The following is a 72089-nucleotide window of genomic DNA, read 5'->3' on the forward strand; positions in this document are numbered from 1 at the left end:
ATGTGTGGGCAGGGCAATTTTGCTTATTGGAGGCTCTGGGGAAGAATTCATTTTCAAATTTATTTGATTTGTTGAATACATTCCTGTTTCAGTGCTGCGTGTTTGCTGGGCCACCTGCATTTCTTGGCTGTGCTCCTAACTCCTTCTTCTAGTCGAAGTTCACGTTTAGGTCTTTGCCTTTTTATCTGCTTACTTCTGCCTTCTTCTCCTGCTCCTCCTCCTTTTTCTTCCTCTTCTTCTCTTTCTCTTTCTTCTTCTGACTCATGATTAGATTAGGCCCACCTGGGTAATCTAGGCTTCTTTCTCTAGTTTCACATCACATGGTCAGCAACTTCTTTATGCCTGCCAAATTCCTCTTTGGGAGTCTCTAGGTTAGTGTTTAACTGAGTGATCAAGAGATGGGTGTCGGGCCCGGCGGCGTGGCCTAGCGGCTAAAGTCCTCGCCTTGAACGCACCGGGATCCCATATGGGCGCCGGTTCTAATCCTGGCAGCTTCACTTCCCATCTAGCTCCCTGCTTGTGGCCTGGGAAAGCAGTCGAGGACAGCCCAAAGCCTTGGGACCCTGCGCCTGCATGGGAGACCCGGAAGAGGTTCCAGGTTCCCGGCTTCGGATCGGTGTACACTGGCCGTTGCGGCTCACTTGGGGAGTGAATCATCAGACGGAAGATCTTCCTCTCTGTCTCTCCTCCTCTCTGTATATCTGACTTTGTAATAAACTGAATAAATCTTAAAAAAAAAAAAAAGAGATGGGTGTCCTGGAGTTAGGGAATACATCTTTAGAATTCTTTGTACTATGTTGTCTTACAGGTAATAGGCTAACATCAGTCATGAACATCTCTGTGGAATTGTTCTGACAGGCGCCTTTTCAGTGGGCATGCCAGCCAATGGAAGTAGGGTCATAATTTTAAAATGCTACATAGGACATGACGTTGGAGGGTTCTTCAGTGTTTGGCATCAGGGTTCCCTAGAAATCTTTATTATTGTTCAGGAGAACCACAGGGATCTAAGAGGCAGAGAGGAAGAAAGGGTCACTGTTGGAAGAAGCTGAAGCCAAAACCAAGGGAGAGGCTCTTTTTTTTCACCAGGAGGAAAATAAGTCACTTAAATTAATAGTAAATGGATATCTTCAAAGTTGATAAGTACTCTTGATGTGTGAAGAATAAAATGTTACAGAAATTCATATTGCTCTAGTTTGAAGTATAGCTTTATAAAAACAGATGAAAAATTGAATATTAGGATGCTAAAAAATACTCATGGAGAAATAGAATTAAGAGATAAGCCTGTGTTGGTGCAAAAGATTTCGAAATTCACTCTTAAGATCTTCATAATATGCATTTCTATGAACTTTCTGAAGAATCCTTATATGCATGAGTTTCAAAAAATCTTTCTCTAAAAGAAACTTATTTTTATTTATTGTAAAAAGATGTACTTTTTATTTGAAAGACAGATTTAGATAGGTGGAGAAACAGATAGAGGAAGAGAGAGATGTCTTCCGTTTTCTGCTTAACTCACTAAGTGGTCGCAATGATCAGAGTTAGACCATCCAGGAGTGAGGAACTCCCTCCCAGAAGCCAGGAGTGAGGAACTTCCTCCAGATTTCTCACGAGCGCAGGGGCCCAAGGACCTGAGTGCTTTCCCAGGCCGTCAGCAGGGAGCTGGGTGGAAAGTGGAAGGGCAGGGACTAGAACCAGCAACCATATGGGATGCTGTTGCTGCAGGGGGAGGATTAGCCTATTCAGCCACCATGCCAGCCTCAAAATAAATTTATTTTAAAATTTCATTTTCCATGTACCTTTTGAAGTACTCTCAAATTTGCAAAATTATTTGAAAATATATTTTAAGATATTTGCACAGAGTATGGAAAAATCCTTTTCTACTCTCTTCCCTCTTGTTAGTGAGTTTAATTGACTACCAATTAAACCTAGTTACCTAAAATGCACTCACTGAAGTTGTACAGAAGTAGATCTCTAGACGTAGAGATGTAAGTTTTTATATATAATATATGCTATTTCAAAACATCTTGAAGAAGTCAGAATCTGCCGCCTTCTGTGGTAGTATAACACATATGCTATCCATGTGTTTTATTTGTATATATATGCTATAAACATATTTATGGATGAATACATAGATATACATATAGATACAGATATAGTTGGGAGTTGACACAGACATATGCTATATTATAATTTTGCTGTAAGTACAAGACTGACTTTTAAAACAGAACAAGTTGCATTATTCCGTAGAAAAAAGGATTATGACAAGTTTTGTCTATTCAGATATCATTGTTCCATGACTCTCCCTGCCCTGCCACCCTTTTAGGTCTTATGCAAATCTCCACACACAATCATTTCCCAGGTGCAAGTCTGTTGTAGTGCCACGAGAAATGTATTCATTTTACATGTTCATTGTGTGGTCATCAAGGTTTCTGGTCTGTGGTGTTTTTGTGAATTCCCTTTGGGCACAGTTGGCCCTTGCTTGCAGGAGTGACTGGAAGTCAGACTCGGTGTTGATAAAGGCATTTCATTTCATCAGCTCCAACTCGCCCTCATTACCTGGGACTTTTCAAATCTTAGTTTAGTCTGCATTTAAGCCGACTATCGTCCCGTGTTCTGGCCCTTGACTGGAAGTCACAGAGCTAAGGGAGAAGAGAAATCATATCCGGTCAATAAGCGCTAAAAATATTTAGTGTGGCAAGCTCTGTGTTTTCTTTCTTATGGAAAAGCTGATTAATATTCAGTGGTTGAAGGTTAATACTCTATTCATTTTATTCACTTTACATCCTGCACACAGCAGTGACTGTTCCAATTCCACCTCCTAATACATACAGATCTGGTTCCAATCAGGAGATTAGTAACCTACTGCCTAGTCAAGTCACACAACTGCCAAACTTGTCTCTACCCATGCAGTCATGGCATGCACCTGATGTGGTCTTCTTCATGGCAAGACACGGGTACCTACAGGCCAGTGACATCGACCAATGTGGATGGAGCTAGATTTCATTTGCCAAGACCGGTCTGTGATAGAAGCAGATGGGTCTAGCATAGTGAAAGTATTGTCTAAATACACTCATCTGAGAAACGTCTGTAATCGTACTCATTAACTGAATCTGTGCAGCTCTCAGATCACAAATATGTTGATGCTGCAGCGTGTTTTAAATGTGTTAGTCATGCTTTAAATATCTGAGTCACTGTGTTTTCCCCTTTCTCAAAATGCACATTTTTTTTTTGTAGATTTGCCACCACAACTCAGTGTGTTTGTGAGGGAATTCACTTTCACATTCGAAGAGTTTTTAAGAAGTAGGATACATCATTTAAAAAATATTTTAATTGATTGTTTTGTTTTATTTGAAAGCAGAGGGACAGAGTGAATCAAGGATCTTCTGCTGGCAACCTGCAGCCCTGGGGCGGAGTCAGCCTGGCTCTCAGTGTGTGTCCCATGTGAATCCTTGAGCTCTCTCCCGCTGCCAAGGACAGACCTTGGAAGAACACAGCGAGAGTCGTGATTGAATCCCAGGATGTCCCAGACGGGGTCTTCACTACTGCACCAAATTGCCCCCCACTTCCTGTTTTTACAAGGAGGTGAAATCACAGCGGAGTGAGAGGAAGGATGATCATGTAAGTAAAGTTTCACATCAGGACACCAGGGTAAGGAGGCTGTTGGTGTTTCCTGAAGATCTTTGGATATTGTATCGCCTTTGCCTGGAAAGGATTAAGAGCAGGCCGTGGGCTGTGCTGTGATTTGGGGAAATCTGTGTGCAGTCACGTGGTAGGCATGACAGGTCTAGGTGGGCATCTGCTATCAGGTAGGAACGAAGGCAGGGACATTTATGTTTTCTTAGACTTACATTACGAGGTGCCCAAAGAAGTCTGTTTGCAGGTGATGGCCCCTGGCAATTTTCCCAAAGAATTAATCCTCGTGGCCGTTAACCATCAGTTGGTGAGAACAGCGGGAGCTAGGCATGGGGGTATGTCTGTTTCTGCTCACACATGTGTGCTGTTCTGCTACGATACGGACACAATGGGAGTAACAGGAAGGTCTTAATGTTTAATACCAGTAGTGCTTTTATGTGAGGGACTTGATTTTGATCGCAATTTTATGTATTTATGTACACTTTCATTCATTCAAGCAAAAGACTATTTCTCAAATCCCTAGAATGGAGGAAGTGATGAGGTGCTATTTCAGTTTGTTCGTGCTGCTAAAATCCATTCGTTGTCTTGACCTTTAAGATCCTGACCTTTTTTCTCTTTTCTGTTTAACTCCTTTTTTTTTTTTTTTTTTTTTTTTTTTTTTGCATTTAGACAAAGCACAGACTTTTGAGATGAAAACATTCAAACAGCCTCCAGATTCACCACCACCTTCCCCATCTCTCAACCACGCTGCCACCAGCCTTGCCTTATCATCTGTTTCTCCCGCTTCCTGGCTAAGGCACCTTCAGCTCACTAAGCTCTCTAGTCTAGGTTGAAGATGGGATATTACCACGTAGAGAGATGTTCATTGACACATTCCTGACTCTCAAAGATGGCAATTATTTTCAGGTTCATGTGAGGGTCATGTGATTGATATCTGTGAAAATATTTGGAAATGCTTACATTTCTAAACAGATGAGCAGCATGATCATTCTATTCTAGCATTCTATTTCCAATAGACTCGATGGTCTTTACCTGCCCATGTCTGCCTCCCTGCCCTGAAGCCCCAGCCACTGTGCTGTGTTCTCTCTGAATTGGAGCGAACATATCCACCTTCACTTTACAACTAAGTCTGAAGCATCTTCCAGCAGTCTGCAGCATTAAGTGCTGGAGGAACTGGGCAAGTTTCAATCAACAAGAATTGCATTTCGAGGAACACTTGTAATATTCCTGGCAGAAAATGTTAGAACTTAAGGGAGCCGAGATTAATATTTTCAAGAGCCTATTTCACTAGCAGATGCTAATTTACGCTAACCTGGGAAAACCCTTGGAGTTTTAACTGGTATTTGTTTAGCTGCTTAAGAACCTGCATAAACGCTTAAAAAAACTGAACTAAAATGCATCATTTTCAGATGTATCATCTTCAACATGTCTAAATGTAGCATTCAGAGGTATGACAGCTATTCAAATTGTTGGGCAGCCATCACCACCATTTGTCTCTAGAATTCTTTTAATTTTGTAAAACTGAAATCATGGGGCCTGGCGCAATGGCTCAATGGCTAAATCCTCTCTTTGCAAGGACCTGGATCCCATATAGTTCTTTCTGGTCCCAGCGACCCTTCTTCCCATCTGGCTCCCTGCTTGCGACCTGGGAAATCAGTGAAGGATGGCGCAAAGCCTTTGGACGTTGTAACCACGTGTGCTGGGGTCCGTGCAGTGGATGTGGGGACAGGAAGGTGTGAAGAGTATTGTTCCATTGCAGGCAGGGCCACAAGGAACTTCCCGCTGTGAGGCAGGGCCCAGAGGATGTCTCTACAACCACCTGAGTGCAGCTCCACCTTCCTTTGCATGGACACCGGACCACCCTGCGGGAGAATTCTAATCCATTCAGGCATTGTTTGCTGCTGTGGAGTTGGCTTTTTACTCAATGTGAGCTTGGAGGTTAATGTCAATAATAACGTCTTACAAAAGGGCCTTTTATTATTCATGCTATCTTGGCTGTCCCCATCAGCTTTATGCTTATCAAGGGATCTGTGTTTAGGGTTTCATTCTTGCCTTGATCATTAGGTTCTCCTTTGATTTGTGATAAGAGCTTGAGTTATAGAATAAGAATTGTAGTAGGAATTTCTATTGAGTTTTTAGGTGAAACAAATGGCAGAATTATTCTTGGATATACCCACTTGACCATGACATCAAAAGTCTGTGCCAGAGCTTCCCAGGGTTTCTCTATAAATAAAGGGGACAGCTTTCTTGCATTTGTCCATTATGATCCTGAAATTGTAGTGGTCCTTTTATTTTCTCTACGCCTCATCCACGCACCCTTCTCAAGTTCTGAACTCGGCTGGAGCTGGACTCCGGCACATGTGGGAGACCCGGAGGAAGTTCCTAGCTGCTGGCTTTGGATCGGCTTAGCTCCGGGCATTGCAGCCACTTGGGGAATGAAGTGGACGGAAGAAGATCTTTCTCTCTCCTCCCTGTAAATCTGATCTTTCTAATAAGAATAAGTAAATCCTTATTTAAAAACCCTGAAATTCTGTCCCCACCTCCTCAAAACACTGCTTCTGCCCCTCTCATCAATACAACCAACCAGACTGCTGGTCTTACCAATCCTATTTCTCCCCTTTACTGACTAAGAGACCTTCACTTCAGTGAGCCCCCCAGTCTAGGCGGAAGATGGAATGGTATTGCACAGGAAGATGTTGATTGGCTCATCCCAGGCTCTCAGTGAAATCATCCAGGATTTGTCTTCTTGTGGTGGACTTGTTTCTCAAAGCTCCTGTCACCAAGGGTCATCTGAGGGGCATGCGTCATCCCCTTTATGGAGGAGGGGCTGTTAACTCCAGGTCACTGGGAGTTTAGGAGCTCCTGGGTCTCCTTGAGGCCACTGGGTCCTAACAACACTCTCAGGTATGAAAGCAACATTAACCTCGCTCATGATCAGTGATGATAAACCATGATCAACATCTTGCTCTCCAGGGTTTCTGCAAAGGATTCCAGGAGGCAAGGCCACCCCAGCAGAAAAGCACCTGCCTTCAGCTTTTAGGAGGGGCTAGCAGTTAGTGGAGATGGGGGAGGTTCGTGTTGTGATGAAGTTGCTGGGTATGGTTGATTGTACAAACTTAAAACAACAAAGCAAAACAAAAACAAACAAACAAATAAAACCCAACGAGCTGGAGCTGCAGCACAGCTCCACACAGGGTGTCTAGCCAAAATGCAAAGTCTCACCACAGCACACAAGCAGTGTTTTTCAAGAGAGAGAGCAGAGTACGGCACATTTCAGCACTTCTTCGGCACTTCTTTCAACATGATTTAAATTGGAGGCAATAGCGCCGAATGCTGAACATCCAACACTCAGACAAAACTCAGTGAATCATTCCCTCGAACAGCAGCGCTCTCCTCCAGCCACTTTGCTTGGCGTCCCTGATGCTTGTTTTCTACCTCGGACAAAAGCATTTGTTCTGCAGGCCATGGGCTTATTGGGCTGTCTTGGGGCAGCCCCTTGGACCCAGGACAAGGACAGCTGGCACAGTGGGATCTACAAACCTGACTTCCTCTTAGCAGCCTCTCTATCTGGAGCTGGTTTTCACAGAGAAGTAGGACATGGGTGGAGGTTGGACCTAAAACCACCTTCTGTCCTTCCCCTCCCCCCCTTAACCACCCCCCAAACCATTCCTGGCTCCCAGCCCAATCTCTCGCAGATTCTAGGAGCAGTGTGATCAAATGCAGTTCTGAAGCCCACAGCACACAGCCTTGCCATGACTGATTGGAATCAAAATAACAATTGCATGATTTTGTGGATGGGAAGATAGCAGGGCTCCACTGAGTGTTGAGATGCAGGGAGTTGTTATTTTTGGTGCTGTAGATTAAACTTCTTTCAACAGCAGAGTGAGAATATAGTTCCTAGCCTGACAGATAATTGTTAAGGACGGGGCAGGGTGGGCTGGGGCTGCCCAGTACCAATGAGGAGCATGCATTTGGTCCTCACCCACCTTTCTGGTGGGTGATTGTCTGCCTATTACTCTGCTGGCACCCAGGGAGACTGCGGAGCAAAGGGGCTGTTCCCTCTGTGGCTGCAACGTATGCAAACAATTTCATCTTCCCCGTCCAACCCTTAATGTAAATGTTTAATATGAACCTGATGTTAACATGATGTACATGAAATTACTGGCAGACAGAGCTGGGATTTCCATTATGCTGAAAATCAGATGTTCTTTGCAGCAGGCAGGAATTGGGAAAAATCTTGAAAAGTAGTGAGGATTTCCTTCCCTGTGTCAGGTGCACCCTGCGGTGCACATGCGCCATGCATCATGAAGGAGCTGCCACTTACAGGTGGTGCTTCCAGCTGGAATGTTACAAGAGCTGTGAGTGGAGTTAAAGTTGAACTGACACCACAAGATGACAAAGGAGATACTTTGAGACAGAAACTGTCCCAGCTCAGTTGTGGTGACCTGAGCCATTTGATACCGACTGGGTCATCCTATGGCATAATCAACTTCTTTTCGGACTGCCCCTTGAATGGCAACTGAGATCCCTGAGCTGAATCAGGCCCACAGCCCACTTTTGTACAGCTTCCAGCTAAACATGGTATGTTTTACATTTTTTAAATGGTTGGGGAAGTGAGGGAAGGAAAAGAATACTCTATGAATTATACGGATTTCAAATTTCAGTCTCCAGAAATAAAGTTGCATTGGAACACAGCCATGCTCATTTGTTCTGTACTGTCTGTGGCTGCGTTTGCATGACAATGCAGAGTTGAATGTTTGTGGCCATGACTGGATAGCCCACGAAGATTAAAATATTCACTTCTTTTTAACTACAGAGGAATTAAGAGTAACAGAGGGAAACAGACAGACAGAAATCTTTCACCCATTGGTTCACTCCTCAAATGCTCACAAAGGCTGGAGCTGGGCCAGGAGCAAGCCAGGGGTGGAAATGCCATTCAGGTGTCCCTTGTGGGTGGCTGGTTCCCAGGTTCTCAGGAACTTAAGCCACCACCTGTTGCCTCCTAGGATACATGTTATCAGGAAGTCAGAATCCAACCCACATACTCTGAGTTTAGGTGAAGGTGTCTCAGGTTTGGGTCAAGCACCTGCACCTCTTCCAAATATTCAATATTCTTTACAGAGAAAATTTTCCATCTTGTCCTCTAGCCATGGTGCTCACAGTGATACTAGCAATTATTGATTACTCTTTTTTATCAGGCCACGTATATTGACTGCACCGTCTGTCCGTGTTAGGTAGTATGCTCATTGGCACTTTGAAAAACATTATGTTGGGTAGGTGTTTATGAAGCTGTCATCAACTTCTGTCAGTTGCTCTGGATTTAGCCTTGCCCACATGTTAATAAGGATATCTGGAAGAAAATTTATGAAAGTTCCTTACTATTCCCATCTTCCCTGATGTGTGCTCAATGAGGTACTTCACAAAATGAACATTCATAAATCAGGCATGCTGTCACCATTACTAAGGAGATGAAAAGGATTCCTGAACTTAATGAAGCTGGGGTGTGGATTTGGTTTCCGTTGGTAAGTTCCATCAGTGATGCCAAAAATCATGCCAAAAATCAACCTGATTTGGGAAAACCAGCAAAAACAATTATTTCAAAAATTTTAACCTATGTACTTTCATTTGTTTGAAGGGGCGAGAAAGAGAAAGAGAGAGAGAAAGGGAAAGAGAGAGAGAAAGAGAAAGAGAGAGAGAAAGGGAAAGAGAGTGAGAGAGAGAGAGAGAGAGAGAGAATCTCCAATATATCACTTTACTCCCCAAATAGCCAGTGTTGCTTGGGTGGGGTAGACTGAGCCAGGAGCCCGGAGCTAGTTCTCCCATACAGGTGACTGGAGCTGTCGTCACCTGCAACTTCTTTTGGTGTGGATGGCCAGGCAGCTGGATTGGAAACAGAACTGAAACACAAACTCTGGCACTGGGATATGATATATAGAGATAGCAAGTAGTGGTTTAACTGTTGCGTCCCAAAGCATGCTTCAAAAATAATAATTGTGTTTGGCCATTTTTAGAGGGACAAGACTGGCCTTGGATACTCTAAGGTGAAGCTGATAAATGTTCCTCTGCTTATTTTTGAACAGGGATAATTGTACCTAGCACGTGCCGAGACCCAAGATGTTGGCCAACTGGGTGGGGTGGTTCCTAACAATAACTTTCAGTGATTTCTATCACCTCTTTCTGAAAGAATTTCTCTAGGAAAACAAGTTATACCCATAGAACAGCAAATGCTCAGATAGAAACACTTAGACTGGCCCGAGGGACAGCCATCTTTTTGCTCCCAGGGAAATTTTGACCCAAGAGCAAATGTTTTAAACCTGGAGTGACATCAGCTGAGATTGACAATGCCTGCCTGACCTGAGAACCACAGAGAAGTTATCAGTAGATTTTATGTCTGCACTTTAGGATGAGGTCCTAAATCTTTTCCACCAAGGTTTTAGGATTGATTTCCCAGGTTCTAGGCTTTATGGAAATGTCCTAAGATCTTCCATCGCCTTTCTGTAGGAAATGGTTAGCTGCGTATCTACCCACCATGCTTCTGCACTTCAGTCCCTCATTAGTTTCAAATCTCACTGTAATTTCCAGGGGAAATAGTTTTGGCTTTCCTGAAACTTAGCAATTGAATCTGACCCACTGCAGGGGTTCTCATACCAGACCAAATTTTGTTGATCCTGGCCACACCTCTTTTCCCTTCTCCCTGCTGTGAGTTTTTGGCCAAATGCTGCCAGGATGCCTCTGTGTTTGCAAAAAGGATTGAAGAGAACCTGTTTCCTGGAAACTTGTTCACAGTCTCCCTAACGGCTCCTGGGATTTGATCTGGAATAAATTTTGTCAAATCTATCTATGGTGGATTGGTGTAAATGTACAATGGGGCATCTGTACCATGAACCTGAATAAATGATGCTAATTTGTATCATTTATTCACTTGATGGCATTGTACGCGGACACCATTTTTGTCCCCATTGTGATGCATTGGAGGATCCCATACTGCAACTCCTGAACCTCTTGGTCAGTTCTGTTTTGTTTCAACCTTCATACACATGTGTTAGGTTTGACCGACCTGGAGAATAATGCGGTTAGCTCTCACCAGGGCTTTCTGAGTTCCATTTTCATCATTGAGTCAAACAAGTAGGTCTCCAAGGTGAAACTAAAAATAACATTCTGTTGTGTAAAGTACCATATTTTGCAATTATTTTGATAAATACAGTTATTAAAAGACAAAATGGTAGAGATCTTTCATTTACTGGTTCACACCCGAAATGGTTGTGACAGCCGTCAGGGTCAAGCTGAAGTCAGGAGCCTAGAATGTCCTTCAGGTCTCCCAGGGGGTGACGGAGAGCCAGGTATTCTGACCATCTTCTGCTGCTTTTCCAGGTCTGGCACTGGCAGGGAGGTGGGTCCCTGGATTTGAACCGACAGTCTGTTGCTGACAACAGCCGGTGAGTTCACTGTGCCACAGAACACTGGTCCTGATGTTCCAGAAGCTGTGTTATGACGGTGAGGTTCTCACAGAGCTTCCCTTGAGGATTCACTGGCTCTGATGTTTGATCAATTTAGATTTTAACTTATGGCCTTGAATGAATGATTTAATCTAACACTTAAAAATATTTATTTTTATTGGCAAGAACAAATTTACAGAGAGAAAGAGATTTAATGACTTTCCAGTCACTAGTTCACTCCCCCAGTGGCTGCAATGGCTAGAGTTGAGCTGATCTGAACCCAGGAGCTTCTTCCAGATCTTCCACACGGATGCAGTGTCCCAAGGTTTCGGCCATTCTCCACCGCTTTCCCAGGTCACAAGCAGGGAGCTGGATGGGAAGCGGAGCTGCTGGGACATAGACTGGTACCCATTAGGAAGCCGGTGCTTGAAGGCAGAAGATTAGTCAAGTGAGCCATCATGCTGAGGCCCTCCCAAATCTCTAATACTTTGGTTCATTTATAAAATGGGAGTGGTGATCGCCACAAATGAAAGCTAAAAATCAGAATGAAATGAAAACTGAAGTAAAGCATAGAGTTTGACAGAAAAACATCTCCACTCTTCCCTCTGCATGAGTCTCCTGTTCCTTATCTTCATTCCAGGAAAAGGAGCACTTCGAGGCGGAGGCTGGTCAGTTCCTACCCCTCCACATCACGCATTCTGTGCCCTGGAATCAGACCTCTTCTGAGGCGATTCCAATTTACTTCGTATGATAGTTTGAGAGTTGGCCTGTCACAACTGTGTCTGGAAAGGTAAACCATCATTGTTAGATGGGTGGGTGGATGGGGCAGGACTCAGATAATCTGTGCTAAGTTCCTCTATATCCTTTCTTTCATCAGTAATACTGCTCCAGTAAACCTGCCATCAAACCTTTCTCTTACAGTGTTAAAGATGTACTGTGATGGGGCTGTGATGACATTATGGTAGCATTTTTTTTCTTTGTATCTACATCAATGAATACATAAATCAATAAATGGACACTTTCAGGTACTAGGAGGACATAAACTAAGCAATGGTTTTGTCCTGCCTGGCACGATGATGAAATGACACCAATCATTTGTCATGTCTATGAAAATACTAACCTGCGGGAAAGGTAGTACTCTGAGTGGATGACATACACCTAAATCAGGAGGTAGAGCAGTTGAGCACACACAACTAAGTACTGCTTCTAGAATTTCTATTGCCCCTTCCCTTCCATGTGTTATTCCCCATGGCAGGTCTTCCTTTCTGGTCCTCTGCAACTGTTATGTCAGAATCCTCTTAGGCTCAGGAAATTGAAAATGGTTACACAGCTGTCTTTATCAGGACAATTTGTTAGGTCTTCCCAAAGTCCTGTGATAGGGAAATGAGGCTTTGATCAACTCTTCAGGCTGGCCGTGGTCTCCGTAGGCGTGGGCCCTTTCTGACTGCTTTGCTGTTCTTAGCATTGTATCAGTGCAGTTCCTGCACTGGCAAGCTGGCTGCTGCCGTTGCAAGTATCATGGACAAATCGCCACACAGTCGCATGGATCTGTGCTTCCTGGTGTGTGTTAGTAGCAACCTGAAAACTTGCCTTGCAGTTTTAGTCTACTTTCAGGTCTTATTGGTAACAACTGGGACACAAATCTACTTCCATGATTCAGTTGGATTAGTATGTGTTCATCCCTCTTGAAATGTGTGTTGGGGGAAGAGGCAGCTGGATAAATGGAAAGCAGGCCAAAATGGAGGGGTGGGTGTGGGTGGGTGATGTGACCAACAGAGGGCAACGCCTTGCTGAACAGCACACAACTGGAAACCTCACTGAACAGTGCACAACGGTGCGACTCATGGAAGGTTTCTACTGGGATGAAATAGAAAGTTTGCTTAAACACGACAAAAGCTACTTGACTTTTTAAAGTCAGCCAATTACTCTTCTCAAAGTACTCAGGACTATGTGTTCAGACAACTGGACTCAAAATCCCATATTACTCTATGCCTTTGTCTCTTCTTATAAGATGACAACATTGCCTCTAAGGTGTTGTTACAGGATGTGGCATTGAATTCTTGCAATTTGGTCACTGTCAAGTGCTACATCAGTGCATTTTCAAAGCTTTGTTGGAGATCTGTCTCCAATAGGCACAACAGTAGCAATACTGTGTAAAATTTGTATTAAGACTAAAATTTGGGGGCTGGTATTATAGCATAATAGGTTAAGTTGCCCCTGTAGTATGGGGGCATCCTACATGGGACACTAGTTGCAGTCCCAGCTGCTCTAAATCCTTGTTAATACACCCGAGAAAGTAGTGGAGAATGGCCCAGCCGCTTGGGTCCCTGCTCCCACACTGAAGACCCAAAGAAGCTCCAGGCTCCTGGTTTTGGCCTGCCTCAACCCTGCCTGGCAGTTGTGGCCACCTGGGGGAGTGGACCAGTGAAAAGATCTTGCTCACTCTTTTTCTCCTACCCCTACCCTACTCTGTAACTCTGCCTTTCAAATAAATAAAAATAAATCTTTTCTTTTAAAAGCTCAAACTTTAATGCTCCAAAAGGGAGAAATGAATCCAGGGAATTGGAAATATTCAGTTTAAACCTCATTTTGAGTTGTTATTTTTGGATACAAGAATACATGGATTATTTTTCTCCTGCATGAGCTAAAACACGATACCACATTTCTTTACAATTAAATTAAGACTGAAGTACGACAAAGACAGTATCGCTTATATGGTGCATATGAAAGATGTTGTTTGTGCTCCTCTGGAGTAGAGTATAGAATGCTTGACTTTGTTGCTTTATGAAATGCCAAGTTTTCAGAGCAAATCCTATTATGGGGTTTAGTTCCTGCCTGGTGTTTACTTTCTTCTCAGTCAGCTTCCACTACCTGGAGATGCCTCAGGATGGTTCAGGCAGTAGGTGGACTTCATTCAGAAATGGAAACTACTGAGTCAGAAGTACTTGCCAGATTTTAATCCCCACATCTGTTTGCCAATTAACCGCTTCATCTCTAATAACTTGATCATCACTGCCTGCTCTGTGTCCTTTTGCCTCTGCTTGTCTGTAAGCGCTGGGGAAACTTGTTGCTGGTTGTAACTGCAACGCCTGCTTCCCCACCAAGAAGGAAAATGACCGGGGAATATTTATTCAGTTTGAGTTCTCAATGAGCTTTTCATTTGGAAGAAGGTTTGACTGTAAAAGTAAAAAAAGGATAGCATGGTAGATGAGGTGCTGTCACGAGATGAACAGACTATTTTTTGGACTTTTGAGGTTGAGAAAGATATCAACTAATGCACTCATTCATGTTTTGGGAGGAAAAGCTACCTATGCCTAGACAGCCAACTTTAGTTCTCTAGAAATCAGAGATGGAACAGAGCAATAGGTAAAGAACTCCTCTGACAATCGATATTTTATTTTGTGTGTGTTTATTGTCACTGTTGGTGTAAACTGGCTTTACTTTACAACAGAAGTCACATCCGTGTGTCATGGTTAGGTCTTGCTTTGCTCCTCAGTCTCACCGGTTGGAGCACAGCACTTGCGTGATTAGATTTGTGTGGAAGTCAACCACCTGCTACTGGACTCTACTTGTCCCCTCACCAGTTTCTTGCCATGTTCTTTTCCCTTCCCTCCTTTTTTGTGGTGATATTGAGGAATTATCTTTACTCATTCATTTTATTCTTTGTAATTTTTTTCACTAAATCTTGTTAAAATGTATTTATTACTCGAGGAAGGATGGAGAAAGAGTGTGAGGGAGCGAGCGAGCAGGAGAGACAGAAAGAAGGGAGAGAAGAGAGGCATCTTCATAGTTTAATTCACTCTGCAGAGCCCACAGTGGCCAGGGTTGGACCAGGCCGAAGCCAGGAGAAGGGAGTGCAACCCGCTTCTGCCACATGGGTGGGAAGAACTCAACTGCTCAGCTCTCCCAGAGACTGAATGAGCAGGAAGCTGGTGTCAGAACTCGAACCCTGCTTCTCTGCTGTCAATGGGGGCATCTTCACCACCATGCAGACTGTCCATTTCAACACCTCCTTGAAATTCCTACTGTAGTGGTTGCTTAGGGATTATAATATGCTTCTTTAACTATTATCATCCTCTGCTTAGAATTAGTATTGTATCACTTCATTTACCACACATCACAGATAAAAGACCCTTAAGAGCAGAACTCTATTTATCATATCTCTATTCTCTGTCACGCGTTTTACTCGTATAAATGCTGTACATATATCTTTTTCAGTTCCAGGATTTCTGATTGATACTTTTGATTATGGTTTTTATTTGTCCACCAGTACTGTATAGCTTTTCATTTATTAAGGTCACATTTTCATTTGAGATCTTGCACTAATTTTTAAATACGTGTTTTCAATTCTTTGTTTTTTCCATAACCTGGGGCACCTTATCATCTATTTATATTTTCTGCTTTCCTCTTCTCTCTCTGCCTTTCCTGCTTATTTATGTTTTGTAAGCCATCTGATGAATACTGTGCATCAGTGCAAGGACTCTGGGTGATACTCTCTTCTTTTAAAGGGTGCTACTTTATGTTCTGGCAGGCAAAGAACAGACTAGAAGTTCTGCTTGATGCTCTTGGAATGTGGCTTCAGGCTTTGTCAGGGCAATGGAGAGTAGCCTTCCATGTATTACAGAGATTGGAAAACTGTTCTTTCTAGAGGCCTGGTGGTACGTATTTCAGACTGGTATGTCATATTATTGCTGCTTCAACTGCTTAGCTGTACCATAGTAACAAGAAGGCAGCCATAAAAGCAGACAGGCCATTAGGTATGCCTACAATGCACAAAATTTTGTGTAGGAAGACTGGTCATCAGCCCATAGGTTGTAGCTGATCCTTGTGCTGAATCGTGGATCTTCTTACTAAGGAGTGACCTCCCTGGTGTTTATTTGCAGTCCTCAGACATGAATGACATCTCAGTATTTTATGTGACAAAGATCCAGTGTCTTCCGGTGCAACTTCTAGAGCCTCCATCCTGTTCTCAGCCTTGAAGCAGTCTCTCCATGTGGCCTCTCAGAGTTGAAGTTCTCTCTACGCGTCACTATAGAGTGTCACCTGCATGTGTGCACCCAGGATTTGGCAGAGATCTTGCAGAAAACTGTTCCCTACAAATTTCTCATTCTGTTGCTCTTTCCATAAGCCCATATACTTCCTCCCTTTCCAACATCCTTCCCTGAAACATCCCCCAGCTCTGAATGGTGCCGTATTCTTTAGACTCTCTTATGTTACACCACTGTTGGGAAATTGTCCCTGGCAGACAACCAGTTGAACATGGGGCTTACTGTATGTCTTTTCCTGATCTGGAGACTATCAACCCAGGGCCATGTGAAATGCCAGAAAACAGGTGCTTCATAAGTTTAGTCCAATTTTATCATTGTTTTCAGAAGAGAAGAATTTTAATACCTGTTATCCATCAGGATTTGAAATTGAAGTCTCCTCTCATTGTCTAAAAGTTAAAAGCAGATGGCTGCGCTGTCTTAGAAAGATTGCACACATTGAGATGGTGTTTGAAACAGTTAATGCGAGGAAGGCTTGGAGCCAGCAGGGTTTGGGTGTGGCTCCTTTTATCGCATTCTATAGTGATTACTGGAGCCCTCTGCACATGCCCAGTCTGTAACAGATGCACCATGAGAGTAGCAATCTTTTCAGTGTTTGAATGGTGGCTCCCACTCAGAAGCCAGCATGTCAACAAAAAATTCCAGAGGATTAAAATGGACTGAAACACACCACAAAATTTATCTGTCCTATATCTAATGACATCTCTCTGCCTATTGATTCAGCAAGAACTAAAGTCTGAAAGTATGTTCTAAGTGCTTGCTCCTATACTAGACATTAAGAACGTGAAGGCAAAGCCTGGACCCCAAAGTTCTAAATGTCTGACGTGGAAAACACATATGTACCAAGAGAATGACGACAGTCTGAAAGAGCTTATAACTGAGATGACATGGAATGAGGTGTACTGGAAAATGCTTGAGCTAAACTTTTGCTGGTTAGGAGCAGTTCCTCAAACAGCAGGCCCATGCGTGTATGTTGGACATTTCAGGCCAAGCAGAGCGTTTGAGCAGAGTCAACTAACAATGGAAGGAGACTGTGTGCTGTGTGCTTGAAGTTCATGAGCAGGAAGTGGTGGAGAAGGATCTTGGCTGGTAGATAGAGCCCACCAGCTCATGGCAGGCCCTTCAGGACATAATTAAAGAATTTATTCTCAGACAATGAGAAACTATTGAAGGCTTCTTGAGAATGGCAAGACTAATATCAGATTTAAGTTTTAAAAAGACACAAGTTGGGCCCGGCGGTGTGGCCTAGCGGCTGAAGTCCTCGCCTTGAACGCGCCGGGATCCCATATGGGTGCCGATTCTAGTCCCGGCAGCTCCACTTCCCATCCAGCTCCCTGCTTGTGGCCTGGGAAGGCAGTCCAGGATGGCCCAAGGCTTTGGGACCCTGCACCCGCGTGGGAGATCTGGAGGAAGTTCCTAGTTCCTGGCTTCGGATCGGCTAGCACCAGCCATTGCGGCTCACTTGGGGAGTGAATCATCTGACGAAGATCTTCCCCTCTGTCTCTCCTCCTCTCTGTATATCTGACTTTGTAATGAAACATAAATAAATCTTAAGAAAAAAAAAGACACAAGCAGTGAGTCAGATGGAGGTAGAGTAAAATCATAAGAGATAGTAGTTGTTGTGTAAAATGAGAGATCTTTGAATGAAGCCATTGACCGGGGCGATCAGGAAGGAGTTTGATTGATTTGGGTAGCCCGGTAATTCACACTGACATTTGCCAGGGTAACATGGAGAGAGCCAGTCTGTGGGGGCCGATGATTTATGGATTCATTCAACCATTCACATTTTCACTCAATCAGCAAATACTCAGAGAATGCCTACTCCGTGTCAAACACCATTTCAGAGAAGTTACAGCTAAGACAAGGAGGCGTGCTGCTCTCAGGGGGAGGGGGATAACACCTCTTACAATGAATAAGGATTTTAGATGTGAAAGAAGAAAACGTAGAGCTCTGTAAATAACAAAAAGGTGAGGAAAAGAGGGATCCTTCAGGAGAAGAGAATCCTCTAAGAGGAGTTTTCATTGGAGCTGTGACATGTGTGATCATCAGAATCCAATGTGTAAAGATGCCAGAAGCCTGTAGAAAGAGCAAGCTGCAGGTGCGAGGCTCTTGTGATTGAATGAATGAACATTGTTCAACAAGGAAGCACCACAGACATGGAGGCAGAGTGTCAAGGAGTGGGGAGATGACGAGGGAAGATCTTGCTGCATTAGCTAAGAGGGGCTGAAGGTCTGGGTGTTACTTTAACTGAAGATTCTCCTTTAACGTATATGCCCGAGGCCCTCATTCCTCTCACGGTGAAGCAGCCTTCATTCTGGTTTTACTGAAAGTGAGTTTGAAGGGCTTGTCAGACACCCAAATGGGGATGTGTACCAGATGGTCAGATACAAACGAAGCTCTGAAATTCTGCAGAGATGCAAGGATGGAGAAGACGGAGAGAGCTATCAACCAAGGGCACACAGGTGGCATTTGAAACAGGGTGTGGATGTATTTTCCTAGCGTGAGTCGAAGCAATCTCAGTCTAGTTGCCGTCTGTGTGTGCTCTGAAGACAGGCAATTTGTCATGTGGAAAGACACTGCAGCGCCAGCATGATGGGCTTGGGAAAATTCACGAAAAACACACATTGTAAAACTAAAGGGAAGAACAGAGGGGCGAGGGGAGGGAACTTGGGAGAGAGGGAAGAGCATTAACTAAATTGTATCAAGAAAACAATTGAAAAACACAATTAAGAATTGCCTTAAAAGAAAAGAAGAAAAGAAAAGGCAAGGCCAGAAGGTATGGGTTCCTGAGTTGTAGCATCAAGCGGCCCAGTACGTCTCTTTGGTGCCTGGTTTGCTCTAAGCAGTGAGCAGACACATATGCTCTTTGCAGGCATTCAACTTTGGTGAGAAGCATGAAGAGAAGCAAGGTACAAATGGAATCTTGGAAAACAATTTCAGGATGGACTGGCTATGTGTCATGGTCAGGTGAAAAGGAAAAGTGGTTGGGGCTGGCGTTGTGGTATAGAGGGCAAAACTATTGCCTGTGTTGCTAGGGTCCCGTATGGGTGCCAGTTTGGGTCCCAGCAGGTCCACTTCTGATCCAGCCTCCTGCTGATGTGCCAGGAAAAAGCAGCAGAAGATGGTCCAAGTCCTTGGGCCCCTGCCACCCACGTGGGAGACCTGGAGGAAGCACTTGGCTCCTGGCTTCTGAGGATCCCAGCTCTGACTGTTGTAGACAGCTGGGGAGTGAACCACAGATGGAACATCTCTCTGTCTCTCTCCCTCACCCTTATGCAGTAACTCTGACTTCCAAAAATAAATTAATAAATCTTTTAAAGATGGCAGAGTAAAGAAGGCAAGTGATTTGTATATCCAGGATGCTGTTTTCACTGTTGCTTTAGTAAAATCAGTAACTTTTTACTTCAGTTGTTAACATTCTACGTTGTGAGCAGAGAAGCTATGGGGGGGTCTCATTTGGGCTTGTGCCAGTTTCATATGGATAGGCTGTGAGGGTTCAGTATTCTTCCAGACATTAAATATGTTTCATGGCAGACGACAGATCCCAGCAAAGTGCTTCTCCTTCATTCATGCAGGCTGTTGCTAGGAGCTCAACCTTGGCTCCAGGTGTCTCTCTGAACTTGAAACTTTAAACAAGTTGTTTAATTTCTGTAAAATCTTATCTATTTGTTTATTCACGTACTTTGCATGTATGTATGTGTTGTCCACGCCTCATCTCTCTGCAGAACTGGTGTTTGTAGCACTATCTGATTCTCCTTCCCCTTACACATGCACGCAGAAGATCAAAACCATCCCCCAAGTGGAGAACAAGGCTTCTCTGAGATTATGAAAACCATAGCACAGAGTTCTACTTGGCATTATCATCTTTATATGACTTTTATAGGCTGATGTAGTGGGAATCGCCTCTGAATTAAACAACAAAGCTACACTGTAGCTCCTCTGACTTGGAAAGATCTGGAAGACAGTCTGGTTTCCCCATCAAACCCTCTGGTGATTTCTCTTTGCACTTCATTCCAACTAAGGAACATGTTTCTCATCCATTAAATTGATGCAACCTGCCAAATTAAATCAAGATTTCCTGTCTTAAAACTTGTCTAATTCTGTATTGGTGATATTTTAGGTTTCCATGAACTTTCTTGAAGATCATATGCCAAGTATACATAGACAGAGAACACAGGATGTCAGCAGATACACATTTTAATAATGGAGGATGGAAATTAAAAGTGAGTATTTCAAATGGTATTATGAATTGGAGGAATGGATTTTTCTCATCTTAATATAAATCAGCCAAGTGAGAGAAATGAAACGAGCACAGTGCTGTTGGGGAGGAAGATTCCGGAAAGCTGCAGGTAGGCATTGCTGAGGTCTAGCCCAGGAGTGCTCTTCAGAGCAGGTTGAGGAAGCATTCCAGGGGAAGTCATGCTCTTTCCCTGGGAGCGCTGTTACGACTGATTTTGGCATTTAGGTAAATTCCAGTGGCATCTCCAGACCCCAAATCTGGGAACAGGATCCTTGTAAGGACTCTAACCACCTGCGGCTACGACACACCCTTTGGCAGACGCTGTGGACAAGTGTCAGTTTCAGTCACCGTGAGGAAATAGCTAATTTATGATTCCTTGAAGCATGGTGGTGAGGAGGGGGAGAGTTGATGGGGACTCGGCAGCTCTCAGGATGTAGGATGAAGATGAGGAGTGCTAAAGCCTGTGTTACACATGCTTCTTAAAAAATTCCTTTTAGAATGATGACTTTCTGTAGATACAAAGTAGAAATAGATGAAGCATCAAAGGATCAATGGGGAAATGGGACAATAAGTTTTCTTCACACATAGTAGCTGCCGAGTGTTTATTTGTAATAGGGGAATTAAAATTGCATGGAAATAACCTCTACAAATTGAATATGAACTTTTTTTTAAAAAAAGATTTATTTATTATTATTGGTCAAACATACAAAGGTCTTCCATCCATTAATTCATTCCCCAAGTAGCCTCAATGTCTGGAGCTGAACCGACCTGAAGCCAGGAGCCAGGAGCTCTTCTGGGTCTCCCACACAGGTACAGGGTCCCAAAGCTTTGGGCTGTCCTTGACTGCTTTTCAAGGCCAGCAGCAGGGAACTGGATGGGAAGCGGGGCTACTGGGGCATGACCTGGTGCCCATGTGGGATTCTGGCACATGCAAGGTGAGGACTTCAGCCACTAGGCTACTGTGCTGGGTCCCCAAGACAAACTTTTCGTGTGAAATTTGTAACTTATCTGATAGAACTCAATGTGGCTAAAGTCTGTTTACACAGCTATGTCCTCACTTAGTCATTGATTGTAAGGTGTTGTGCACAGTGGGAGCTCTAAATGGTAAGGCAAATGCAAGAAATTTCAGGGAAGAAAGACTGGCTGTCACGGAACCTTTCACTGCATTTGTCAAAATGGTAACCAATGGAAAAACCTCTTTGGAGTCTGGTTACTTGGAATTTTACAAAATGAGTTTCACGAGATATAGAAACTCACTACAGGAATTTATCCCTGAACAAATAGTATTTACAAGGAAGAATCAACTTCTTTTTATCTTTGAGCCATTCTGTTGGCAGGGGGCAATGGCCGTTGACACTTGTGACAAGTTCAGATGGTCTTAATATTATTTAAAGCCAGTGACACAGAAGTTTAGAACTGGAGGATAAATTATGTCTACTAATGAGTAGTTTTTATCTTAAAACTTCTTGAAAACATTATGGGCAAGACAAGAAATTGAGGATTTTGAAGAGACACTAACGTAATACCTCTGCTTACACTCTCCCAAATCATCCCTAGAACTTCCTGGGAAGCTGATGCAGAACTGAACGCATAAATCAATAGAGACCAAATGTACCCGTGGTTTTTTCGACTTCTCGAGAGCAGGGTAGGATTATTCTACGTCCTCTCATTTGAAGACGAGAAGCTGAGAGCCTGAGAGTGGCAACACTACACCTGTGTTTTGAAGCGGCTTCTCTTTCTTCTGAGGGTAGGGTCTCCTGTCTTGTCCTATCCATTGTCCACTTGGAATTGGGCTTGTAGCTTAAAGATCTTCATGAGTTCTGGAGGCTTTGTCAGCTTCTCTGACATGGCTTTTCAACATGGGCAAAATTACTTGAAGAAGTCTGTCCTTGACAAAGGCGATGGACGCTGATGAACATGTGTCTGTAAGACTTGATCCACAGGCAGGTGCATGACCTTCACAACAATAACACTGATGGCATCAGGATGGTAGTTTCACTTCTGCTTTTGTGAAGAACGTAAGAATAGGACTCCCTTTATAGCAGGGTTACAAACGCCCTATCTAGAGTCCAACCATTCTGGTTTTCACTTTGAAGCTTTGGAAGATCTGTGAGCCTAAGATTTGCCCTTGCTTCCGTCCCATGTTCCAGTGGCTTTGCTCCCAGACACTCTCCATCTTCTTTGATCCCAGAGGTGATGTTGGTTAAGGGGAGGCTGCTGGTGACTCGACAGGGTTGCAAGTGGGAGCTCTTCAGGTGTCTGTCTGTAGTGCTCGATTGCTATTTAGAGAAAGCTGGTCTTTGTACTATTGTCGGAATCACAATGGGGGCTGGGGTCCTGAGATTGTATCTTGGCAGCTTCAAAGGGCTGCATAATTGTCTTGGGACACTGGAGACTTCACTGTGTGATTATCCTTAGGACAAGCCTGAGCTGACATCCCTGATTGTGAAGCTTAGAAAGCACCCCACTGCCCCAGATGAAGGCCTTCTCTGCTTTGTGGCTTTCCCTGCTTTCCTGCCATTTGCTGCTGTATCTGGGCTGAGATGGTGTCAAACTTGTACCCCGGGACAGAGGATATGTGAGCAGGAAACTTTCAAGGAATTGCTCAGGGAGAAGTGAATTAAATTGAGGGAAGATTGTGCTTGGCAAATACACCCATCAGCCCACTGAGGAAGGCAATAGAGGATATTAACTCTGTCGCCACCATTCCTGCTCCTGCATAGTCCTAATTAAGAGAGGTTGGATGATATTAGGCTTGGCCAACAGGACATCCCATGGGTGGAGTGATACTAATCTAACCACACCTCTGCTATGCTGAGACAGCCCAAGGAGAATGTGTATGTACAGCAGGCAGCCAGGGCACCACACCCGGAGCCTGCTTCCCTCCCTGCTGTGAGAATGAAAGGAAGAGCCTGTGGAAGTCGATCTTGCTTTCCCAGAGTCCTACTATCTTAGGACATGTTAAGGAGGAAAGGAGAGGAACTGGAGAGCAGGAACCTACTCCCCTTAGACATTGATCTGAAAAGAGCTGAAGCAAGTTCCTATGTCGTGGGACCCAGGACACGTGGTCACCATGGTCATCTCTGACCTGGGCACTAAAGTGCTGGCTGGTTTTGATAAGGAACCTCTCTGTTGCTTCTCTTTCCAGACTTCAAATAGTAATAAACTCTCATTTTGCTTTCTATCACTTTGTAAGGCTATGAGGTAACCTATCACATACTAGATCCATTGTTAAGCACTTTTTGAGCTTTTTTTTTTTAAAAAAAAACATTTAACATAGAAATGTTGCTATTGTCTCCCTTTGATAAATGAGAAAATCAATGCTTTGAGAATTCAGAGAGCAGTTCATGATTGCTCAGCACAAAACTGTGTTTGCCATAAGAAATCATGTTATGCCATACGTTCAAAACTCACCATTAATCCCCAGATATGCCTTGATTATAATATTGGCCTATATAACTCTTGAACATTCCAGGGTGAGAAGGATTTACCACCTTGGAATGTCTCAGTCTGGGAATTCGGCCTCCTTGTTACCTGGATAAGGAGGAGAATATGAGACTGACTGTTTCTTACCTGCAGTTATAACCTGAAAATTATCACATCATTTCTGCTCCCCACTTACTGGCTGAACACCGTTACGTGGGTCCACTGGTTGATACTCCTTCCCTTGTCTCCATGGTGATGGGATCCTAAGAGGCTTACTGCCGGAAGCTAGTGTGAGCTGGGATCCCACGCCATGACACTGCCCTTCAGGTTGACTTAATCCAGGCAAGTGGTCCAATGCGGCTTTGTGGAATTTTGTAATTCACTTCGTCCCACCCTTATTCATGTCATCTTACCTGCTTCTGGATTCCAAAGAGACGCAGAGCTCCTCCTCTCAGGTGTCTTTCCGGTTTCTTTCTGGCTTCTGTGCCGTCCTAGACCAATATTCCTGTCCTGTGGCCCATGTTTCACCTTTGGGATTCAGCACCCACACAGTTTGGAATCACTGAGTCATGGGCTGAGTCGCTGTGTGCACCTTCTGTGCCTGGAAATGAGATTCGTGGGGCAGAGTGTCTGCCTCCTACACCTCTGGCGGGTTCCCACGGCTCAGTGCGTTCCTGCTGCAGAGTCTCATGCAGTGTGCCCTTGACAGCTCAGAGAAGCATTCTCGGCCTGGAGTATCAGCTGTGAACGCTGGAAGGCCTGCCATCATGTTTTGGGAGAAGGAGGCTGGGAAAGGCGCTCATTAAGCTGCTCCTTAATAAGCCACGAACTTACAGATCCATTTACTCTTTGAACTTGCCCTATAGGTAAGCTGCAGTTTCAATCAGCTGTGAGTGAACAGTGAACACGGCTAAAAGGAATCCAAGCACGCAGAGGCTGCTTGTAACCACTGTGTCTGAATGGAATTTTCTTCCTTTCAGGAGAGGGAGACAAGAAGAGGGTAAGCAGAGGAGAGGGAGGGAGAGAAATTGTGACACCCATGGGAGAAGAAATCGAATACAATGAAAACAGGTTTCATCCTGAAAACCAAAAGAAAAACATATCTCTGAAATTTATTTCCTCTAGGAAGTAGCAGAATTAAAAGGAAAAACAACTGAACTGTTTTTTCTCAACCTTTTCCCTTTAACCTATTCTTTCCTCTTGCCTTTTTATCTTATGGAGATCAAGTTATTCTTGCATTCTCTAAATAGAACAAAGTCAATAAGGGAAGAATGGCAAGGAGATTGGAGGGAATTAGAGTAACTCAGGGTGACAGAACTTGTCATATAAAAATAACATGTGTCTTGGGAATGGAAAAGAATAGAACTGACTCTATAGAAAACGGAATCAGTGATGCGGAGTAAAACTGAAGAAATTTCCAGGAGTCATAGATTAAAGCTGAAGAAAGTGATAAAAGACAAAAAGGTGAACAACCATTATGGACGAGAGGGAAAACAGACCCAATGAAACAACCAAAGACGTGTTTCACAGAAAGAGAGTCTCAGTTTAATAAGCATGGATGTAAAATTCATGAAAACACCAAGAAATTATGCTCTTAGAGAGGCAAGAGTCTCAACTGAAATAAGAAATTATGAATCTTTTGAAGATCAGTTATGATAAACAACCGTTACATGGATGAAAGAAGGTAAGATTTGAATAGATATTCCTGGATCAGAACATTAGATGGCACAAAGCTATACTTTCTTCCTTTACTATGTTATAGTTTAAATAATTTTAATTAGAATCCTAATAGTAGACATTCAAAGGGGGCCTTGCCAAAGTGAACCTAACATTTATCTGGAAGTAGAAATGGCGGAGGTAGCCAAGAATTTTTTTTTTTATGAGCCGTAATGATAGATTATAATCAAAACAGCATGGTGGTGGGAGAAGAACTGATAGGAAGAGAAATGAGCAATGAAGATGCCCCAGCATTATTTAATGATTCCTTTCCCTCTAATTTTGAATGCCAAATTTAATCATAAACTCACTCTTTCACATATACTGAAGTCTATTTTTGGAATAAGCGGTTAACTATTTGAAATAAACTTGGCCTGTTTTCTCAAAGCATACACCACAATATAAAGACCAAAACGACTAAATAGCCCAACACACAAAAAGAAACCAAAATAAAATATAGATGCAGGGATCTCTCTGATCTTGGGTTTGGATTAACTTCCCTATGGATAATGAGATGGGGAAAATTTTGTTCACCACAATTCCACTTCCATTTATGAGTGGAACTCATTTGTTAAGAAAAGTTCCCGAAGTAGAAAGAGGAGCTGAAAAGGGGGCGGAGCGATACATATTGCCCTGTAGAAAGTTAAGAGGAGAATTGACTTGACAATTCTGGTAGGCAGGGATAAAGAAGATAGGCGAACAAAGGAGCTTGAAAACATCATGGTGTGTGTGGAGAAGAGAAGAAAGAACAGACCACGAGGAGCAAGATATTGAACCATTGGCAACTTCAGAATTAGAATTAGAGCTGGGCTTCACCACTGTCTAGAGGACAGAAGGGGCTCATCAAGTGTTTGGGTTACATGAGTATGACAATCAGTGGAGAAAAAAAAGGATGAGTAACTGCTGGACACTCTACCATAAGAATTGTGAATTCTGCTAATGATGATTTGATTTGTGGGCCAAATGTGAATGTGCCCGTTAGTTTATGCATGCCATTTTCCCATCTCCTAGGCTACAACAGCAACATAAGAGTAGTTGCAACAGAGAACAGTTGGCCCTCAAAAATTTAAAGTAATCACTCTCTGGAACTTTACAAAAACCTTACTAGCCCTAGCTTTGTATACTATAAAGACAGGGATGAACATTTGATACTTAAGGCATAGCTTGGAATTTTTAAATGTTTATTTACTTTTATCGGAAAGGCAGATCAGATTTATGAAGAGAAGGAGAGAAAAAGATCTTCCATCTGCTGGTTCATTCCCCAGATAACTACAATGACCAGGGCTGTGCCAATCCAAAGCCAGGAGCCAAGAGCTTCTTCCAGGTCTCCCACATAAGTGCAGGGACCCAAGACTTTGGACCATCCTCTGTTGCTTTCCGTGGCCACAGCAGGGAGCTGGACAGAAAGTAGAACAGGAACTGGTGCCCATATGGGATCCAGGTGCTTGCAAGGCGAGGGTTTAGCCATTGAACCGTCATGCCAAGGCATCCCTCCCCTGCCTTTTGGCATTCTTGAATTTTGTAATGGAGTGCTTGGATTCAAGTGGCAGCTCAGGTTCTGACTCCAGGCTCTGGCTAATGTGATCCCTGAAAGGCAACAAGTGATAGCTCGGGCACTTGGTTCCTGTCACTCGATTGGCAGACCTGGATTGTGTGTCTCCTGGCTTCAGCCTGGTCCAACCCTGCTTGATACGGGCATCTGGAGAGTGAGCCATAATGTGGAAAACGGAAACATCAGGAACTAGGGAGTCCCGAGAGTTTCAATAGAATACACAGATGATTCGATCCAGCCTACTCATTGCAGAGAGAAAAAATGGACCCAAAGAAGCCTCACAGATGGTTGAGCAGAGACTAAAGAATGTGGGCTATTTGCAGAGCCTCCTGCAAGTCCTGCCTCCTCTCACATGCCCCTACCTCTGGTAGAACACTGCGGAAGAGAAGGCCTCTTGAGGACCTGCTCCAGGCATTTGAGTTTCTGCTTCCTAAACCAACAGACCAGTGATCAGATGGGAATGGTATTCCTCATCCATCCTTGGGGACATATTTGATGACCAGGAGCCTGCAGGTAAACCTCTTTGGAAATAGCTCCCTGATGAAATCACAGTGGCATCCTTCTAACCTGTGTGTATGCGGGGAAGGAATCTTTTTATGACAGGACGTTGGGATCAGGCTTTGAGTATCTGAATTCTGACCACGCATTGGTAAACAAGTATCTTCAGTAAAGATCCTTGCTAATGCCATCCAGGTGACATGATGGGAAGGGTGTGGATGCTGCAGAGAGCTGCAGTATTTGAAAGGAGGAAGCAGTTGGCTTCACTGCTGCTGAGGACAAAGCAAGAGATGCCGGCTTGGGAGGGTCCCTAGGAAAGATGGGCCCAAGGGCATGGTGGAATCTATATGGGAATAATTTCTAGATTTTAAAACACAATTGTTTCTGCCATTTGGGTAACTATTGAAATCTAGTTATTTTTTAAGGCATCAGGCTAGACTCAGGCTGGTGTCAACAGGGCCAATATTGACAAGAGATCTTAATGTGTTATAAAAATGAGAAGTGTAATGCAATTAATATTTATTAGTTGCAATGTGCTGGTTATCTTTCTATCATTGACAAATTTCCTCTTCTGAACCATGTCACACGTTTACTATGATCATCTCATCTTTCTGAAGTTGGAGAAGGTCGGCTTTGGGGAAGCTAAGGAAGGAAACCAATGACCAGGAGATGGTGAGACGCTAGTGGACGTAGCACTTCAAATTCCTTTCTTATAATATGTCGAGAACAACAACCGTCCCTACCTTTAGATGCAATCAACGCAATTATATTATGAAATGGATTCTTCCAGGGTTCTGACTAACGTGGTGCTTCCATAGCCACAACCGTCCCTACCTTTAGATGCAATCAACGCAATTATATTATGAAATGGATTCTTCCAGGGTTCTGACTAACGTGGTGCTTCCATAGCCTTCCAGAAGGAAGCCTGTTGTCCTAGGCTTCCCCCTCCACTGGGACTCTGCCTATGAGATTGACAAAAGGAGTCATGATCAACTGTATCCTCTATTGAGCTATTGAACTTCCTATCACATCAGGATACCCCTCAGTCTACAAGTGGAGCTGATGTCTTGGCATGAACAGCTAGCTGTGCAGATTCTGCCAAATTGTTGTATGTGGCTCTGACTTCTTTGTAGAGTTCTGAAATTTGGAGGTACTCACTGAAACATCATTTCTGCCATAAGTCTGGACTAGGAAGTCACTCACGCTACACAGCTGGGTCCTTCACTTGGCACTGGCCTCATTGGGAAATCAGTATTAAAAAGGACTGGATAACCATGACCATTAGGTGTAGTGGTTAAGATGCTGTTGGGCTGTCTGCATCTCATATTACAGTACTTGGTGTTGAGGCTGGGTGCTCAGTTTCCTGTTAATGATTGTGCCTTCCTGGGAGGCAGTGGTGATGAACTAAACATTTTGATTCCTAAAACTCATATGGGAAACTCAGTTCCTAGGTTGGTCCCAGCCCAGCCCATCCTTGGCTATTGCAGACATTCATGGAGTGACCAGAAGATGGAAAACCTCCGTCCATCTCCAGCTTTGTGTATTGTATGTCTTACTCTTTACTCTGCCTTTCAAATTTATTTATATGTATGGTAAATTCTGGAGGGAGGCAGCCAGGGTTGGTTATAGAGTGGTGGGTGTGGCCATGGCCAAGGGAGGCAAGGTGAGTGGGAAAATTACCCAGGCAAAGAGATTCTTAAGGCACCCATGATCCTTTTCTTCGGTGATCCATAAGCACCAAGAAACAGCTGAGTAATACACTTGGAGCATGACCAGTAGGAACTCAGTCAGCTTACCAACAATAAACATTGTCTATCTGCATCAGTTTTGAATGGAGGTTGCTACAGATCATAAATAAACATAATAACTTACAACACCACCTTTCTTTTTCATATCAATTATTTTATTTTTTTGATGATTTTTACATAGTTGATTAGGGTGATTAGGGTCAAGGGCTACAGGAAGGTGGGCAAGATTACCATTTCCACATTCTCTTTTTTTTCTTCCTATATCTGCGGGTAGGGGGGAGATAAGGAGAGAAGCCACACCTTCCAAATGCCTCTGCACCCTGGGATGGAAGACAGCCCCTGACACCACCCCAGGGTCTCTGATGTGGGGCAAGAGGGTCCTGCCCAAGAGGTTTTGATAGTTTACTCATCTTTATAATAGATACGATTCTGGTTTTGCTTTTTCAGACTTTTTAAATAGCAAAGCAAGATAGTGAAAAAGCATTTTTCAAAGGAGGTTGTTGATTTATCAGTTTGTGTGACTTCATCAACACAAGAAGTAGAGAAGGGGCCCATATCTGGTCCCACCACCATGCCATCCAGGAGTCACCTTCACTACTCCTTTATCAACCTCAGGACTTCTCTGCTGTTACAAACCTTTGGTTGTTTCTGCTTTACATATTTAATACATTGCAATGCCTCATGTTAGGGAGGGCACCTGCAGCCACTCAGTGAATATTTTATAAAAAAAAATCAACAAAATAAAGCAAAAAAAAAAAAAAAAAAAAAACCCACAGGAAGGACTAGAGCATTGCCAGTTGGAGGTTGCTTTCCACTTTCCTTGAGTGGAGAAAGCTCCATGTCTTAGTTTTCTGTTTTTTGTGATAGAATATCTGAGACAGAGTCGTTTGTTAAGAAGAGGAATTTATTATTATTATTATTTTAACATTTACTTATTATAAAGGCAAAGTGACAAGGAAAGAGAGAGAGAGAATTTAAATTTTTATTAACACAAAAAAATTGATTTCACCTATTTCACAGGCACATTTCTAAGAAGATGACCGTATTTCCCTCACTCCTTTCCCTCAATACCCCCCATTTTTTTTAAACTTAAACCTTTACGAAAACATCATTTCCTCCCACTTTGTAATCACAGGCTGAATGTCCCACTAAGTATAATATTCAACAAGTAAAAAGTAGAAAGACCTGGTTCTCTTGCCCAATGCCTGCTCCCCAGGTGGACTGGCCAAGCAGAAGGCAGGACTCAGGCGTTCCACTGGGACCTTTCACAGAGGCGACAGGGCCAGAATCACTTGGGTTACTGCTTCCCAGGAGCATTAGCAGGGCCACTCTGCTATGGGATGCCAATGTCACAAGAGGTTGCTATGGTGGCTGCACTGTAAAGCTCACCCTGAGAGGCTTATTTGGGCTCATGATGCTAGAGCCTGTGACGTCTAAGAGCCTGGATTAAGCAACTGCTAGGCTTCTGGTGAGGAACTTGGGTTGGGAGGCAGAAGAGCAAGTGGGAGCTTGCCAAAGGGACAGAATTCACTGGGTAGTTTCCCTTTATAATAATGCTCTCGTGGCAAGTAATTTTGGAAAGTGTGAATTCGTGTATATCCGTGAAAACTCACCCAAATCTGTGGGAGCCATGTTCATTCCAATACAGTCTCAGCTCCCAGCACCAACTCAATGGCAACCACAGGTCAGCGTGAGTTTCAGAGGGACAAACTATGTTCCAATGATAGCCCTCTATTGCCTTTCTCTTTGGGAGATCTCTTCCTTTTCAAATTTGTTTTAATTAAAATGATATTCATTTATTTAATTCACTGGCAATGCAGAGACACACGCAGAGAAAAACACACCTTTAGAAAGAGATGTTCCATTTATCTGCCTGTTCACTCCCAAGTATCCATTACAGCTAGGGTTGGGCCAGGACAAAGCCAGGAGCCTGAAACTCAACCCATGTTGCTCATGTAGTGGTAAAAGTCAACTATCACCTGCCACCTTGTGAGGTGTGCACTGGACAGGAAGCTGGAGTTGAGAGCAGAGCTGGATTCAAAGTCAGTCCGTCTAGTAGAGGTTGTGGGTGTGTGAACAGCTAGATCAAACATTTGTCCCTTTGTGAAATTTCTTAAGTGCACCTCCAGTCTGAGCCCTTCCTATCACAGAGAAGGTGATCATCGTGAGAAAAACCGTATGTACCACCCAACATAGACCTCGGAGGCGAGAGAACCACCCTGAATGCCGCAGCTGCTCTGGTATGGAGAACACCACAGGCCATACCTCTGGACCTCTTTAGTTTCACAGAAGCTTTAGGCTGACTGCTAAGCCATGAAGCAGAGTGGGGGTCAAAGCTCACATACTGAACGTCCTTCTGTCACTTAGCAGCTCCTATCTGGTGTGCAGCAGGGCCTGCAACTTGTGTGAGGCAAATCTACTCAGCCTGTTAAGGAAGCAGAGCTGAGCATGCAGATTTAATCCGTCCTGGGGCCTGTGTGCTGGCTGCTGCCACTGGGCTTCTGAGGCCTCTGAGCATCACGTAACAGGCACTCAGCACCTTCTCCAAGTGCCCTACCCCGATTGCCATCCATGCCTCCTCCCTGGCGCTCCCTGGAACCGGGCAGCGGCTGCTCCTGCCTGGGCAAAAGGTGCCTCCTGAGTCAGGGCTGAGTGAGTAGCAGTTGCTTCACCCCTGGCCCCAAGGACTTGGCGAGAGTCCTGCTCAGTCCACAGACAACTGCAGGGCTCCAGCCAGGATGAGGGAGCGGTGGGAGGTGAATAAGCAGAAAATAGAATTCTATGGATTTAGCTGGAAACAATCAGGCACCACTCCATCCGCCCCCAAACACAAAATCTCCTTCCTTCTCAGCAGCTCTGCAGTCCAGGGGTCCAGGCCTCGCCTCTGAGTCCAAGGAGGAAGTGAAGGCTGGCTGCCCTGCCCCTGTCAGGAGCTGTGAGCCTTGGCACAGTCTTGCAGCCACCACTGCAATGAAACAAACTGGAGTGGAGCCATACAGGGGTGTGTGTGGGGGGGAGTTGGGAAGCCAAGGAGGGAGGCTAGCGAGTGGCCCAGCAGCCCCCTCCGCCCTCCCCCCCCCACCCCCCGGCAGCCTCCGGCAGGCAGAGCAGGGAGCTTCCTGTCCAAACGTTGCAGAGTCTCCAAAGAGGAAAGGGCTCCTGCAGAGGAGCCAGGAAGGCAGAACTGAAAGCGCTGCTGGCCCGGGCACAGTGTGGCTGGGGCTGTCTGCTCCCCCATCCTTGAGCTCAGTGGGAATCCCATTGCCTCTCTGACATCATGGGTGAAAATCTGCCCTGGCTTTCCAATGTTTGGGCTGCCCCGCCCAGTTTTGCTCAGCCAGCTGGATCCTCCCAAATCGGGTTCTCTTTTGTCAGCTGCCTTTTATAGAACTATAAAACCCAAAGTTCAAGTACAAAGCCTTAGACCAGTCATCAGAAACGGCATACTTCGCCTCCCGGACTCTTCCTGACTCTTTCCCTGCTTTGGGGCATCCTCCCGCTGGCAGAGCTGCGAGACCATTGCTGGCTTCCATCTCTGTCAGCCTCATAAAGATCCTGCAACCCTACCAGGCACATTAACCTGCCTGGGAGGGAGGTCCTGGATCTGTGCTTTGGAAGCAGGGGAAAGGGAAGGGAAGCTGAGAGGTTATGCTGCCGTGATTTAGGGGGAAAGGAAAGACACTTCTGTAATGAAGTGAAATGGAATAGAGCTGGAGACAGTCAGAGACTGCACAGGCCCACAGTCAAGAAGGCTGCGTGAGACTTCTGCCAAGTAACTGTAACTCTTGCTATTACGAATCACCTTTCTGCGCATGTGAATCCATTACCTAAATAATAAAGTGAATACACAGCGTGACAGACCATCATATACCATTGTGTTCAGCAGAACGTAGAAGGGAGGTAAGAGTGTCAGGTGTGTTGCAGAATGAGAAATGAAACGCTACCTCCTCAGTCCAAGACCCCCACACTAAATCAACGATGATTGTACAAAGAAGAGAATAAATGAACTTCATTGTTCCCAGGGCCTTAACCACAACAACAACAACTAAGTGAGGTCTGTTGGTGAAGGTCTTGGTGATCTTGGTGAGAATGAAACTACTTCTATAGTTTAGGAAACTCCATGCCTACTCTAAGAAAAAGAAGAAAAATCAAAACCAAGTGGAATTCATCCAGTTAGGCCTGGAGAGCTGCGCTCTTGAGACCATCTTGTCCTCTGGCCTTACTTTTCAAGTTCATGATCTAGCTGCGGCTCAGAGGATTAGCAGGAAGTGAAAGGGGAGGTGTGTAAGCCAAACTGCTCTCTGCTCGATTTTGGTCAGCTTTCTTGATAAACAGGATTTTTAAAGGTATAATATGTGGGGCCTTTCTTTTCTTGGCTTCAAGATATTAGCCTGTATCTTGGGCATTAACATTCCTGTGAGGTTCCCAGATTATATCGAGCTGTTATGTAAGCACCAGGATAAGCTTGGAAAGGATCTTAAAGATAAGACCTAGGTCAAGATCTTTGAAGCATGAGTGAGCTTGAGAGAATTCACTTACACTTTGCCTATACCTACATTTACTCATCCATCGAAAATCACTAATACGATTGTTTTGTTGTTGTTGTTGCTGTTATTTCGTTAGCGCCAGGCATTGCTCTGTTCAGTGGCGAGTGAACAAAACAGGCTCCGTATTCTTGTTTCTTGGCACTTGCATGCTGATTGGAGAAATGCAAGTAAAAGCGATGTGTTTTCAGGTGAAGGAAACAGTGTAGGCGATGAAGGTACTTTAGGGATCATGGCCAGGGAAGGCTTTTTGAGCAGGGGTGATGACAGGGACTCAGCCACAAGAAGCTGGCAAATGAGTTTCCACATAAAGGAAAAGCAGATGCAAAGATCCAGAGGCAGGAAGCATGTAGGTATTTATCTGAGGCAGAGAAACATCAATGTTGTTGAAGCATAGTGGGCACAGTGGAAAAAAAGAACAGTGTGGGATCCATGAGCTCCCAGTACCCCACCGCTAGCTGGGTGCAGAGAAGACCTGCAGAGCTTTGGGAGTCAAGATCATCACTCTCTTAGGGGCCTGTCACCCACTGTACCTTTCCAACTCTGAGAGCAAGACTACAGCAAGCCTCACTCCATTGGGTGTCACAATTGCAAATTACATCAAAGATCCAAGCTTGTGAAAGCATCTATTGTCACTTGGACTGTGTTATGGGTTGAACTGCATCCCCTGAAATTCCTGTGTAGTTCTGATTATGGTAATATTAGGTTCTGGAGTCTTTGGGAGGTGAGTAAGTCTGGAGAAGCAAATATTCCCGAATGGGCTTAATGTTTGTCCAAAACAAGCCCCAGGAGGGCAGAAGGCAAGCCTTTGGAATGGTGCTCAGGAGGTCTCACGGAGCACCCACATCTGTTATATCCGAGAGCCTGGGTTCAGGTCTTCACTCAGCTTCTCATTCCAGTTTCCTGCTAATTTGCATCCTACGTGACAACAGTGATGGCTTCAGTACTTGCATCCCTGCTGCCCTTGTGGGAGACCTGGATAGATTTTGGACTCCTAATTTCAGCTTGGCCCTGTTCATCTACTGAAAACCACTTGGCAGTTGGGAGATAGCTTCCTCTCTGTCTCTCTTTCCTTCCTCCGTATCTCTGTCTTCTAAATATAAGTAACCTGAGGAAGTCCAAGAGACCACGTTTTCCTTTTCCACTGCGGGTGAACACAGCTAAAAGGTGCTAAGGAAAGGCCTCATCAGACACTGAATCTGCTGGTGCTTTGGTATTAAGCCATTTTTTTTCCTCCAGATTTTCATGAAATAATTTCTGTTGTTGATAATTTGCCTGATTTCCAGTTTTTTCTTTTTTAATGACAGTATCCTAAACAGGCTAACATTTGATCATGTTAAGGTCATTATGGTTGGCTCCCAGTGTGACTGGTCTCCTTATACAAAGGAGAGATGTGGTTATCCATACAGACATTAAACAAAGGGAGTGTTTTGGAAACAGACACAGGTAAACCACCTGTGGAAGCGAGCGGGACACCAGTGCAAGTCAAGCTTTATATGAGGTCACTGGAGCTAGCGGGGACAGGAAAAGCAATTTCCTACAGATTTCAGAGAGAAGATAGGACTGCCAATGCCTGGAGTGTGGACTCCAGGACTGTGGCCTCCAAATCTGAGACAGACCAGCTGTTCTAGCACAGTCTTAGGAAATAAATACAGACATTTATCATCTTACAGCTTTATGCCCCCCCTAATCTAATGAAAGTACCCCAAGAGATGATGATATGGCTCAGAGGAGTAGCTGCCGCACGGGACACCCATATTTCATTATAGATTGCTGGCTCTCAAGTCTTGGCTGCTCTGCTTCTGATCCGGCTTCTCGTTAATACACATATGAAGGCAGAACATGGCAGTTCAAGGGATTGGATCCCTGCCATCCATTTGGGAAACCTGCAAGGAGTTCCTGGCTCCTGACTTTGGCCTGATCCAGTCTTGGATGTTGAGGGCGTTGGGGAAGTGAACCAGCAAATGAAAGAAGATCGAGCTTTCTCTCTTCTTCTCTCTCCCTCTCCTTTTCTTCTTCTTTTTCTCTTTCTGTCAGATGTTCTGTCTTTCAAATAAATAATCATTCCATGATTCCTCCAAACCCCTTCACTGTGCCCTACTCAGAGTTGCCCATGTTCAAATGGCCATGACTTCATCTCTTTCTCCAAGGGTTTCCTTCCAGTGCTTCTCCCACGATCATACCTTCTCTTCACCCATCTGTACTAGTGGCTCTTCTCCACTCATGGACACAGGGGCCCAGAAAGGAGCTATGTGCTTCAAGGGCCCCATATCCCATCCCCCATACCATTTCTCTATCCTGCACCTTCTGCAACTCCAAATCATTGCATACCCATAGCCTTAGACTACATGCCATAAACCACCTTCTCTGGTGACTCAGCCCTTACCACTCTCTGATTTTCTTCTTATCTGCAAAAGACTTTGTACTTGGCTCACTTTCACAAAACACCAATGTCTATCATCCTTCTTGAGGGTTTCAGTGATCTCTGGTCTTTTCCTGATTGGATCTCTGAGTTTTGGTTCTAGTTTCTTCCAATGGTCTTGTTCTTTATACCTTCAGTCTCTTCCTTAGGCCTGCCAAGTCATTCAGTGACTGCTGTTTGTCCAACATTTCATTTTGGAGAGTCTTAGTCTCTGCGAACCACTTTGCTCTCTTTCAGACAACCACACTCCATCCATGCTGACCTCAGCGATTTTAAAATCCTACTGAGAGCTTTAAACACAGACTTCCATGTGGCACCATTTCCTCCATGTTTCATGCCTCCATTCTCTACTTCCAAGTGTTACAATCACAGCCTCACACAAACTGTCTGCTTCTAGATACTCCTGCAGACTGCTTTGGACACTTCCAGTGCTTCAGCCCATCTTTCCACCTGCTCTGAGCCTGCACCAGAATATCTGGACTTAGCTGAAAAAAATAAAGCAAGGCTGTTTAATTGTTAATCTTGGCTACCAGCTTCACAATGACCTTGGCAATGCCTGGAAATCTTACATTTGCTTGGTCAGTTCTTAATCCCCTTTCCCTAGGTCAGTATGTCATATCCTCTCTCTCCTTATATCCACCCCCTCACTCTCAGTTGATGATCTCACCTTTTATTCACTGAGCAAACAGAAGCAGGCAGAAGAGAACTTCCTCATCCTACAAATGAGTCACTCACCACCCCCCTCATTCTCCATACACTCTGCATTCCCTACAGACGTGCCTACTCCTATCAGCCTCTCCACAGTTGGTGGGCCAGCCCCATCTGAGCTACCACTTTACAGAGGCTGGTTCCTGCTACAATCTTTCCTTCTTCTGGTATTATCTTCTCTTTAGTGTCTCATTCCCATCATTCTTTAAAGACATTGGGATCTCTTCCAATCTAAATCACCTCCTCCTTTTCTCACAGCTTCTCCTAGCCACCACTTCATCCTCTTCCTTGCATATAACACAACACCTTGAGGTTCTTGTCAGAACCTCCGCCCTGCCTTCTTCCCCTTCCCCTTATGAGCTGTTTTCCACCCTGACCCACAAGGCTGATGCCTCTGTGATGCTACCCCTGTCTCAGCCCTCAGTCAGATCTAAATATCCAGTCTCAATCTTCTATTGGTGATTTTTAATCTTCACAGCAATATTTGGAATGGAATTCTGTCTTGACTTGGGTTTTTGGATACTACATTTAGTGGCTTTCCTGTTTCTTTGATGAATTAAAAAATTTCTTCACTTTATCCAAGTCTTTTTTTTCCTATTCTAAAAAATATCAGCCTGTCCTAGTGCTCATGGTCTTTTTCTATGTCTACACTCCCTGGCAGATCTCATCCAGATCACAGGTTTAACTGTCATCAGTGTGTTGATGAATCACACATTTTTATCATCAAGCCCAATCTCTCTCCTACATATAAGTCTGTCCAACAGCCTCCCAGACATCTCCACCCTAACATTCTAGTGGATATGTTAAATATAACATGTCCAAGATGGAAATCTTCATTTACTCCCTCCATCTACATTTAAAACATGCTCCTTCCACAGGCTTCCTCACTTAGTCAAAAATGTGACCATTCTCTAGCTCTGCACGTTCCAAGCGTAGGAAATATCCTCGACCTCTACCTTTCTCTCCTAGGGTGCAGCTGTATCCATAATGAAGTTTATATGCTGCAGATGTTGATGCAAAGAACTGACCGACTTTCTGAAGAAGAATAAAGCACACTGTAAGGCTGGAATGTACCAGAAGGGAGTAAAGAATGAAGGTATTGTGGTCAGTGTTAGTGGCACAGTGAGTTAAGCTTGCCTTCAGTGCCAGCATCCCATATGGGCACAGGTTCAATCCTGGAAGCTCCACTTCTGACTCAGCTCCCTGTTAAAGCACCTGGGAATGAAGCAGACAACAACTTCAGTGCTTGGACCTCTGTATTCATATGAGAAACTTGGAGGAAGTTCCTGGATGCGGCCTGGCCCAGCCCCATCGGTTGCAGCTATTTGGGGAGTGGATGGAAAATCTCCCTGTATCTCCAGCTCGCTAGGTAACTCTGCCTTTCAAACAAATAAATAAAACTATAAAAAAGTATCGGGGGATATTGTTTGATAATGGCAGCCAATCATAGGCTCTTTGGGAAAGTTAGATTAAAGCCACAGTCATCTTGAACCGTGGGCAGACTCAAGCTATGGTAGGAGTTAGAGGACAAGCATTGCTACAGAAGTAACAGCAAGTTTGAAAGTCATAGGGCAGCCAGGAATAGGTTGTATCTAAGGAGTAGTGAGGCCAGAAGACCTGAAGCAATTTGAGCAATTTGAGGGAGGCATTAACTTGGACTGCTTGCACATGGCCATCTTTTTGTTGTTCTTCATGTGAGCTTCCTTGGTGCTTTCACAGAAGGACAGAGTTATCTTTGTCTCTTCTTACAAGGCCAAGATTACTGTCATATTAGCCCCCAACCCTTATAACTTTATTTAACCTTGATTGCCTCCTAAGAGCCTGTTTACTCTTATAGTAACCTTGGGCATTAAAGCTTGAATACATGAATTGGAATAGGTGGCACAATTTGCTCTATAACAAGAGATTATGGCATAGATAGAAGCCAGAAGGGGAAAGACAGATAATTTGGGTTCCATTTGAAGTTGTGAGTTTTACCCTACTTCTCATAGAAAACAATGGATCATTTTTTAAGGAAAAGAGTCACGATAGAATTTGTGTTTGATAGATCATGAAGGCTGTCCGCAAGACAACGGATTGTAAGGGAACAAGAAATTGTGAGTCTGACTAGGAGTTTAGTGTAACATTCTAGAGCAAAGATGAACAAATTTTAAAAACAGTGGCAAGGTAGTCAGTGCTTTATGTTTCACAGGCCACATGGCCTTTGCTAGAGTAGAATTCTGCTGCTTTGGTGAGAAACAACCCAATACCTCTTATCAATAAGTGCTGGGCTGGGTCTGACCAGTGGGTCAGTATTTGGAGACCTCTGCTCTAAATGATGATGTGTGGCCCATCCTGTGGCACGGGATGTAATGAGACATGGGAGGATTGGTACGGTTTCAGAGATGACTCTGGCCAATCTCTCTGCTGATGAACCAAATGTAGGGGACAGGGGTTGGGAGAGAATTAAAGATCCGTTCTTGAGATCCTTTAGAATAGTGCCACTTTACCATGCTGCTTCTGCAGGCATATTCCATTTGTTATTTCCCAAACAATGCCAGCATTTACATCCTAGTGAGTGTGAATAGGTAAAATAAAGTTGCCATCAATGACACAAAGTTGATGTCAAGTCCATTTAGTGGGAAATACACTAAATCCATCTAGAGGGTACTGATTTTCAGCATAGTATTTTCTCCAAACCAATCTTCCCTCCCCAGCCTACAAAAAAAAATTTCCCTAGGAATTGCAAGGAGACTGAAGACAGGAACAGCCTTCTCAGACAGGGATGAGTCATCACTGAAATTGTCCCAAATCACCACTTTTGGGTCCAAATAAAAGGCAGGTTAATTATTTCTTTGATTTCTTGTTTGTCTACTTATATATATTCAAACGTCAGGAAGACAGAGCTCCCATCTACTGGTTTCTTCCTCCCAATGCCTGCTACCTCTGGGGCTGGGCCAGATCAAAACTAGGACCCCAGGACTCCAAACGGGTCTCTCACACAGATGGCAGTGACCCAACTGCTCGGACCGTCATGTACTGCCTCCCAGGGTGAGTGTTACAATGAAGCTGGAGTTAAGTGCAGAGCCAGGTCTTGAACCGAGTTACTCCCACCTGGAATGTGGGCCTCCCAAGCAACTTCTTGACTGCCATGCCAAATGTTCACCTCCCTGACTTGCTTTATAAATTCTCTGCCTTTAGTTTAGCTTTTGATTGCCTGTGCCCAAGGCAAGTACTCCTACTGGCCCTCAGCCCTTGGGTGTATCACTCTTCTAAGGAAACAACACAAGCCTTTGACTAATAACTTTACACATACCCCATGGCACACAGATAACTTTGTAAAAATTCCACCATAATTTTTTCTGTGTGTAATATTGAGAGGAGATCCCCATTAGGAAAAAGTCAAGGGAAAAAAGAGAGCGAAAGAAAAACACTGATCATTTATAGAATGTGTTAGCTGTCACCAAATATTGGAATATCTTGAATTTCCCCAAGGACCAACTTTGGGGGAAGCTGGCTGAGGAGAAGCGATTCACTGCAGTTGAAGCAGTTGATATTCTGCTGCATAAGGCTGATGCATGAGGTCGTGCCTAGGAGGGCAGCCTCTGTCCCCAGCAGGTTCCACTCCCCTCTGCCGTGCCTGTCGCTTTGCCTTCCCCTCACTGGGAACACACTGTGCTCGGCTGAGCTGCAGAGCCTTCTCGGTATAGCAATCAAAGTGCACACTTGTAATGTTGGGCTGAGTGACAAGAACAACATGAAATAACCCTCTACCCACCCACTGAGAAAACCAAGTGTGTCACACTCCTCTGTGTCATGATTTTAAAAATATCTCCACCGACCGTCCAAGTCTCAGGTTGGGTTTGAGGGGTGTTTAATGCCTAGCTGTGCCAGGTGGAAAATGTTTTCATCCAAATCCCAGGGACCTCGGTGATGGACATGTGCTGGACTTGTGTGCGTGTGTCTCTGTGTGTGTTCCCGTGTGCATGTCATGTGTGTGCAGGGAGAAGTGTGTGTTTGAGAAAAATGGGGTTGAGGGATTGTTACTTTGCCTTTCTCCCTCCCCACCCCATCTCTTTTTTCTTTTTTAATTGCATGTTCCTGACAAAGAGGTGTGGTCCCTGGCACAGCTACCCAGACTCTCTCCTCTCCACCTCTGACCACACGGGAGAAGAAAACTGAGGCCTTCTAAACACTCAACACGGTTCGGGTGGAAACTTCAGCCAGGGGCCAGGGAAGAGCACAGGTTCCAGAGGGAGGACCAAGAAGCCTTGGTTTATCCAGAGTGAGAGATGGTCCTTGCATGGATTTTAACTCTTGATTTCCTCCACCTTGCTTCCTTGCTCGACAAGAGCTCAGCCTAGCCTATGTCACTATGTTGGGGGCTTACGAGAACAGGGTTGGAGGGTAGGCTGCCCTTCTCTCAGGGTGATGAGTCCATTTGTGGCATATTCTTGTTTATTTTGGATTCAACGGCCCTTGCCAGCAGGGTCAGCTTGGCAAATAGCTTCACCTTCAAGCCTGAGCATCTGATATAAGGAAGGGACTGATAACGGAGCCTCATCCCTGCACTGCATAGGTGAGTCAGGAAGTTCTCAGTACAGATCCCTGCTCCTTCTGAGCTCTCAAGACACTGCATCAGCTTCTGAAGTTTCAGAGTGTTTCGGGCTACAGACACATAGGAGTCAAGTCTCTCATCTGAGTGTCACAAGAACAGCATGCGGAGACCCTCTGAGCTCTGTTCTGCCCCTCTCTGAGACCCCTTGGACTCTGGCTCTCTTGGTTCTCTTGACCAATGTCAGTTCTTCATGCACGTCAAGCACCCAGGTCTTGACAGTTGCCTGTGTTGTGCACCTGGAATGCTGTCCTCTCAGAGGTCCTCCTGACTGACCACCAGTGGATTATTCAGATTTTGGCCCCAGTGCAAATTGCTGGAGAGAGATTGCATTCTCCAAGTGAGTAAACCTACCCACCACCTACTTCCCACTCCAGGCACTGTGTACCCTCTCTCTTGTGTTTTTCCCTCCGTGTTAACCTCTGCATGTTACATCTGGACTTTAGCACATTTTCTAGCTCCACCTCCCCACTAGAATATAGGATCCATCAAAGTAGAGGTTTTGTCTTGTCATTCATTGTAGCATTCTGACATCCAAAACAATGCCTCAGTACAGGAAGTGCAAAGTAGATACTAACTAAGGAATGGATGAATGACACTTAAACATGCTTTCCTTTTTTTTTTCTTTTTAAAAATTGTTTCCATAATATATCTGATGTAAAAGGGGATTTTAAGGGAGAAGCCCCACCCAGTCTCCCACCCACTCCAGGTCTCGGATGTGGGGCATGCTCCGAGGGTCTTGCTCAAGTGATTTTGATAGTTCAACAGTTCTGAATTGCTGCCACTCTCAACACTCCAAGCACGATGATGTTGAAGAATCCACTGATTGACATAGTCCATCTTAGAGTCTCCGTTTGCTCAGTTTTTCACTGCCAACATATAGCTGAGGTGGTTGATTGACTTGTTCTGTCCTTTCTCTTTTCTTGGTTAGGGTTCTGAGTCCAGAAGCTTGATTGGGGGGATCCCCAAAGAAACTTTGTGTGAGGTGTTCCCAGACCAGACTCCTGTATGTACTACACATGCTTTCCTTTTACAGACGAGTACTGGAGAACTCAGATATGACATGCACACCCATACTGGTCAATCTTCAAACTAATCACTATCAAGATCTGTAGATATCTTCCATTGTATCCCAACCATGAAGCATAATGAACATACTCAGACCATCACGAATATTCTGAAACGTGACCATAACTTTTTGACCTAGGACCAGAGATGACTTCTACCTTAAATCTTTTATACTTCATAATTGATCCAATTGCAATCTCTCCTAACATGGATATACTCAGCTCATGTAATGTTATAGTTGATTTAAGGTAATCCATGTATACGTAAGAGAACACCTAAAGATGTTTCCTACTCAAGAGTCTCATGACTTTCATGAAACTTCCAGTAATTAGGAAACTGTGATCTTGCTCTTTCAGACGCTTCACTTAATTTCTGAAAGAGAGGGAGATCTGCTGTGTATACTTGGGTCTTTGGACAAACTATTTCATGCTAAACGGAAAATAGCTTTTTCCATTCAGGCGATGTAGCATGCCTAAATTGCATGGATCAATATCCCTCTTGTTCTCCTGGGATTTCTTCAGAAAAGGAGCAAATCGTGTTCATTCTTAAGTCATGGAAACTCCATCTGAGGGAATCTTGGCCTATAAAAGTGAACACAGATATTGGGGGATGAGACAAGTGAGTTAAAGCGCCTGCTTGAAGTTCTGAAAGGCATATGGATGATGACCACACTACTTTTTAAAATTTGCAATTAGTTTGAAGGGACTGAGTTGGCTGAGTCTGATTCCCATTACCAACAAATGCTGAGAAGTAAACTCCAAGACCATCACTGGGGAAACCCAACAGGAACTTGGCTAAATGCTTGCATGTCCACAAATCATTCCACACATTTTCTGTGGATAGCAGAATTCAGCTCCAGTCCTCACCCACCATGAACCCAGATTTGAACACATGTTTGTTTAGTTCTCACAGATCCTTCCTCATGGACTGATGCTACTGGAATGCTTTATATTTCAGTCTAACTTTTATTTGGAAGAGCATGTTGTCTCATTCTTTTCAGAGCCTAAGTATTGGTGAATTGAAGGCATGGATGGCTGTTGTATTATAGTTTGAACATAGTCTAAGTCTTTTGCTCTTTTTAGTTGAAGCAGAAGCTTTCTTGCTTTACATCTGGGCCTCAAAGTGTGGAATTCTTCAGCAGCTTGGTTATTTAGGATGTGTGCCTTTCCCTGCCACTCGCCTCACATGTACAAGGAAACAAGTCTAAAGGCTCGTTCTCTAGTTTGTGTCTCTTACATTTGCTGAAAAACGATCAGAGTATTTTGAGTTTAAAATCATAAACAGAAATTTCAATTCCTGAACTCAAAGATTCCGTTAGGGAACAACTCTAGAGGTAAGCTTATTACCCGAGTTATCTTCTTTCTCATCTGTCTCCCAAATCCCCCCAACCTACTTGGGCCATGGCATCCTTACTAAGACCTACAAGGACTCTTGTCTGCAAATGATAATGGGGGCCTAAAAGGTTGCCCTCTGGTGACTTCAGACCTATTGACAGTAACTGCCGTGACATTTCTGACAATACACCAACAGTTAAAGGAGCCAGGCATGAGGTGTATAGCTCAATCATTCTGCCCAAGCTTCCCTCTGTTAGAATAACCCTCCACTCATTAAAGGCCGCCTGTTTAGAGCAAGCAGTCTGTCCTGCCAGAGGAGACAGATGTCTATGTATTATTTGAGATTATGACTCTCTGAGGATATAACCATGGGCTATGGTAGGCAGTGGTGGTTACCCTAGAGTCTCCTCGCTGGTACATGGATTAAGAAACTGAACACAAACACAGACACACACACACACAGACACACACACATACACATACAATCTGACCACAATATTCCCACACCATGAATTTTGGGTCTTGCCAAATTCCAGGCCTACACATTCTGTAGTGAGGTTCTGGGCCTGGTTCAACAATAATACGTTAAAAACCTCTCAAAGCCTCATTTCTGCTTTTTTTTTTTTTCCTACCAAGAGCTTTACGTAAGTGTAGATATGAAGGCTCTCTTCATAAGGAGCCGTTTGTCAGTCTGCTCTTGCCAGCTCCTTGTGAATCCTTCAGTGCCAACTGAGAAGTTTTTAAGGCTTGGGAACGAACTTTGTATCACCATTCTCTAAGGTGCTCTCTTTGCTCACCTAAGTAGTAAGTGGAAATTCTTTATTTCAGACAGGTGCTGAGCTAAGGAGTTCACCTTCACAGGGGAAAGAATTGGAAAAACACAGGGCTAAGAATCATAAAAACCAAATTGTAGTCTTGGCTCTACCATCCATGCATTGTAGAAACTAAAGTAAATTGCCCCCTCCACTCCTTCGAAGGTTCAGACCATTCTTTTCTGAGTGTTGTGTTCGCAAGCTAGGTATCTCGTGTGTAAGTCACTCTACAGTGGTTGTGTATCTTTAATGAAAATTTGTAAATGGATTGAATAATACTTATTTTCCTTCTCTGAAATTAAAAAAAAAAAGGCATGAAAGTGGTGGGCATTAGCTGTGCTCAGGATGCCTGCATCTTGTGTTGGAGTAGCTATGATTGAATCCCACCTCTGTTTTCTGGTTCAGCATTCTGCTAAGAAGTCTGGGAAGCAGCTAGCCATGGAGCCCTTACCACCAACACAGATCTGGATGAAGTTCAAGGCTCCTGGCTTTGGCAAGTGGACGTTTACCAGCAGAAGGAAGATTTCTCTCAATGCATAAATAAACGTCTAATTCTGAAAAAAAAAAATCAACTCTATATCAATCCAAGATATTATCATCCTGTCTCAAATGATTGGAGCAGATACGAGATTACCTGTGCAAGGTCCGTTAAGTCCATTTTAAAAGGCGGCTATGCCAGTGCAGGATACCTTGCTGTCAATCTAAAAATCCTAAATTCCAAATCTGAAACTTTTTGAACCGCAGTCTGCAGATGCATGCAACACAATATATGCATTTTGCTCTAGAATACTTCCCCGTTTTTTTCTTGTTACGATTATGGTATTAGGCTTATTTTTCTAGTGTTAGGTTTACAGATGTGTTATCTTCTCAGTGAATTTCATTTGAGAGAGTGCAGTAACCTCTGTAAAATTATACAATTATAACCACAAAAGCTAGATTAGTCATTAGACTTGATAGAGTTGTTGTAGACTATTCTACCCATGATCCTTTGTTTATTTAAGTAAATCCTAAATATTACGGATTGGATCTTCTCCAAATGTGACTTCAAGCCTCAGGTTTCTCTATCACATTATGTATTGAGTGACTTGGGATCATTTCAGATTTGGTGGAAACTTTGGTGAAAATTAATGCTCAGCTAGCTTTCTAGTCTTTACTCCCCACTTCCTTATCATGGCCACTGGCCTGTAATGTGTGTTTCTGAGGCTGGTTATTCCAGGAGAGGATCGGAAAAGAGGCCTCTGATTCTTTCTCATGGTGTCCCTTTCAACCTGTTCTTGTTAAGTTCTCTTCATTTTATTGCAAGCATCTTGGAAGGGAGAGACTCAAGGGATCTTAACAATTGTTAACAGCACCTTGTTCATACAATATTAAGACAAAATTTGTTTAATTTTTTAATGGCTGAGTAGTATTTCAAGAAGCAGATATGCCACAGTTTCTTTATCCATTCCTCTTTCAGTGGGTATCTTGGTTGTTTCCACGTTTTTGCTACTGTGTATTATGTTGCTATAAATACAGGGTTGCAGAGAGCTGCAGCCCTATTCCCAGGAGTGGGTTAGCTGGGTCATACAGTAGATTAATTTTCAGATGTCTGAGTGCTCTCTATACTGACTTCCATAGTAATTGTTCTAGCCTATGCTCTCACCAAGAGTGGAATGGGTAACTTTTCCCCCATATCCATACTCGCAGGTATTGTTGGTAGAGTTCTGAATATAGATAGAGAGCCTGAGCATTTTTTCATGTCTATTAGTCATTTGATTTTGCTCTTTTGAAAACCGTGTGCTCATTTCTTTTCCGGATTGTTTGTTGTCATTGAGTTTCTGTTGTTCTTGGTATCCTGGCTATTAGTGCCCTGTCTGTTGTGTAGTGTACAAATAGTTTTTTTTTTCCAGTTCTGTTTGTTGCTTCTTCACTTTGTTGATCATTTCTTTTACTGTCTAGAAGATTCTCAGTTTGATGTAGCTTCACTTTTTATTTTGGCTTTGTCTGGGCTTTTTGTGACTTTTCTGAGAAATCCTTACTAATGCCTGTATCTTGTAGAATGTGTCCTGTATTTTTCTTCTAATAGTTTGACAGCTTCTGGGTACAAATTTAGGTCTTTTACCTATTTAAAGCTGATTTTTTGTATACAGTGACAAGTGGGGGTCTTGCTTCTGCAACAGCATTTGTTGAATAAACCAACCTTTTTCCCTGTGTTATTTTCAGATCCCTTGTCAAAGACTAGTTGGCTGGACTAATCTTTGTGTGGACTCATTCTTGGTTTTTATCCTATTTCCTTGATCTTCTTCTTTGATTCAATACCAGTACCAGACTGCTTTGATTACCACTGCCCTGTCGTAGGTCTTGAGGTCTGGAATTGCGATTCCTCCGGTCTGATTTTTATTCCTCAAGATAGATTTGGCTGTTAGTGGTCTCTTGTGTTTCTAGATGAATTGTTGTTGTATCCTCTTGGATTTTTGAGAAGAAGGTTGTTGGGATTTTGATTATGATCATATTGAATCTGTGTATTACTTTTGGTAATATGGACATTTTAATGATGTTGATTCTACTGATCCAGGAACACAGTAAATTTATTCATCATCTCACGTCTTCTTCTATTTATTTTTTTATGTCTTGTAATTTTCATCATAAATTTCTTCCTTATCTTTGGTTCTTCTCTGCTATTTAAAAGGGACTGTTCTTATAAGTTCTTTCTCATCCATAGGGTTATTTGCATACACTAGGGCCATTGGTTTATGTTCTGGAGATCATCGTGCTCAGTGAAACAAGCCAATTCACAAAAGACAAATATCACACGTCCTTTCTGATATAAGGCAACATACATGCAAAATACAAAGCAAATAGATCTATAGGTAGACATGCATATACACAGATTCTCATAGATGAGCTGTATAATGGAGACTGGTGTGTTGGGAAGTGAAGACACATTGCAGTGTGCAGCTCCACTCTTGAATAAGAGACCTCCCAAGGAAACTGTTAAATATACTTCAACATTAGGATATTAGACTTTTCACTATTGGCAAAATCCTCAATACCGTGATCCTCCTAAATAGCAGAGTGTTGGATTTGTGAGTGTTGCTGAAGGACTATATACTGTTGTAATAATATAAAGGGAAGTGTTGGGGGAGGAAAATGAGAAGGGAGGAATGGGAAGTGGAGGGGGAGGAAACCCTAAACCTACAAAACTGTATCATTGAAAATACTAATACCACTAAGAAAATACAGAAAACAAACATGAAATGACGGAATATTTGTTCAAGCAGGTTACATTATAATACTCTACCAACCATGGCTTAAGCTCTGGGATTGTCTGTTGGATAAAACGATTCATCCTGGAATTTCTGTTCCAAATTCTCTTCAAGGATATTGCAGGTAGAAGGCATCCTTTCTGTTTTTGGCACCTGGTTCTACCTTAGTTTGCTCCTGTGTCCTCCCTACCTCCCTCTAGAGGGCACTTTGGATAAGTGTAGAACAGGACTGGTGCCTAATCAAATTTGAATTTCAAATAAGTAACAAATATTTGTGTGTGTGTGTGTGTGTGTGTGTGTGTGTATCTCTAACATTATATGACTTGCCTTAACTGCTGCAGGCCAACAGGAAAATCTTGTTTTATGCATTGTAAGTAGGGTTTTCTCTTCTTTCATGTATGATAAAATAGGGAAGAAAAAGGTAGTACCAAGGTACCAAGGTAGTGTCATCTGCCAACTTAGAAAATACCTGGAAGGGTCCTTGATTTTAGATCAACATCACATCTAAACAATTCTGTAAAGAATTCACTACTTCCCTTAGTAGTTATTTGAGCATTTTAAAATGATTTGTTGAAGTTAAATTCACATGACATAAATTTACCCATTTTAAAATGTGAAATCGGTAGCATTTATTATGTACACAATCCAGTGTGTATCTGTTTAGTTCTGAAGCAGTAACAGCATTCCAAAGTAAGTTCCATGGAGCAATCATTTGCTATTTTCTACTCCTCTCATGCCCTATTCACTGTCAATCTGTTTTGTCTTTCCAGAAATATCTATGTAGGTGTGTATAAACAGCAGAATTTGAAGGCTCATTCGTGTTGTAGCACGCATCAGTTCTGTATCCTTTCATGTGGCAGAATAATATCCCACTGTATGCATACATCACAATTTAGGTTTTCATTCACTGATTGATATGGATTTTTCCCCACAATTTTGTCACCATTCCTGGTTTTACGTATGTATTTGTTTCTTGTTTATAATTTTTTTGGGGGTGGTATATGACTAGAAGTGGTATTTTAGAGTAATATGCTAATTGCATGTTAAAATTTTGGGAACTACTGTTATTTTTCCAAAGCAGCTGAACCCTCTTGCATTCTCACCAACAGTGTACAAGAGTCATGATCTCTCCACACTGCTAATAACATTCATCTTTTACGTGCTTTTAATCATAGTCATCTTAACAGATATTAAATGGCATCTATGTAATTTTAGTTAGCATTTCCTTAGTGGTAAATCATATTGAGCAAATTCTTCATATATCTTTTGGCTATTTGTATATAGTCTTTGAGAAAATGTCTATTCAAGTTATTTGTGTAATTTTATTGGCTTATCTTTTTATAATTTCTAACATATTTTGAATACTTGACTGTTTTGAAACATGATTCACAAATATTCTATTATTCTATAGGTTTGTTTTTTTACTTTCTTGATAATGTTCCTTGGTGTATAAAATTTGTTAATTTTGCTGAAGTTCAGTTTATCCGTTATTTCTTTTGTTACGTTATTGTCATCAAATCTAAAAATCAATTCTAAAACAAGATTAATGAAGATTAAACTCTACATTTCCCCCTTAGAGTTTGTGATCCTACTTGTGTTTTGAAGTTATCTGACTTATTTTTAAAAGATTTATTCATTTTTATTTGAAATACAGATTTGCAAAGAGAAGGAGATGCCAAGAGGAAGCTTTTCCATCTGCTGATTCACTCCCCAAGTAGCCACAACAACCGGAGCTGAGCTGGTACAAAGCCAGGAACCAGGAGCTTCTTTGGGGTCTCCCACATGGGTGCAGGGTCCTGAAGCTTTGGGTCATCCTCGACTGCTTTCCCAGGCCACAAGCAGGGAGATGGAAGAGAAATGGAGCAGCTGGAACATGAATCGACACTCCTATGGGATCCTGGTGCGTGTAAGGTGAGATTTTAGCCACTGAGCCAACCCACTGGGACCCTGACTTAAAGCTATAGGCATTTGGTGCAGATGTGTAGTAGTCCAACTCCCTTCCTTCCTTCCTTCCTTCCTTCCTTCCTTCCTTCCTTCCTTCCTTCCTTCCTTTTTGGCATGGAGATATCCAGCTGTCCCAGCACTACTTATTGAAGAGACTATTCTTACTGAAGTCTGTTTAAACGATTACTTATTTTTCATAGTGCGTTTCCTTAGGCTAAGGGATTTCCCCTCCCCCCAACTTCCCTACCCTGTTTTTTCCTATATTGTAACAATAGTATAGTCCTTCAACAACAGTCACAAGTCCATCACCCTGTTATTTAAGTGCATCATGATATTGTAGGTATAGAGAATGGTATAAAGTCCAGCAATGGAGTGTCAAGATATAATTAACAGTTTCATTGTGAGTCCATCTTTAATTCAGAGGTCGAAACGCAGACTGCAATGTGTCTCTGCTTCATGCTGTACCTGCCTCCATTATACAGATGCTCTAGGTATGTATATGCATATTCCCACTGAACAGCCTTAAACCCCTTGTCAGGGTCAGCTGGTCATAGGTGTATTGGTCTTTGTCATCATTTTTAATGCATAATAAACCTGAGAGTCGCTTAAAATTTCTCAGGCTTCAATATAAAGACATCTTTTCAGTACTGCACCTTCAAGGAAAATGGACTGATAATTATATACAGACTACTCAAATTGAAATTCAGCCAACACTTGTAGGCTGCATACTAAGTGAATGGTAATGTACTTGATTCGGGAGAATAAAATACGAATAATTCATATCTAGTTCCTGTCTTACTGGAGTATTACAATTCTGTGGGGAAGACAAATGTACTCACATATGCAAATCACTCTGCCTCATTTTTGCAGAAACAGCCAGGAAATAATGATTGATTGGTTTTGACTCTGAGTGTTGGGAAGACATCATGCAACGGAAAGGGTGGGCAATGTCTATCACAGCATGTGGCATCTAGGGTCATAATAACAAAAATTCTTTTTGACAATATGATTTTTAACATTATACACAGGTCATATTATTTTAATGCTGATCTTGGTACCTGTTGAAATAGTTGATACATTAAAAATTTCAATTATTGCATCCAAATGGTAGTTACCACATTGACACACAGGAATTGACTTCTTCAAAGCATTCTCCTTGCTTGAATATTTCAGAACAAGATCCTTTAGTATCTAAAGGCAAAATATTTATAAACCATTTGTCTTGATCTGTGTAGGATGGCAATAAAAAATAAAACTTTTACTGGGGAGTGGATCTAGGTGATTTTGAGATGATGTTGGGTTGGGGCTTTGCCCCCATGTGCTTGTCATGCATTAACACTAGCATTTATGCATTCTTTAAATGAGGCAGAGAAGACAGAAGCAAGATGCTATTGAAACTACTAGAATAAAGAAACAACACAACATCCAGATAGGTACACAGTTTTTGGCCTATATTCTCAACAATATGTATGTGTGTACAAGTGTGAGTACATGTGTATGTGATTAACAAGTGAAAATATGCATTAATACTGTGTGAGAGAGATGAAAAATTGGTCAAAATGTCATTCAGAGATAAGAAAGAATTGAGAGCCAGAGGAAAGGAAGCCTTCCAAATGACCATTCATTTATTTATGGCACTAGCAACCAAGAGGGAGACAAGCAGAGTTTCCCCACTGAATGTCCTACAATCCAGTGACTAACTGCTTCATTGTTGATGCATGAGAATCGATATGCCCAAGTTCAGAAGGCCTTCTCATTGCACTTGCTATAGGTATCCAAGCACATTGAAAGACATTAAAAAGTGCTTGTCAAAGATGAAAACTTTGAGCTTGTCTCCACCATTCCCTAGCTGGACAAGTTAAGGCTCTTATTTTTTGAAAGGCTAAGATTCTTATCTTGTAAATATCATGGCATAATAACCATTTCATAAGGTCAGTATGATTATGAAATTAAATGAGGCAAGTCTCAGATGGACCCATTACTATGACAGATTCAGAACCCTAGCTGTCAAATGTGTCTTATTCATGTGTGTGTGTGTGTTTGAGCCTACAAATATGGAAATGCTATGATAGTATTGCAAAGCAACACCATTGAGTGGAACTTTTTGTATTGATATAAGGCTTCTTCCTCTGTGCTGTCTAGTCTGGTGACCCCCAGTCTTGTGTATCTACTGCATGCTTGACGTGTGGCTAGTGCAACTGAGGAATGGAATTTTTCATTTAACCTCATTTTAATTAATTTAGCTATTAATTCAATAGCTGCATAGCTATCACAAGGGACTATTTGCTTATAGAATATTCAACGTGGAGGCTATGCTGGCTATTATCCAATGCAAAGTGATAGAATATACACATTTCAAAGAGATATGAACTAACATGCTCAGAGTTTCACAACCACCCAGGCGGCAGAGCCAGGATTTCATCACAAGCTCCAGCATTCTAAACTCAAGTCATCATATTGCCACATGGCATGCCAATGTTAATGATATAAAGACATGGGCAGGTTAACAGCAGATGGTGAACTGGGATTTCCAAGCTCCAACAGTCACAATCGTTATCAGTACCAGAATCACACGAAGGACCACTTTCCTAGCATCTGTGCTTTGTCTGAGAGAGAGCATCCAAGGTCTGTGTTCTTGACCTCTGTGTCCAAGTATCTTCAAAACCCCCGTCTGAGCATCTGCTTGTGGGCACTAATGCTTCTTGCTGAAGTCCCTGCATAGAAGACACCAAGACAGATCAGTGATGGACGCACAGAGGAGACGTCACGGAGAGTGCATGGGGTCAGCACCTCATGACAGAGGGGAAGAGACACGGGTTGGGCAGAAGGAGAAGCTGGGCCATGATGGTAGCCCTGGAGTTAAGATCCATCTTCACAACAGCCACTTACTGGCTATCTTGGAAGAATGCTCAGCCTTGGGAGAAACAGATTTCGTCTGCCAAAGCAACTTTCAGAGGAAGCTGATAGCTGGGGCACATCTCACAGCACTACCGGCTCCTGGACAACTCCATTTTCCATCACTTGAGGGGCATCTGGCTGTCCACCTCACAGTGTCCACCTCAGAGAGCTACAAGGAGCTTCTGAACCATTTTATTCTGCAATAGAAGCTTCTGGGCTGGTGTTGCTCACAGTGGGTAAAGCCACTGCTGGCAATGCTGACATCCCATATAAGAGTAACAATTTGAGTCCCAGGTACTCTGCTTCTGGTGTAGTACTGCTTCCCACTAACATGCATGCAAAACCAGTGGTAATGGCCCTACCACCCACGCAGGAGACCCAAGTGGAGTTCAGCTCTGGCTGTTGCAGAAACGTGAACAGCAGATCTCTCTCTCTTTCTCTTTCTCTCTCTCTCCCCCTCCTCTCCTTCTCTGGCTCTTTCCCTATCTCCTCCTTTCTATCACTGTACAAAGCTTCAACATACAACCTCAACAAGGCTGGTGTTGGAACCACGACTAGCCCAAATACCAGTGAGTATTACTTTTGAGGGAAAAGAGGCGTTTAAAAGAGAAAGGGCTTTGGATAGAAGAAGCCTGCAGCACAAAAACACTCTTGGGAATCAACAAAGGAGGGGAGGCTTGGAAGGCAGGCGGGAGTGAGGGTGTGCGTGGGAGGGTGGTTGGGGGGAATTGAGCCCGGCAAACCACTATAAAGAAATCATTTTTACAGCAGCCCCAGGAAACTTATTGAGACCTCATAAAATAAAGAGAACCAAGGAAACGGTCCCCTCTGCTAAGTGTCCCTTTTGCTGTTTTACAGACTAGGGTGAGATTTTATGAGCTCTTTGGCTTTTCCTTTGGATGCCACTTTGGTAGAAGTTCCTGGTTCTTCTGCCAGCTATTTTAACTTTTGGCCAGGGAGTGACAAGATTCCAAAATAGGATAATAACCATTTAGGCCTCCTGGCAATATTCTCCAGATGTTGACCACAGCAAGCACTTAAGCAAGCCACAGGGTATACGTAAATTCACTAGCACGAGACATCTGTTCTGGGGTCCCCTCTGGACAGGACATTTAAAGTCCAGTGACTATTGAAATACTCCCTGGGTGTGTGGGGAGAGTGGGGTGGAAGGGCAGGGTGTGTCCCTCGGGTCTTTGTATGGTTGAAGAATTTGAGCTGCTGAGCATCAGCAGGAAGTTGAAAGCAGGAACCAATACAGGATTCCAACTCAGGCACTCCAACAGAGGAAGTGGGTGTGGATGTAATAGAGCAGATATTTCAACCACTGTACCAAATGCATACCCTGAAATTGTAAGGCCGAAGAATGTAAAATCAGCCCCTCTGATAGTGATTCAGCCATCCAAGTGGATGGGGCAGGAGGGAAAAGAGAGCCAATCTCCTTCCTCTACAACTACCCAGAAAAATAAAGCGATAGTCCCATCCTATTTCAGTCATTCTTTGGTTTCCTCTAAGACTGATAGTGTTTCAAAGAACCCAGGTCATTTGTTTAAAATTTCGGACTCATATTCATCTTGGATGTTCATCTTTGGCCATGTTCATCTCTGGTCAAAGCAAACGAGTCATTGATATTCTTAGATGACGATTTTGCGCCAGCAGCCTAGACAGGTGCATTAGCGCTGCAGGGATCCAACAGGCCCTAGACTCAGCTCAGGACCCCCTACCTTAAGCTAGTCTCCACATTGAACTAGAATTCTTGCTTCTATAGATAAAGCAATCGGTATAACTCCCATTCTTGTTCATGAGGATACCACATCATTACATAGGTAGATGGGACATGTTGCAAAAACTGACCTCAATCTTCCCATTCAAAAACATTCCAAGTTTATTCCTGGGTCCAGCCCTCCGGCCCTTCAGTGACCGTGGGCACACAGGGTTTGATGTTTACTTCTAAGTCATTACATTCTAATGACTCAGTACCCTTCAAGGGCCTCCCTTGTCACCTGTCGGAAGGGTCTATGAGTAGACTCTATTCCCATCACTCATCTTTTCTAAGCCACCTGTTTCTACTTGAACCATACCTCTTCTGTACTATCAACATCATAATTTTTTTGGTGCAAATCAAAGAATTTTTGTGATATTTGATAGCGTGATAATATAAGTTCTCCTTTTTATTTCAATTGGTTGTCTCTGAGTTTCAAATCACAAAATATAGAAATGAGAGACTGTAAAAATAGTTGTATATTGTTACGTTAGTTCAAATCTTTAGGAGGAAAAAGATCCCTTCTAAATGGCTCAGGTTTGTTCATTCAAAAACACAAAGACATCATTTGACCATTTGACATAGAATGGCCAAGTTGGTAAGGACTTGATTTAATCATTTACTTTTGCTTTGAGAAGTGAGGCAAAGAAAAGCTGCTAAAAATCAAGCAAGTGTTTAAGTAGTAAAACCCAGGCTAAGCCTCTGCCTGCCTCATCCTCTGGGAACCCCTGGAGCAGCAGTTGTCAGTAGGGGGCTGTTTTGTCCCCCTCTCAGGGTTGGGGATGGCATTAGGCAGCATCTGGGGACAGTCGGGCTGCTGTAACTGGGCATGGGGGTCCAGGAAGGTCGAGAGCATCAGAGGTCAAGGGGTAGGGGAACATCCTTGTTTGTCGGATGGTATCACAACAATCACCAGGCCCTAGAAGTTTGGGGGGCAAAAGCAGAGAAACTCTACCGTTGAAAGGTGAAATATTCTCCCTGGACACAAACCCTAACTCTTGGGGTGTAAGGGGCTGGTGGAGCCGCTTTCAAGGGGCATTATGTTCTCATTCAGTAGGTAGAATTTGCTTCTTTGTATATAAGAATGAAAATAATCCTTGCTCCTTTAAAGTGTACAAATATGTATACACCATATCTGTACATCCTACGGATGTGTGATACTACAATATCAGAGTGCTTCCGAAAGCTCCTGGAACACAGCATCCAATGATAAGTCTGGGCCCGGCATTGTGGCCTGGAGGCTAAAGTCCTTGCCTTGAATGCACCTGGATCCCATATGGTCACTGACTCTAATCCCAGGGGCTGTGCTTCCCATCTAGCTCCCTGCTTGTGGCCTGGGAAAGCAGTCGAGGATGGTCCCAAGCCTTGGGATCCTGCACCCACATTGGAAATATGGAGGAAGTTCTGGGTTCCTGGCTTTGGATCTGCGCAGTACCGGCCATTGCAGTCACTTGGGGAGTAAATTATCAGATAGAAGATCTTCCTCTCTGTTTCTCTTCCTCTCTGTTTCTCTTCCTCTCTGTATATCTGACTTTCCAACAGAAATAAATAAATCTTTTTTTAAAGAGAGATAAGGCTATTTTAGTGCAGACAAGTTTGAAATCCAGACAAGTGTATCAAAGTATTCCAGGACTTGCTATTAAAACAAAAATGTCATAGGGATGGAACTGTGCAAGCAAATCAGCTCTGCAAAGTTGTCTCGGGAGAGGGTGACCAGCAAAACAAGCCTGGGGAAATGGAAGGAGCAGAAAGCAGGGGCATCCTCTCTGCCCCGCCACTGCCTGGCTCTCCGGTGCCTGCATCAGGGTGGGGCTCCGTTAGCTGCAGGTCCTGACAGCCTCGTGGCCTATGTGTCTCTCCCTGCTCTCGTTGCCCATAGCTGTGCATTGTGGGAGGCAGCGACAACAGTTACAGGTGATGCCTGGGCAGCATTCCCCTTTTGCTAAGAATTTAAGACCATAAACCGAAAACAGAAAGACAAATCCTGCCTATTCTCCCCTGCATGCAGAATCTAAAACTTAAAAAAAATAATAAAATAATAAAATAAAATACAATGCCTCTGTGCATCAGTTTTGCTGCAAACACAGGCTGGCTTTTTTTTTTTTTTTTTTGTAAAACTTTGTTTTAAATATCCATTAACTTAATTGTTAAAATTGGGCCCAGCATGATGGCTCAACTGGCTAATCCTTCTCTTGCAAAGTGGCAGGATATCATATGGGTGCCAGTTAGTGTCCCAGCTGCTCTGCTTCCTTTCCAGTTCTCTGCTTATGGTTTGGGAAATCAGTAAAGGACGGGCCAAAGCCTCAGGACTCTGAAGTGGCATGAGAGACCCAAAGAAGCTCCTGGTTCCTGGCTTCAGATCAGCTCAGCTCTGGCCACTGCGGCCACTTGGAGATTGAATCAACAGACGGACAATCTTTCTCTGTCTTTCTCCCTGTAAATATGACTTTCCAATAGAGATAAATAAATGCTTTACAAAGTTACATATATTTATTGTTTTAAAGATTGATGACTATCTCAAGATTGAATGAAGTTGTACACTTTTCCATTTGATTATTGTTTATGGCTTTGCCTATATTCTTGCGAACTTTTAACTGCTGCTTGTTGAATTCTTTAGTGGAGGACTAAACCTTTGACTATGACATAAATTAAGTAGGTTGTCTCAAAGACAATAAGTGAAATACTGATGAATTTCAGACAAAATGATGCAGAGGTAGGAGTGAGAGAGGGCAGGAAGGGACAGTGTTTTGTTCATAACAGAAGTCAGGGTACATGGAGGAGAGAAGCGGCTTGATTCTCCGTGGGGTGTGAGGCCTATTTCCTGGGTGGTGGGAACCTGCTAGAAGGGTCAATGAACATATTGGTCTCAGGCAGTGGATTGTGGTCATGCTTTTAATGGTTTTATTTTGATCAATTCATCAATAGAATTGTATGGTTTCTGGGTCTATATTTAGTGGATGGTGGGGAGATCTTCCTATAAAAATGCCACTTTGGAGTTTGAATCTTAAACTAAGATTAAGTAATGAGGTTTGGATTTCTTTTTTCCTTTTGGCTGAACTCAACTCTTCTTGTGTTTGAATTGATTAACTCAATTTTCTGGCTTTTGGAGCAACATTTTGGGCATCAGGGAAGCAATAAGGAAGTTGGGGTTTCCGCAGGTACCTACCAGTGAGTGCCATGTGGTCTCTTCAACTTCAGCCAGTGGCCATATCAGGGGGATAAGAGAGAAAAGACACATGACCATCAATGGAAAGGTTTCACCCATCGGAAGCTTTTAAAAATATACAGTAAGTTCATCGAGGAATTCAAAAGTGGAGAGGGAATGCCCAAACGTTCTTTTTCTGCCATTTTTCCTCCCAACATGGAACCCACGATGAGCTTATACACAGCAGAGCCTATTAAGCTGTAAAACCTTGAGAAGCAGGGCAGTAAAAAATAATGAAACACAATATTCAGAATACATGGAAAAGCAATGACTTACCTTAATCCTGGGGGCCAGGAATACCACACCTGCCTTGGATCGGGGGATGGCATAATTTTGGCTAACACTGAAGGTTTAATAATTTTATAGACCTTTTCCTGCAATTAAAGCTAAAAGTAAACATTTTCTCCACCTGCTGCATTGGGGGCTTCCACAGAGCGTGTCCCAGCCTCCTCCATTATCCAAGGCCGCAGAGTTCTCATTGAACTTGTTGTGTTGCGTGTTTTCTCATGATAATCTCCAGGACTGTCCCATGCACTGTTTGTGGCAGATACGGTTAAGCTAATGAACTTCAGCATCACTAGCCTCACTGGTGTGACACTAACGACTGCCCCTGCAGAGACTGTGTGTTAATATCACCTTTGTTTAGAAGGATTGGCTATTATTTGCCTCTTGTGTTATTGTTAAAAGAAAATAAAATGTTTATTCAATTAATTTGCTTGCTTTCTGAATGTTTAACAAACGTCTTAAGTGAACATTTTAAGTGAAAGATTTGTAAACGTTTTACTCAAAAACATTATAATTTTTACAAATTTGTGGGATATCACGCAAGTTTTCAATTTTAATTTTGTTTGAGAAGGGGATAAAGAATGAGAGAGACGAGGAGAGAGAGAGAAAGAGAGAGAGAGAGAGAGAGAGAGAGAGAGAGAAACATCTCCCTAAATATCCAAAACAGCGAGGACTGAGGACAGAGCTGGCAGTGAGGAGCTCAGTGCAAGCTCTGCTCCTACGTGGCAGGGACACAGCCACCTCAGCTCTCAGTGCTACCTTCCAGTGTGCGCTCTGGGAGGAAGCTGGAGTGCGTCGGCGGAGCTGGGTATCCAATCCAGGCGTGAGACGTGAGCATCTCCTCTGGCATGGTAAACACTAGATCACACACCTGTCTCCAAGTAATGGTTGGACATTCGGTATTGCTCAAATTAAGGCATATATATATATATATATTTTTTTTTTCTTTCTTAGGTAGTTATCATCTTTATGTTAAAAACATTCAAAATTCTTCCTTCCAGTTGTATTTTTAGAAGGACATACAGCACATCATTGTTATCCAGAAGCTGACTACTAATGCAATAGAATGGCAGAACTTCTTCCTGCTGTCTAACTGCAACTTATACTTGCAAATCAACCTTTTCCTACCTTTCCTCAGCTTCTGGGAATGTCATCCTATTTCTAATTAGAAGAAACGAACATGACATGGAGATGTTGCTCAAGGGGTGCCAAGGTTTAGTTGGGCAAGAGGAAACACTGGCGGCTCATCCATGTCCTGTTTCAAGGGTCACTTGAGAACGGCGTGGGGGCTCTGCTCCGAGGTCTTGGGATCATAGGAACACTCTGTCAGTCCCAAAATATGTCCCAAAATCATGAGGAAAGAATACACCCATACTGTACCTTTGTGTCTGTAAGATAGGTTGGGATGTCTCTGGAGAAAAAAAAATCGTTTTACAAGACCAAGTGAGATTTAACCATTGCTGTCCTTGTATGTGTGTGTGTGTGTGTGTGTGTGTGTGTACTCCAGTGCACACACCTACACACGTGCTTGTGTGTGTTTGCTTTGGAAGGAGACGGTTGAAAGTGTTAGCTATAAAAACCATTAGCAATTCCTAGTTGATCTAAACATTTTTTCAAAATTTTGCTTAGGTTCTTGTACTGCTACAGCCTGGACCAAGGTGATTAACTCACTCAGGGGGCTGTTCGTTTAATTGTAGTAACAGTATATAAAGCCGAGACACTGTCTAATCTCCTATTCTAGGGCTTTTAAATCCCACATGGTGAATGGCAAGCAAGGTTGCTAGTTTTATAGCTCCATGAATTAGTTCAGCTGAAAAATATTTCGTCCGTTTTCATTTGGGAGACCTTGGGGGGGAGGGACTGGGGGGAGGGGCAGAACATGATTCTTTAGCCAGCACTAATCAGTTCTTGGCCTCCAGCGATTCTCTGTGGCCGAATAAAGAAAGGAGATGATTCTTCTCCTTAATCACAGCATCAATGACTGCATTTAAACCCTCTCCTTAAAGGCCGAGCTGATTTTTCAGAGAATATTTGCAAGCTTTCATTGATCTGATGTTGAGGTGAATGAATGTTCTGAAAATATCCACTAGCCGGGACTTTCTTGTTTGTCTGAGATTCTTAGAAACAAGAAAGCGCCTGTGGCCTCACATGAGTGACCCTTCTCCTATCCGTCACCGGCCTCTTAATGAGGATGGGTTTCACATCATCGCAATGGAGTTTCAAGGTAAAACAGCACTCAGAACAAGTTGCGAAGTCGGTTTGCTGTTACTTCTCTCTTTCGCTCATTCCCGTTCTTTTGACCCTGGTTGTCAGTCTCGTTCGAGGTTGTGGATTTGTGACTTGAGAAGTGAATGAATGGCAGGGAAAAGGAGACAGCACTCGGCTTCTGTGGTTTTCATTTTCCTGCAGGGAATTCAGTCTCCGTGAACATACACGAGCACAGGCAAAGAGCACGTGAAGCCATGCTGATTTGATCAAAGGGTTTCTCTTGGATTGATCAGGACAGAGTGGTCTACAGCTTTGGTTTATGTGAGATCCAAGCAGAATTTTCATGTGACAGTGTCTTAGGAACTCAATTGCATCTGCACGCCCTGGAGAATAGCACTAGCCTCCATCATTGTTGGCTGTTTGGCAGCCCAGGGATAATAAATGATAGCCATTATGATATATTACATAATAGCATCATGATTTTTCATGAGAGAAATGAATCTGGTTCTTTGGAATAGCGGGGGAGATGAATCCCAGGTCTAAGATGTTCTAGCTGGGTGTTTCTGTGTAATTTGCCTGAACGCTGGTCTTTTTCCTGCTGTGGTAGGTTAGGCAGAACACTGCTACTTTCTTTTCAGTGTATACTGAGGTCAAATGAATTAAATTATATATCCAACTCTCAGAGTCTAAGAACCTTGCCTTGTATAGTGTATGATAAACTCAAGATCAGCATTAGATATTGTGACGATGAGCCTGGTAACAGTAAATCCATGTCATGTCAGTTTCTCCTAGAGTAGCTCTCCTCTCTGAGAGAATAAGTGCTTCAGCTAGGGGTGTGGACCTCACGTGCTGTGTCAGAGCGCTGGCCCCCGGTTCTGGCTTCAGAGGCCAGTTTCCTACTAGAGGCAGTGGTGATGGCTCCCCATGTGATCTGTAGCCTGCATAGGAGATCTGGTTTCTGCTCCTGACTCCTGGCTCCTGGTTTCTGCTCCCTGTTCCTGGCTCCTGGCTCTTTGCTCCAGGATCCAGGCTCCTGCCTCCCAGCTCCTGGCTCCTGGCTCTGACCCTAGAGCTGCCTCAGCCTCAGAGCTCATTTGGAGCATGAGTCAAGGGGTGAAACTCTCTGTCTCCATCCCAAATTAAATAAAAATCTGAGAATTCTTAAAGCTGTAATGTTTTTTTCCCCAAATGAATTGGGTGCACTAACATCATTTCTAACTTAGTCTTACATCTGTGTTTGTCATTTTCTTAGTATTATTTTCTAACTTATTTTCATATGAAATAGTTTTCCAAGCTACAATAATTTTTTCTTAAGTAAGGAATGGTGTAAGTTCATAAATAATCGACTTTTTATTTTCGGAACTTTTTGATGGTCATGCTTTGTTCTCTCCCAACACGTGTTAACAATTCTAAGGTCGTATCTTAACTTTCCTATGTCACTTACAGCTCTCTGACACTTTCTTTTTGTACGTGGTGAGATTAAACCAGTTGTTTGCTTGATGGTTTCTAGGCACTTTCCGTTTTCTTAGCTTTCTATCCTCCATGTGTTCTGCAGCAGGATGTAGTATTGATTGCCTGGAGTTGTGCTTGGGGATTAAGGGAAAAAGTTGCCTTTTGCATTTCAGTTCATCTCATTTCAGTAGTGGCGAATGCAATGGCTTAATGTTTCATGATATTCTTTGGGCCTAATGCCATGTTTCTTTAGGATTTAGGTTTTCTCGTAGTGTGGTAAGATTTCCTGTTGATATACAGAGGAAAAATGTTGCAGTCATTTGAAAAAGAACTACTCCATTTCAGTCAAAATTTGTATTTTTTATTTTTTTTTTACAAAAAAAAAAAAAAAAAAAAGAAAAGAAAACTGAGACCCAAAGAGTTTGTTGTTTATTTAGGGTTAATATTTGTATTTAGAACAGAACTGTTACTGGGCTCTCCTTACTCTAGGTCTACTCTTCCTGCCAAGAGCACGCTGACTTGAAAATGCTTCTTTTTTTTTTTTCATTTAAATCCTACAAATAGTATTTGTAGCACATTCCTACAGATGATGAATGCAAATTTGTTTGTCAGGTTAAAATAACTGTGAGAGGGAACTAATGATATTTTTTACTTTTAGAAAATATTTCCTTCCAGCTTCTTATAGTGAGACAAGCCTCCGGGACTTAAGGGATCTGTCCTGCAGATCCATTCACAAGAATGAGAAATTAGATGTAGTCTAAATATCATCATGTCACATTGAAACTAAACACTAAATGACATACTAAAATAAATAGTGATCTATCCATAGATGAATGGAATATTTTGCTAATACTAAAAAAGGAAGACAGAAATCCATCACCACCGATGATAAAACAAAAGCTAATATTTCTTGTGCATTTATTATGTCTGGATGCTAAGAGCCTTTCATAGGACCTTTTATGGCACTCTCAGTAACCTCCCACAGATGACCTGTGCTTTTACTGGGGCTTAAAAACACTGAGAAGTGTATGGTTGGTGTATGAACTTGTAAAAAAAATTTTGGAAGTATATATACCAGCAAACATATTGTCTGGCCAATATATTTACAAATTCTAATTTTTTTTACTATTTTCTACACCGGGGAATTGTTTTATCATGGTCATATCTACACACATATGTGCCTGTGCATGAATTCTAAGATGAAAATATGGAAGTTAAATAAAGCAATAGCATTAAGGAAGCAGGGGAGTTGTCAGAAAGGAAAAAACCCACCAAATGGATTATGAAGATCTTCCCCTTAAAAGGCACCCTAAAATCTTGACTTCCTGCATTCTGTTTATATTTTCTTTTCTGTTTTTCAGAGTAATCTCTTGCGGTCAGCGAAAGTTTTGTCGCCTTCCAGATAGGACCCAGCCCTTTGTGCCGTGGCGCCAGGCGAGGCTGACCCCCCATCAGAGGACCTAGCTCGCAAGCCCCTCTTTATGACCCAGGATCAACCTGCCTTGATTTTCCACGGGGAAAGCCGAAGTGGAAATTACTCTTTTGGAAAGAGATTTTCAAAGTAGGCTTCACTCAAACTCGGCAAATAATTAACTTTTCATCCTCTCATAAAATTGAGACTGTGGCTGGTTCAAAGCCCAGGACCCCAGGCCTTAATTGAATTAACTCGGTTTTCCATCCTTGTGAAGGACCATTCCAAACCATAACATTTAGTGAGGGCTGCCCTTCCTGGCGAGAACATAAGCGCCCATTGAAGAGGATGGCCGAGTCAGGGCTGTGGCACGCAAATTGGGCCCGAGTGGAAAATGGGACACTCTCCGAAAGGGGACAAAACACTTTCTGTTTCCTACACTTGAAAGTTCAGGGAGACGATGTCTCTGCACCGTGTCGTCTCCGCCAAAGCAAAGAGAGTGGCTAGCCCACTGGATGGACTGGCTGCGGCGCGCACCTGGCCCCTTCTGATTCCGTGCCTCAGCATCTATTACCTTCCCTGCTTGGAATGAATGCCCTTTCCTCTCCTCTCGACCTCACTGCCTCTCCATCGCCTCCTTTCATTCCCAACTTACTGTGCTGCCCGGCAGTCTCCCTCTACAGAGTGTCTGCCGTTGGTCTTATTTTTGTCACCTCTACGCAGTCGTGCCCCTTGTCATGCGGAATAACCGCACGTCAGCAGCTGAGTAGGAAATCATGGGTATACAAGCAATAAACCCTGATGGTCAGGGATTGAAGCTGTCAACAGAGAAGTGGGCCAGGTCACAACATTCTTCTGTCACTCGATAGGATGTCACACTGTATGTCCATAGAACACGGACAATAATAATGAATAATACATGAACAAAAAGGCTCCTGAGTGAACCAGAAGTCCCCTGAGGGTGGAGCATTGTCTCCTCTGTACTGCGCTTACCAACCGCCCCTGTAGGTAACCCTGCTCGACTCAGGATCCGGTGAATACGTGACTGATGACTCGTTGTTTGGCAAGCTAGAATAGGACATCTCCCATGCCTGAAACCTGGTGCAGAGTGGCTACAAAAGTACATATTTAAGTAATTTAAAATTCTTAAAAGCTAAATTGTAAAGTGGTAGGAAGTATTCTTTTTCCTAAATATTTCTGGTCACGGATGGAGGGGCTCTTGCACTGGAGGTCATCTGCTGAAATTGACCTAACCACAGAACACTTAGGCACGCAGAACCTTGGAATTAGGGATCCGCCGAAGGAAATGTAGAATTAAATTCCGATATTGATGCTGACACTTGGGCTTTGGCTCTGGGACTGTATGGGGAAAGTCTCTCCATGTGGGATCAGAAATCACATTTATTGTATGTGGACTGTGCTTCCCTAATGTTGCTGTGAATCTGGGTTTTCCACTGGCGCTGGCATGTGCTGGCTATCTCTGCAACTTCATTTTGAGAGACACCGTCCTTGCATGAGAACTCTTCCAAGGCCATTCCCTGGTGTGTACAATTGTAATATGAAGGCTGTCCTTACGCATTTATGGGCCATGTGATTAAGCTCCATATCAATGTGGAGGACCTTTCTTCAATGGAACAGCTGTCCTGGACCAGGTTCAGGGATCATTTTTCTTTCTCTCTCTCTTTTTAATGTTCTCTCCCTGTATCTTTCTTCCCCAGTTTCTGTTTAAGCCCTGATTGCTATTCCAAGTTAGATATCTTCACAAACAGCTTTCTCTGTGTGGTTAATACTTATTTATTTGAAAAGCAAAATGATAGAGAGAGAGGAAGAGTCAGAGAGAATTAGAGAGAGAGATCTTCCATATGCTGATTCATTCTCCAACCACCTGCATGAGTCAGGATTGAACTAAGCTGAAACCAAGGGCTTGTAACTCCATATGATACTCTCATGTGGGTGACAGAGGCCCAAGTACTTGTGGCATTATGCGCTAGCTTGCCAGGGCACATGAGCAGAAGGAAGTGGAGTGTTAGGGAAGTGAGCCAGGCATTGCAACCAGCGACAGGGTATTCTAAGCAGCATCCTACCTCACAGAGTTCCACAATGCCTGCCCCCTCGATCCTGGTTTTGTAAAAACTGTAGTTTTCCAGCCTACACTTTAGTCCCTAGCATTTCCTTCCATGGTTTGATCTGTTGGTTTAAGGAAAAGCACACGAGGACAGATACGAATATGATGAGGGAGGCAACCTGGCACTTCATACACAGACAAAAGAAGCTCCTTGTGGGAGATGGCACTTGTGCATGAATACGATTCCTGAAAGTGTGTGTCTACTAAGCTAAGGACCATTTATTGATGTTATTGACACAAAATTCAAGAAAGTGATGAAAATAACCCCACTTGCTATTGGCTATATGTGAAACCCAGCACGATGGGTAAATATTAAAAGCAAGCAGGCAAACAGATTCTCCCCTACTTACCTGACTTCTCCGGACTGTGCTACCAACTGCACATATATAAGAGCCTGCGAGGTGTCACCGTTTAGAATGAGTGAAAGGGCTTTGTGCGTTGTATGTCGCGGGTCCTAAAAGGGTGCCTGAGGGAACGTAATGATGCTGTGATCCTACCTGTTCCACCTCGGATGCTTTGGCTACACCAAGCTCCTTGGTACTCTGCCTCATGGAATGCAAGTAGCAACTCTAGGCGACCGTTTCTCTTCTAATCTTCCTTTGACAGATAAAAGTGATCTTGCCCAAATCAGAGTCTGGAGTCTTGTTCAAGTCCACATACTATTTCTATGATTACCTAGAGGAACGGTTCAAGAGTCTGTTGAAATGTTACTTCTCAACTTTTGCTCCAAGTTCCTCTCATGCCTTTCATGTTTACATGCTTTTCCATCTGAATCTTGTCCTTTCCTTCACGAACCAGCATATTCAGAGCCACATAGGTAAGTGTTAGGAGGCAAAAGTGATTTAGCCATTTCTTTCAAGAGAACAAATTGCCTGTCAATAGCCCTGTCCAAAGAGGAGGTGGTCACGATCATGTGTATACGCTTCCTAGTCTGAATGACGTAGAATGTTAACGATGTGGAATGTTCTAGAATGTTAATCCTTACAACCTCAACTTGCTGCAAGAGATGTCACCCCTGCAAGCATTTGTCTCCATCCTAGTTGACATAATGATCTTACGGGATGATGTTACTAAATTTAGAAGATGTGCCTCGTTTTGCCAGCAAGGGAAAGAGAACAGAATGGAACAAATATTCAATCCTGATCAAGTTCTTACCACTGTGGTGCTGGGTATGGGATGGAAGCCTGCATTCAAATCTTTGTTTCCATGATTTTTTGGTGACATAGCTTCTTTGAGCCTTGTTTTATAAGTGGGCCCATAAACTGCAGGTAATAAAGATTACCTCATAGGTTTAAGAGGACGAAACAGAATTTTTTTGTAACTTGGAACATCTCTATGAAATTTCCTGACATGTCATAGGCACTCAATGAATGTTACTGCAATGACTGTTACTGGTACCATGACAGTTGTTATTAATGCTATTTTTAGCCAAGGTTAAGGGTGTTATGTGGGACCACAGGCTGGTGTGAAAGTCTCCTAACCAAACTGAACAGCCTAGGGCATCTGCTTGCCTAGGCAGAGGAATAATCGGCCGTAGCTGACAAATGCATCATTTCCCATTCAAAGGGTGCCTCTGTGACCTGTGTGGCTGCCGCGCTGGCTGTAATTCCAACCTTCCTATGACAAATGCGTTTGTTAGATCGATGGTAAATGACCCAATCTCTTACTCAAGCACCGATTCCAAGTCAATAAAATAACTGTAGTTCCGCCCTTAACCCCTTGTTAATCCTCGGCATGTACCCAATTTTAACTTTCCCCTCGACTTTTATTTTCTGAGATGGATTATGTTCAGCAGATGGATGGGGTGTCTGTGGCGAGGCATTGCTCATTGTACCCACAGCTCATATTTCATTAGATAAATACACCATGGACTAAGAGCCAGGACTTTGGTGGGCACCCAAGCCTCGAAGAAGCTTTGAGGATCGAAGTCATTCAACTCCAAGGGAGGGAGAGTTATAGATGCTGGATTTAGTACGGTGAATGAGCACATTGCTGGAGACCTCTCCGTTTATTTACTCAGATACTAGACATGCGGAGAGGCAGTCTGGCCCCTTGGTTATGTGTCTGCTGCGAGATGTCAGAGGGATAATCTCTCGAGAGAAACAAGACACATGTTCATGTTTCAAATAGGTAAAGATGGATAGGAAGAAGAAAGTGAATTGCAGATAGAATGGTTTTCTATTTAGAACACTTTCTTGAGACACGTTTTTCAAAAGTTCTAATTTTGGCAATAAAGCATTTCTCCTCGAAGAAAGCTATGCTGTCTGGACTCCACTGCTGCAGCTAATGACACGACTGAGTCCAGAGTGCGAAACGATAACTTTGCCTGGTTTTGATGCATGGTCTTTGCTGTCATGTGGAGAGCCTTGATTAAGACGAACAAGTTGCATGCGCAAGCACACAGATGTGCATCAAGGCTGCGGACACCATAAATGTGACATCCTTATGTAAGCGCGTCGTCTGAAGCACATGTAAGGATTGGCTTTCAATGAATCAGTAAATGCCATAAAATCCTGCTTTTGCATGCAAAATAATTCCAAACAAATTCCTGAATATAAACCCAAGTAGCAGAAGTACAGACTTAGGCAGCGTGAGAAAGTGCAATCGACAGCAGCTGAAAGGGAAGTGTTCAATTTTAATAGCAATTAAAGCATGAAAATTAACCTTTCAATCTATTTCCGCTCAGTTTTGGTGACTTAGAAATTATTTTTGTACATTAAGCATAGGCTGGGTTGCCATGAAATGGTTATTGTCTAACTTGTCGCCAGCACCTGTCCTTGAAACTCTACTTCTCTACCTTTAAAAGTTGTATGGCTTTCTGATACACTTGATTACCTGGTACTGTCTCTAGCTAATTGATTTCTTTGTTTTCTAGAAATGTGTTGGTTATTTTACACATTTTATTGACCCCCTAGTTAGACTTTAAAATCACTAGTTCAAGTTTCAAAGTTGGCTTTTGGTGTTCTGATTGTCACATTTATAATATTGTCTTCCATCTCCAAAGCTGTGCGGCTTCCTTGTACATTGCCCAGTCTTCCGTCTCCTCCTTTGGCCAAGAACAAGTAGCATGTGGATGGAGTTTTTGTGGACAGACTAACACACCATACTGAGTGGTTAATTACTGAATTAAGTGAACTAGCTCATGAATGAGTGAATGGTCCATGGGAAAACGAAACACAAGTTCATTTCTCTTGCATCACTACTGAGCTTTCACTTGGTTCTAGCCCTCCTGTCCTTCAGTTTCCCAACAGTACCATGATCTTTCTGTTCTTGCCTGTGTTGGGCTGAAGCCCTCCTCTGGGCCTGGACATCTGTGTCCTCTTCGGCAGAATCACTGTCCGCTGCTCCTTTCGCTTACAGCAAACTTCACTTATTTCCTACTTGATGGATAGTCCTCTGCATAGGGTTTCTTTCTTGAGGATGACTTCACAGATTCTACCCCTAACACTGGATTTGGCATCCACCTTCTAAGATGACAATATTCCCTATGATCTAACTGGTATTCTCGTTGTTACGACAACCATGCATGGTGGCTAAAAGAGGAAGTCGGACGCCTGCCTGGATGTACTGGTCAGCCTGTGACTTCAGGGAAAGCACCTCCATGTCTCTCATTTAGAGGAAGACAGCATGGGGGCCACCTGGGGTCATCATGAAAATCAAATACACTAATATACATAAAACATTGCAAACAGGACCTGACAGTGTCAGCATTATGGAAGTGCTGGCCATCCTTATTACTTATTCTCATAAAGCTCTTTTTGTATGAGCTGCCCTATTACAGGTTACAAAGCTAAGTTCATTTTATTCATTACTTTATCCCTAATGTGTAGAGCAGTCTCAGGTCTTTGTATAATAAGTACTCAGTATATATTTGTTCAACTAATGACTTAGTGTGTTACTTTGACATGTTCTCCACTCCCTTTTAAGGCAATGTTTTATTTATTTAATAGAAGCTTTCTTTATTTTTCCAGCCTCGTAAAAGAGTATATTGTGTCCTTGGTAAGTCATTTATTCTGTACATAGGAGTTGCGAGTTGAGTTAGGGATTTTATTTTGTTCTTTTTTGCTTCTTGGTGCTCTTCTGGAATGCAACTTTTCAGATTCAAAGATATCTAATGGACTGTTTAGGAGGGAGTGAGACCTCTACCACTAGAGGCATTTTAACACCTGACCAAAGTTTGGTCTCAGTGACCTTTTCCAAGTCTGCAATTCGTGATTCTATATCCTGTATTTTCAAAGCACCTAATCTGGGCAGTTTAATGAAACATTTAACCTAACCAGTTTTCTACTTATAGCTTATATACGGTTAAATGCCTTTTGCATATGTCTAAGAAGACTCTTAAATTGGTAAATAAAACCTTAGCATTTTCCTGAAGCTCAAGGGGGACTCTGTGACGTCAGGAAGTGAAAACGCATTCAATCCCGCTCGACAATTATGCCATGCCACACCACATATTTTACCAGTCATTTAACTTGGTCAATTTTTAATAATACAAATATATTATATAAAGTGACACTGCAATTTAAACAGGGACACATAATATTATACAACCCTCAAATTTGGAAAAGAAAAAGTGCCTTTTCCTCTGTGCTACCCACAGACTTTAAAATAAAAGCTTTGAAAAGGACTCTAGACACGAAGTCAGGAAGCCAGAGTTTTAATTTTTGTTCTACCAATAAGAGGGTTTTCTGTGTGTGTGTGTGTGTGTGTGTGTGTGTGTGTGTGTGTGTGTTCCTTCTATATTGAAAATTCAAGTTGCAAAGAAGATTGAAAGCTTACAGACAGCTGGCCCCCCTTGCAGGGCATTCACAAGAAGGGGCAGCTAAGTGTTTCCCACCCAGAGCACAGACCCTTTGAGGAGTGAACATTCCGATTCGGCCTGGATAGACAGATGAGTTCAGAACCCGGTTGAAAACAGGATATGGGCTCCTTGAGGATCTCAGTGAAGATCAAAAGTACTGCCTCACGCTTTCATGCTTTCTGAGTGAGGCTCTGCCTCGGTCACCGGACGTCACTTTACTGTTACGTAAGAAGGGAGACTGCTCCCCACTCAGTGGCAGTATTCCCTGACCACAATTTCATGGCAGATGGCCTCACCGTGCCTTCTAGTTCAGGAAGCCACCATCGACTTTCTTTTACTTCTTCTTTAGTTTTTTTACAAGATTGATTTACTTGTAAATCAGAGCTAGAGAGAGAGGGGCTGAGAGAGAGAGATAGTGAGAATTTGAGAGAGAGGAAAGATATCTTCCATTCACCAGAATCACTTGGGTCATCTTTGGTTTTCCCAGGCCATGAGCAAGGAGCTGGATCAGAAGTGGAGCAGCCAGGACATGAACTGGCACCCAAACTGGCAGTGCAAATGACAGGTTTGTCTTCTATGCCATAATGCCAGTCCTGCCATCAACTTTCTTACAACTGTTCTGTTTTGTCTACAAACTTCTGCAACCTAGCTGCTTAGAGAAAATGAAATGTCTCCTCAAAATAAGACAAGACTTAAAAATCCACAGACTTTCTTTCCTGATCATCTTGATCCACTGGGGATTCGATCTACAGAGAGAGATCCTGGTCGGCCGGAAGGTGGACACACTGGATACAGTTCGGATTATTTACTGTCAGATTTATGCTTTATATATAAAGCTTTATTTATATTTAGCGTAATTATGAGTTAAGGTACTTTTAAAGATTCTAAAATGATAAAGTTTTCTTTCCCCAAATGGCAAAATTTATGTTTTCCTTTATTTCATTTTATTAGTTAGAACATCCAGATGCATTATATGTATGTATATATATATACACACACATATATATACACACATACATATATATATACACAATACATATATATGTATATGTATATACTTATGGAACTCATTCTTTACTTGAAAGACATCAAGAAATAAAGATGAGAGAGAGAGAATGAGCAAATGTGCAAGAGCCGCCCCCCCATTGAGGTTCATTCCTCAAATACTTAAAATGATTGGACTGTGCTGAAGTTGGAAACTCAAAGTATTCACCTCCCACATAGGTGACAGAACCATGACTGGTCCTGGTCCACATCAGTAAGATGCTGGATTCAGGAACCGGAGTTAAAAATCTCGCTCAGGTACTTCCATGTGGGACATTAACTACTAGGCTGAATGACCACTCACAGTCCTGAACACTTTGAATTTTTTTTAAAAAAAGTTAGATTTTTAAAATTTTTATTGGAAAAGCAGAGTTGGGGTGATATTCTGCCAGCTCTACTTTCAGACCAGGGATGGTCTCCCAAGGAAACTGAATTTATCTGGACAGTATGAGGCTGGACTCTATGCATGGTACATGCTTGCAATGAAGGAATCATGGCTGGACATGAACTGTACTACTGCAACAATGTGGAGGAATCCAACATGGGGGGAGGGCATGGGGTAATCCCAGAGCCTATGAAACTGTGTCATAAAATGAAACAAACCAACAAAAAAAAAAAAGCAAAAGAAAAGCAAAGCAGAGTTACGGAGAGAGGAGACACATGGAGACATATAGTCCATCCACTGGTTTGCTATGGTTTCCCTTCCTCCCTTCCTCCCTCCCTTCCTCCCTCCCTCCCTCCCTCCCTCCCTCCCTCCCTCCCTCCCTCTCTACCTTCCTCCCGTCCTCCCTTCCTTCCTTCCAATTTTTGTAGTAATATACTTTCAATTTGTTTTATGAACACAGGCTTAATGCACTACTAACCGGCATGCTCAACAAGTGAAACGTAGAAAGACCACTGTTATAAGCAATAATCACATGACAAGATGTCAGCTTCATT

General features: G+C 43.0%; 1 long non-coding RNA gene across 2 annotated transcripts; it reads left to right on the plus strand.

Moving 5' to 3' along the window:
• Nucleotides 1–30675: 30675 nt before the first annotated feature.
• On the plus strand, nt 30676–45211 carry LOC131482438 (uncharacterized). Of its 2 annotated transcripts, none has more exons than XR_009246987.1 (3): nt 30676–30975; nt 44790–44910; nt 45179–45211. It is a non-coding gene; the product is annotated as an uncharacterized LOC131482438 (long non-coding RNA). The 2 variants fall into 2 exon arrangements; XR_009246986.1 differs by lacking the exon at nt 30676–30975 and adding an exon at nt 42590–42670.
• Nucleotides 45212–72089: the final 26878 nt, after the last annotated feature.

This window comes from Ochotona princeps, chromosome 17, assembly GCF_030435755.1.
Source record: "Ochotona princeps isolate mOchPri1 chromosome 17, mOchPri1.hap1, whole genome shotgun sequence".
Taxonomy (NCBI): domain Eukaryota; kingdom Metazoa; phylum Chordata; class Mammalia; order Lagomorpha; family Ochotonidae; genus Ochotona; species Ochotona princeps.